Source organism: Salvia miltiorrhiza, chromosome 8, assembly GCF_028751815.1.
Source record: "Salvia miltiorrhiza cultivar Shanhuang (shh) chromosome 8, IMPLAD_Smil_shh, whole genome shotgun sequence".
Lineage (NCBI taxonomy): Eukaryota > Viridiplantae > Streptophyta > Magnoliopsida > Lamiales > Lamiaceae > Salvia > Salvia miltiorrhiza.
Window position 1 is genome coordinate 42,101,642 of NC_080394.1, and position 72,089 is coordinate 42,173,730.

A 72,089-nucleotide genomic window follows, 5' to 3' on the forward strand; every position below is an offset into this window, starting at 1 on the left:
TTTTGAAAGCCCCTTTTTTCGCCTTAAGATTGGCATCAACCGTGGCTGAGCTCCAACCTTCATTTCGCAATACAAGTTAATGAATAATCATCATTCTAAACTAAGTATACTATAGTATTACACGAATAATACATTAAAACAACCGAATATATATTATACGTAACTGCATTATATTAATACAACAGTATCCAGAGTATGTGAATAAACTTCAAAAGTAACTGCATAAACAAAAAGTATATGCAAATATAATATTTATACCAATATAAAAAACACACTTTACCATTCACAACACACTAAATATACATTCACAATTTTTAAATGAATAATCTATAAATGAAATCGAATATACTTAAAGTTTAATCAAATAGTATCAACATTCTAATTGAATATACTATCTAATTATGAACATACCTGCTTCATATACTTTCCTCATCTTACTTGAAGAAACTGGTGGTGATGATGGCTCGCTATCATCTGCAATTTAAACACAAGAATTGTAAGGAGGTGAAAAAAAAATGATTCAGAAGGTATCGTTTTTATGAATCTTACCTGAACGTACTACCTTCTTCCCCTTCCCAGTCATTGTCCCTAAAAACACGAATTTGTAAAGGTCAAATATACTTTATTAGATGAAACTCTATACCCCACAAATCAAAGAAATATAATATGAAATTCCTTGGGGGGACCATCTGCACATATAAGAATCCTGAAAAGTCAATTTTCATTCTATGTCTATTATATGAAACGATTATACAATTAAATCATTGGGGGGACCATGTCGAATATAAAATATTTCTCAGCTATAAGAAAACCGAATACCGTTCTTCTTTTTTTATGATCTTTCTACGCAATATATACGCTATTCAGATCCATTTCATAATCTTTTCGAAGTTAGTTTAGGTGTTTATAACACCAAAAAAACAAAACCCTACAAAGTTACCCTGAAATTTTCGCCGGCCAAATTCAAAGAGACGTTGTTTTAATTGTATATGAATCGCCTATCTTTCTTCAGGAAAGGATTCTGGTGTAGGGTTTCCGATTGGAGTGAAGTTTTTTTTTGCAAAAGAATGGCAGAAGTAAGTGAATCGGCGTATCACTTTCGCCGGCCAAACCATATAAAATAAACTATAAAACTTACGTTGTATTGTCGCCGGAAAAGTGGCCAAATTCGACGCTGCAATTAGAGTTGAATCGCCGCCTGGTGTAGGGTTTTCTGAAGCGCCGAGTGGTTTTGCGGAAGAGGTGGGTTGAGGGGGAGTAATTTCAATTTTTACTTGCGTTAATTTAGGAATGACAGTTCACCAAATAGAGAAATTGACTACTCTACCCCTACATGATTTTTTTAATGCTTTTTCGGTTATTCAGAAGAAAAAAAGGGGAGATTAATAATTAATTACCTTCAATTTTGACCATTAATCTGTTCAGATTCAATGGTTAAGATTAATTCCTTAATCTCTATACTAAGGGAATTCCTTGTGGATCCCTACCCTATATATATATATATATATATATATATATAAATATATAAGGTAGGGCTACCGTGAAAACACTTCTTAAAATAAAAATAAAAATATTTTTCAATGTACGAATTTTATGTAGAACACGTATGAATTCATCCAACATGGTTACGAATTGTGAAAAATAAATTTTTGTTACCTTTGGGATTCGAACTTAGGACCACGAATTCATCCAATAGGGTTACGAATCAACTGTAGATCTTGATGATCTAAGGGCTGAAAATTATTTATATTTTATATTTTAAGAAGTGTTTTTATTTTAGTCCTCCCCTATATATATATATATATATATATATATATATATAGAGAGAGAGAGAGAGAGAGAGAGAAGAGTTCAACAGAGAAGCTAAATATTGTGGAGAATAGAGAATTGCGAAAAATAAATTTTTGTTACCTTTGGGATTCGAACTCAGGACCACGAATTCATCCAACAGGGTTACGAATCAACCGTAGATCTTGATGATCTAATGGCTGAAAATTATTTATATTTTATACACTTAAGAGTGTTTTTATTCTAGCCCTCCCATATATATATATATATATATATATATATATATATATATCACTAATATAGCCATAAGTACCATTCTTGTAACACACTAAATGAAGAATCTAAACCCTAAATGGATAATCTAAACCTTAAATGAGAAATCTAAACCCTAAATGGACAATCTAAACCCTACGCGGAAGTGTTCAAAATGGTCATATATATAATTGTACCCATCTAAATAATATCAGCACATAGGTATATGGCACTAATATGGCCATAAGTACCATTCGTGCAACACTGAGTATATGACACTAATGGCAGTGTTATGTGTGCCTTACCCGCGCGCAAATTCAAATCTGACTTGAATCTTGTCCGCCCTAATTAAGGGCAAAACAGTCCTAAAACGTGAAAATTGTCAGATTTTGTGTTTTTTTTTTCAATTAGTGACCAAATATTGTGTCTCATTTTTCAAAATAGTTATGCGAGTATATTGTTTCCTTACTTAATTGTAAATGGAAAACTTACCAAAATTAGACTGAATACATTTTATGAGGACAAACGGAAATAATAAATTGGATACATTTTATGAGGACGGAGGGTATTATTTCTGTGCAAACTAATACTATTATTAATTCATTATTATTGAAGTAATTAACCTAAAATTACAAAAAACAAAGGGTAAATATCACTTTAAATCTTAAATTATTTTTGCACTATTAATTATATATAGAATTATCGAAAAAAAATATTTAAATCTTAAACTATCAATTTTGTATAAATTGTACCCAACATCAAATTTTCATCATTTAAATTTTCAATGAGTAAGGCATATAATGACGTCATTTCGAATAATGTAGGAATGAATAATACACTTGATACAAAATTAATAATTAATTCATTATTATTGAAGTAATTAACCTAAAATTACAAAAAACAAAGGGTAAATATCACTTTAGATCTTAAATTATTTTTGCACTATTAATTATATATAGAATTATCGAAAAAAAATATTTAAATCTTAAACTATCAATTTTGTATAAATTGTACCCAACATCAATTTTTCATCATTTAAATTTTCAATGAGTAAGGCATATAATGACGTCATTTCGAATAATGTAGGAATGAATGATACACTTGATACAAAATTAATAATTCAAGGTTTAAAAGAATATTTACGATAGTTCAAAATATAATTGATAGTGCATAAATAATTTGAGGTTTAAAGTAATATTTATTCAAAAATGAAGAATATACTTTTTGAGGTTTGTCATTCTAACTTCTTTCAGTTAACAGAAAAAATTATTCTATATCACATAAAATACAAAATGAAGGGATAATATTAACACTCCTTGAAGTGAAAATAAGGAAGAAAAAATGGTGAACTTCTTTTTTGTGTAAAATGTGGAAAAAGAAATGAGACATTGAAAAACATAAATTTTTGTTATCCCTATGTTACTACCACTGATGTTTTTATGCAATATTTATGAACTTGGCCCCAATATGTCAAGATTAATAAGCTCATTGGGCATTATGTATTCATTAGTGGTTGATGTTGTTTAGAGGATGTTTCGCTGAGCTAATAAGCTTTTTAAATTAGTTTATAAGTTGTTTTTATTCAAAGTGTTTGACAAAATAAGTTCTTAAACAACTTATAAGTATAAAAATAAGTTAAGAGCTTATAAACTCCCCAAAACATAAATTCTTCTATCCCAACTTATTTTTCCAAAATCTTGTATGTAACAATCATTTTATAAATATTATTAAATTATAATTTATTATTTTCACAATATACCCTCTCAAGTGCATTTTTCTTTAATTTTCTCTTTCTAACAAACAATTTTTTCCTCTAACTAAAAATTATCAGTCTAATTTATAAGTTCAATTATTCAAATATTTTAACAACTTATATAAACTTTTAAGAAATTATAGCTCTTCAAACATTTTATAAGCTCTATATAAGATCTTTAAAATAACCTTAGCCAAAACACCATCTTAATGTTAGACCAAAATATAGAGCAATAAGACAATCGAACAGTATACAGGAGGCAACCTTGTTCCATTTTACATTAATATCCTCGGAAAGCTACGGTCCCATCGAATTCAAGAAAAAAAATGTTTACACAACAAAAGTTTTCAGTGACATCTCTCTTACAAAACAAATAACATAAGTATCTGGGAGTTAATGCCGCTGTTGTTTAGATTGCAGCAAAGTATTCCTTGCTGAGCTTAGGGTCTGGTTTCATGGATTTCTCCCCGGGCTTCCATCCAGCCGGGCAGACCTCGTCCGGGTTCTCCTGCACATACTGCAAAGCCTGCACAACCACCAATCACCACATTAGAGAGAGAGGGGAGGGGGAGAGAGAGAGAGAGAGAGGGAAGTCTCATGATAATAGGTTACAGTACCTGGAGTGTTCTCAGCGTCTCATCAACACTGCGGCCAATAGCAAGATTGTTGATGGTGGAGTGTTGAATAACTCCCTCCTTGTCAATGATAAATAGTCCTCTCAAAGCAATGCCCTGATACAGATAGCATTACGGACGATGCAAAGATTTAGAATAACTCAACAGCTTCTTTGGTCATATGTTAGGTTAGTGAAATTTCAGGAAATAAATGACGATGGACAGTTCATCCTATAAGGGCTCGTTTGATAAGGTGTATAATATACCTATGACAATGACATCCTAATATCTTGGTACAAAACACACAGCCCTTTCTAAATGAAAAACCCAAAAAATATTACACAAATTTGGGTGATTCTGCATACCACTTGGGGAGGTGGTATATGTAATACAAATCATAATTATAACCATTAATAACTTCATAATTTATATAATCTTAATACATGATACCAAACAGTGTATCGTATTTTTAGAGATATTTTAGTGCGCTCTATCAAACATGATATTAATATGACAGATAGTAAAAGATATCTCAATCAAACATATCATACCTTATCTCATATTATGTACCAAACGAGCCCTAAGTGTCTTCCTATCACAATAAACAGCTCCAAGAGAGATCGATGACTATGGCTAAATTTAACATCGGGACAAATATCTAAATAAGCTCCATTTACATATTCCAATAAGAAAACTATAAATTGAACAAAATTGATTAATTGAGGTGTCTTCTTTTCAAAGCAATTGTTGAATCAGCTAATATTCATTGTTCGGATCATGCATGGCCAAAAAAAAAAAAAAACAAATAGCAAATCATGATAACAAAGATGTTAAGCCACTGTAAATTAACTGAAAATTATGGAATCGCGACTACTCAGAAGTGCAAACTTTATATCACGTACCTGATCTGGGATCAGCACACCATATGATTTTGAAATTGATTTGGTCACATCTGAAACTAAAGGATACGCCAGATCACCCAAACCTCCCGACTTTCTGTCAGTTTGAACCCATGCAAGGTGGGAAAACTACAGGAATTAAGCAACCAGTCAATACATAGACGAGTCTATTAGGATTCTACAAGACATATCTAGAGAATGCAACACTATCAGACAACTGGAGAAGAAATATGCATGCAGAATATTTATAAGAACCCACTCTGAAAACCAGATGCCAGATTAAATAAAAAATAAGAAAGCATCAGAAGGTGATATGAAATCAAAGGGATAACAGGAAGGCTAATAGAAACCAGGTTGAATATAAAAATGAGCATCAGTTGTTGTATGTGCAGACATAATGAGCCTTCATGTAGTGAACATGAAAATCTAACCAGATTTTGGAAGTGGACAGATTTTAGAAGTGGAAAGTAGTACATACCACGCTGTCTACGGAAACACCCAATATTTCTGTGTTCAACTTCTCAAATTCTCCATGGCGGTCACTGAAGGCAGTGATCTCTGCAACAGGAATGATAGGTTAGTGAAGCTGCCAGCAATTGCCAGTTTAATGATAACCAAAATGGGAATAAGGCCCAGGTTTGGACTTACCAGTGGGACAAACAAAAGTGAAATCCAACGGGTAGAAAAAGAGAATAACATATTTCTTCTTAAAATAGTCAGAGAGTTTAACCTGCAGAAAAGAGAAACTCTTATGCATTTTGCTAATTACAAGTAGATATTTAAATCCATTCGTCAATTTGTTCATAATGCTAGAATAACAACTCCATTTAGACAAACTAATTTCGCATTTGGGTTGAGACTTGGGAATGCGGATTCTACAATACAATGAATTTCCGATACCTATAGCACAAATTTTGAGTAATTTTCTGAAAATAGATGTGGATAAATCCACCCAATAATGTTTGAGACATTTTAATTATTTTTGTCAAATTCAAATAACATAACATGAGTTAATACAATGGTGAAACATATAGACCTTCAAGGTTCAGTAAGAATAAAATTTGATGATAAAAGCATCATTGCAAACAAAAGCAAAAAGCATAAAATACAGAAAGGCTTCAAAAGGTACCCAATTCAAGATAAAGAAGAAGCAGTGTTACCCTGACAAATTCCTGATCAAAAACAGCTTCTGCCTCAAAATCTGGAGCTACATTTCCAACCAACGGAACTTCACTCTGCAAAAAGGAGATAAATACACAAAAGAAAAGAGCAGTCAGGACTTTCAAATTATTAAAGTCACGTCTCGCTGTGTGAATTTAGAGTCCATTGGTTCCATTTCATTCGTAACCTTCAATTTATCCCAAATAATTATAATTGTTACTTCAATTTATCAGATAAAGACCCAATCAATATGTAGTCAACCCTAGAGTTAAACATGAAAATGAAACCAAAAACACATTTGGATGTGAAGTAAGAAAAAATAAAGAAAAATCCATTCTATGAGCTTAAACGACATAAAAAATCAGATATAAAATTATTGCTAGCATTAACCCTATAAATCCAATGTAAATTATCTGGTGCTCGGAAGCGCATTTGCGTATGTAACAACCGATAATTACAAGGAGGGCAACAGAAAATGAACGCGAACGGCGAACTTACGGCGCGCACAACCAAAATTCGTCGTCTCGAGGCGGAAGAGAGAGAGCGAGGGGTACGAGAGACGACGGGCTTGCCGGAGAAGGAGGAATGAAGGGAAATGGGCCGCCGAGAAACGGGCTTTAGGGAAGAAATGCAGGCTTTGGGATTGAGATTGGATGGGACGACAGCAGCCATTGAAGCACCAGCCACGCACGCCATTGTTGCTGATTTGGGCGCTTTCACTCTCACTCTCACTCTCACTACAGCGATGAATAAATAGGAGAGTAGTTTGGGATCTTAAGGTGGAGACTGGTTGAAAGGGAGAAGGAGAAGATAAGTGACGAAACTGCGTCGTTTCTGGGAGTGTTGTGGGCTGGGCCGCAACGCTGTTGGGTTTTCCATTGGGTGTATGATTTTCCACGTCAGTAATAAAAATAATTATAATCGTATTATTTTACTCCTATAGCCTTCATTTTAAATTTGTAATAATTTATAAGTTATAAAAATTAATTTAAAAAAACATTACATATAACTTTTTCACAGATAAATCATATAACTCCATCCTGATCTAATATTAAAGATACAGATAAATAACCCTAATAACTCCATTATTAATAACGTCAATTCACTAATAAAAACATATAGCTCAATCCTGATCTAATAATAAAAATACTGATAAATAACTCTAATAACTCCATCACTAATAACGTGAATTCACAAATAAATCATATAGCCATCCATCATGATCTAATATTAAAAATAGGGTTAAGGTACAAATCCACCCCTAAACTAGACACCCCTAGAGCGTATACCCCCTCATTCTCGACCTTGACCCAAATACACTCCCAGAGTTCATAAAAAGGGTGCATTTAAACCCAGGAAGTTAACGGTCGTTTCTTGCCGTTAACTTGTTAGGTTAAAATGCACAATTTTTATGGACTTTGGGGGTGTATTCGAGACAAGGTCAAGAATGGGGAGTATACGCGCAAGTTAACTTAAATTATTTTTTTTTAATTTCTAAGTGGGACCTCCTGCTCGCCAAATGAAAAGAAGTGTTAGCGACAATGATATAGAGGCAGCGAAGTTTTCAAAAGAAGGGGGCGAGACATAGACCTCACCAATTTTTGAAAGCTACCGGTGACGACGTCACCGGATTTTAGAGAAAGGGATGGTGGCGCCAGGAGTTGACAGACGAGCACCATTCTTGCCTAGTCTTTCAGTGGCGGTAGCGATAAACTTTTATAGGGAATTAGGGCTCGATTTGGGTATTCAAAATTTCACGAGAGAGAAAGAGAAGAAGAAGAAGAAGAAGAAGAAGAAGAAGGTTGTGTGTGATTGAGAGAGGAAGCTAAGGAGCTCGCCGGCAGCCCACTCACCACTTGATCTGCGTGAGTGGGCTGTTGGTGAGCTACTTAGCCTTCCCTCTCAATCACACATAACCTTCTTCTTCTTCTTCTCTCTCTCTCTCGTGAAATTTCGAATACCCAAATCGAGCCCTAATTCCCCTATAAAAGTTTGCCGTTGTCACCGCTGAAGGGCTAGGCAAGGGTGGTGCTCGTCTGTCGACTCCTGGCGCTACCATCCCTCTCTCTAAAATCCAATGACGTCGTTGCCGGTAGCTTCCAAAAATTGGTGAGGCCGTTGTTGTATGCCTCACCCCTTTCTCCTGAAAACGCAGCTACCTCTATGTTATTGCCGATGACACTTCTTTTCATCCGGCGATTTGGAGGGCCCACTTAGAAATTAAAAGAAAAAAAAAAAGAATTTCAGTTAGCTTGCGCGTATATCCTCCCATTCTCGACCTCGGCTCAAATACACCCTCAGAGTCCATAAAAATGGTGCATTTAAACCCATCAAGTTAACGGCAAGAAACGGCCGTTAACTTGCTGGGTTTAAATGCACCCTTTTTATGGACTTCGGGGGTGTATTTGGGCCAAGGTTGAGAATGGGGAGGTATATGAAGGAATATTAAATTGAATTAACGTTCCGCTTTGCCAGATGATCATTTCTTGGTTATTATTAATTTATCATACAACGATTAATCTTAAACATGCTCCTATGAATTTAACAGCTGCACATAGGTGTTAGGATTTACTTACTTGTGAAGCGGATGCAGAGGTCGTTGATGATCGTATCGAAAGACTCCAGTTCTGATCTTCTCGACTGTATCCCGCTCAGCTTTCACCGTTGGATGGACAACGAGCTATGAAAGTCCCAAGCTAGAAATCACCCACGTTTCCTGCGCCTCCTTTCTGCTCTCAAAACCCTAATAATTATCAGTGTGTATTTTCTGAGAGCTGACAGCTGTATTATATAATACAGAACAGAGGAGGGGGCGCCAGTTACTAGGCCTAGGCGATTTCTAGCCGTACTTGGGCTAGGAGACATTGGGCCACTCCAGGGACCAGATACAAGGAATAAAGATGGGCCTCAAATAAATTAATTTATCTATGGTCAGCCCAGACCATAATTAATTTATAAATATCAGTTCATTCCACTAGAGAACCGATATTGACTTACCCCTTTATTGTCGGTGATGAGTCGGGGCTTGTATTTAGACTTATTAAATCCTCGTATTTAAAACATCCGACATCCATTAATTAATTATAGCTCTGACAGCCTTAATTAATTAATCTCTTTGTAATCCTTAAGCAGTACCACTCAAAACTTATTATTGCGCCTGAATTTAATCAACTTGCAGGGTTTAGCGCAATAAACATTATTGAGCTCCTTAAGGGGATGTCATTATCCTATACGGATACGAGTACTAATACAGATGATCAAATATCATATATTAACCGCTATCACCCAAGATACAGAGTACTCAAGTTACTATATAACTCTCGCTCATAGTAAGTCAAAGTGATAAGTGAATCAACATATATATCTGAAATCTTATTAGTATTAAGATCTTATAAGTTACCGAGATCTTGATTCTTCACTTAAGTCAGATAGAAGAATACATCTCACTGTGGTCCTATCAATACGTTATGACGTACCAGTATAGATAAGTAGTCAAGACAAACTACTTCCATCTATACCGCAGCCTAAACCAATAACTTGTCCTAGAGTTATTTCGGCTGTGATTATATTATATCTCTTAAGGTTATTCCAATTATACGGTCTTCTGTGATCTACAACACACCATATAATCTACTTATATAGAGATAAAGAACATACATATGCAATCATGAACCCAATCAGATAGGAGATATAATAGTGAATACATGAATCATTGTACACAAGCATAAAACGTTCTTGCTTTCAGTATACAAATCCAACAATCTCCCACTTATACTAAAGCAAAACTTTTAGTATACAATGTGTCTAAATACTAGCTATTACAACAAACACTTCACTTCTTCTCCCACTTATACTGAAAGTTTTTTCTCTAAGTGGGTGGCATCAACCGCAATCCCATCCCTCGAGCATGCTTCTCGTAGGCCTTTTGCGGTAAGCTCTTCGTGAAAGGGTCAGCTAAGTTCTCCAAAGTATCAATCTTCTCATCTAGCACATCTCCTCTGCTTACGATTTCTCGTATGATGTGGTACTTTCTCTCTATGTCTTTATCACAATAGATTATGATACTCTTAGGCAAATTAGGGACCACTGCTAGATCCAAGAGGTAGTTCCGAAACCATACAGCCTCCTTAGCAGCTTCAGAAGCAGCTACATATTCGGCTTCCATGGTGGAGTCTGCAATGCATTTCTGCTTTGCACTCCGCCATGATACGGCTCCACCTCCCAAGGTAAACACATAGCCAGAGGTAGATCTCTTCTCATCCCGGTCAGCCTGGAAATCCGAATCGGTGTAACCCAAAGGAAATAGACTGTCTGATTGGTAAACTAGCCTATAATCTCGAGTCCTCTTCAGGTACTTGAGAATATGCTTTACCGCAGTCCAGTGTCCTGGTCCAGGGTTCGACTGATATCTTGCAACCATGCCAACGACATAGCAAATATCAGGTCTCGTGCAAAGCATTGCATACATGAGGCTACCTACGGCGGAAGCATAAGGTATCTTCCTCATTTTCTCAACCTCACTAGGTGTCTTAGGACACATGTCCTTAGACAGAGGAATGCCATGTCTGAAAGGTAGCAAGCCTTTCTTGGCATTTTGCATGCTAAAACGAGCAATCACAGTATCAATGTAGGACGCTTGAGATAAGCTCAACATCCTTTTCTGGCGATCACGGACAACCTTGATCCCCAGGATGTACGCTGCATCTCATAAGTCCTTCATTTGAAACTGTTCGGATAACCACTTTTTTATGTCCGATAATAGCTTAACATTGTTGCCAATGAGGAGGATATCATCTACATAAAGTGCAAGGAAAACCACGTCGCCATTGGCATCTAAACGGTACACGCAACTTTTGTTTTCACAACGAGTAAATCCATAAGATTTAATCACCTCGTCAAAACGCTTGTTCCATGACCTTGAAGCTTGCTTAAGTCCATAAATGGACTTCTTCAGCTTCCAAACAAGATGCTCTTCGCCCTTTTTCACAAACCCTTCGGGTTGCTGCATATAGATGTCTCTTCCTTCTTCAAGGAAACCGTTTAGAAAAGCGGTTTTGACATCCATTTGCCAAACTTCAATGTTCATGTGGGCTGCTATGGCAAGGAGTATTCGGATAGACTTAAGCATAGCAACCGATGAAAATGTTTCATCGTAATCTATACCCTGTTCCTGGGTATAACCTTTCGCCACCAGTCTAGCTTTAAAATCTGCGACTTCGCCATCCGAATCTCTTTTTCTCTTGTATACCCACCTACTACCTAAGCTTCGAAGCCATCAGGTAGTTCAGTTTTCTCGTATACATCCATAGCAGTCATGGATTCTATTTCAGAAACCATGGCGTTGTACCAAGAATCTGCATTTGTATCTTTCATCGCTTGTCTAAAGTTATCAGGGTCGATGTCCTTTTGTTCATCAACAGGAAGAAGATCCGAAGACTCTCCCAAGAACATAAATCGATCGGGTTGAACTACAACCCTCCCACTACGACGAAGCGGCGGTGGTACAACTGTGACAATGGTTTGTGCAGTATCCTGCGGTGCATTCACTTGCACACTTGGCTGGGGTGATGGAATCGCCTGTCCATTGCCTTCGATTTCTTGAAGGACAATCTCGGACCTTGACTTGTGTTCATTTATATAATCCTGTTCCAAGAATCGTGAGTTGGTGCTAACAACCACTTTCTGATCCTTAGGATTATAAAAATAAGCACATTTCGTTTCTTAGGGTATCCTATAAACAGCATTAATTCGCATCTAGGCTCCAATTTCTTCGCTTCCTTGTCTAGCACGTATGCAGGACAACCCCATACCTTTATATGGTTCAAGCTGGGCTGACGCCTTGACCATAACTCGATAGGAGTTTTAGGAATCGATTTGGACGGTACCCTATTTAGCAAATAAACCGCTGTTTCCAAGGCATATCCCCAAAACGAAATAGGCAATGATGCATAACTCATCATTGATCGTACCATTTCCACAAGTACCCGGTGCAGTCAATTGGGATGTAATCCCACATTCTGACAAATATTGTAAGAACTCGTTTCCGAGGTATTCGCAACCGCGATCAGACCGCAATGACTTGATAGATTTACCCCTTTTCTTCTCCACTTCTGCCTTGAATTATTTGAATTTCTCAAAGCATTCAGACTTGCGTTGAAGTAGGTAAATATACCCAAATCTTGAGTAATCATCAATGAAAGTGACGAAATACTCATACCCTCCACGAGCCTTTGTGGACATCGGTCCACAAAGGCTCTATTCCCCTTGGCCTTAAAAGGCCTTGCCGTCATCTTTCCTTCTATACAGGATTTGCAGGTTCTAAATGGAACAGCTTGAAAGTCTTTCAAGACTTCATTTGAAATGAGCCTTTGGATCCTATTTAGATTGATGTGGCCTAACCTTAGGTGCCACGCATGCGTATATTGTTCATGAGAATAATATTTCCTCTTATTCGGATTAGGACATATTTGTGATGTAGATGCAACATGGACAGAATTTATAATTGGACATGTAATAGTATAGAGAGAGTTGTTCAAAATTCCAGAACAAATAGTCATGTTATTTTTCATGATAGAGACGCCTCTATCAAAAGTAACAGAATATCCATCCAAAAACAATTTTGAAACAGAAATTATGTTCCGCCGAAACTCCGGCACATATAAAATATCTCTCAAAACTAAAATGTCATCACCAAAACATAAAGATAAATCTCCAATAGCAACAGCTGCGACCTTCGACGCATTGCCCATGGAGATGGTGATCTCATCACTTTCCAGCTGCCTTGTCGGCTTGAAGCCCTGCAAGGTGTAACAAACATGATCAGTTGCCCCCGTATCCACTACCCATGAATGAGTAGAAAACGAAGCTAAACATGTCTCAGTTACTAGAACTTGTGACGTACCTTGTCCCTTTGCCTTGAGCATCGGACAATCTTTCTTCCAATGCCCAGTCTTGCCGCACTTGAAGCACTTTCCATTTCCCGTCGGCTTCTTCACGCCGCCGGTAGGGCCGTTCACTTTGGCTTTGCCACTCCCACTAGCTTCGTTGTCATTCTTGCCCTTTGGACCTTTCCACTTCTTTTTCCCGCCTTTCGACGAAGAAGTAGATCCCTTGGCAGCGACAAGAATCTGTGCCCATGACTCCCTCCGGCGTAACTAGAGCATTCAACAACTCATTAAGAGTATAGTTGACCTTGCTCATAACGACATTGATACGGAAGTTCTCATAAGATTTGGGGAGAGTGTTGAGGATGATATCGACTTTGGCTTCGCCTTCGATACCCCCTCCCAGCAGATCAAGCCTGTCAAACAAATTTATCATATGCATGACATGATCGTGCACAGAACTGCCATCGCTCATACTACATGCCAAGATTTCTCTCATTATGTTAAAGCGGGCAGACCTTTCGGACTCCCCATAAACCTCAGAGAGATTTAACATGATCGTAGCCGCATCGTCCATGCCCTGATGCTGGAGTTGCAAAGTTTGCGACATAGTCATCATAATATAGCACTTGGCCATATTATTCGACTTGTGCCACCTCCTATGCGCCTCACGTTCCGCATCAGTCGACTGGTCAGTTAAGGCCGAGGGACGTGGAGTGGTAAGCACAAAACTGTGCTCATCAGCGTCAAGAATATACATTATGTGGCGTTTCCATTCGGTATAGTTAGGACCGGTGAGAGGATTGCTAGCTAGAATATTAATGATCGGAGACATAGACATATCTGAAAGTAAACAATTTAAACATGTAAGAACATGAAGCACAAAAATTCGTAACAATAATATTGTAACCTTTTGATAAAACAATATTAATGAAACCTCCAACGGCTCAAAGAATTCCATGTGCAAGCCACGTGGGGTGGACAGTTACACACGAACTCCTCAACCAGACTATTCATCTAGTCATTTAATTTCCATGTTAACTTAACCTTTTGACAAAAGAAATTAATAGTTGGCACCTTAACTAGACCATATCATCATCAAGAAGGGACTCCTTGGGGAGTTGTACATTGTACTTGATATGATATCTAAGCAATTACCACATTTTAACCTTGAAAATTAAATTCTCGAAATTGACATACTCACTCGGACCATGCCGCTTTCAATTTAATTTTCTTGGTTATCTTATTTAATTCCATTCTCCAAAGTACTTGTGAAAATTACACAAGTAAGCCACGTGGGGTGGACAATTACTGCATAACTCCCACTACTTTAATGGTTTAAATATTTTTTATAGAAACCTCTTCTGACAAACTTATGAGAAACAAATACGAAGTAAGCCACGTGGGGTGGACCGTTACTCATATTGCTAAACACTTTGTCTAGAGACCGCATGTGGAGGTCTAGAAATAATTTCAATTGCTTAAAATTATTAAAACTGCTTAGTCTTTTTAATTCAAAAGGTTTGTTCATGCTCAAGCACATAATCCTAATCATGCTTTACTAGAACGCAACATGTAAAACATGCTTGCAGAATTCTAAAACATGCTTAAGAAAACGATAAACCTACTATCATGCTTGTCTAAGCGCAGTTAATAAAGCATATTAACAAGCAGAGACGAACAAAAGCAGGTAAAGAGCATAAGGGATTAACACCACGACATGCAAAGAACAGTAATAAAGAATTAAAAATTCTTCGTGACCCATTCGTGGAATCCCAATATCTATTCTATTTTTAAAGAAAAATAAAATAAAATAAACCCAAAAAACTAAACTTGGCCCGAACACATTAGGCCCGTCTTTGGAAATAGGGTTTGGGCCCCCTAGGGTTTGAGACACGCAGCTAGGGTTTAGAAACCCTAGCTGCCGCCACCACCTCCCAAAACAGCCCCCCACGCTCGGCGGCAGCCGGCCGCCGCAGCAGCCCGGCGTGCCAGCCACCAGCGCGAACGGCCGCCCGGTCGACAGCCCACCAGCATCGTCCGGCAGCAGCAGCAGTCCAGCGCCTCCAGCAGCTCCAGCGCACGGCGACAGCAGCGGTAGCAGCTCCAGCAGGCGGCAACAGCAGCGGCAGCGCGCCGCCCGCCGGGCGCGCAGCGCGCAGGCGCGGCCCCGGGCGCGCACCGCCCCTGCTGGCTGCTTCCCCGTCGCTCGCCCAGCCACAGCCCGCCTCGCCTCGCCACCAGCGCACGTCTAGAACCGAGAGCAGCAGCGGCCGCGCGGCGCCAGCCTGGGCGCGCTGCGCACGGCGTGCTCGCACCCGCGTGCGTGCAACCCCTCGGCGCCCGCAACCCCATGTGCCCAGCCCCATACGCCGCCCACACGTCTCCTCCTTACACCGTTCATCATCGTTGATTCGTTGTCGTTCTTGTCTCGATCTCAGTTTTACAGATTACAAAGGAAAAACAAATACAATTTGAAATCCTAATCTAACCACGGATTTTCTCGTGGTGAAAAACGATTACAACGTATTCCACGAATCAACAGACCACGAAGAACAACAACAGAAAAAACAACGCACATTATTAATCGTATATAAATTAATAATAGAGCCAAGAAATTAATCCTGGGCTCTGATACCAATTGAAGGAATATTAAATTGAATTAACGGTCTGCTTTGCCCGATGATCGTTTCTTGGTTATTATTAATTTATCATACAACGATTAATCTTAAACATGCTCCTATGAATTTAACAGCTGCACATAGGTGTTAGGAATTACTTACTTGTGAAGCGAATGCAGAGGTCGTTGATGATCGTATCGAAAGACTCCAGTTCTGATCTTCTCGACTGTATCCCGCTCAGCTTTCACCGTTGGATGGACAACGAGCTATGAAAGTCCCAAGCTAGAAATCACCCACGTTTCCTACGCCTCCTTTCTGCTCTCAAAACCCTAATAATTATCAGTGTGTATTTCCTGAGAGTTGACAGCTGTATTATATAATACAGAACAGAGGAGGGGGCGCCAGTTACTAGGCCTGGGCGATTTCTAGCCCTACTTGCGCTAGGAGACATTGGGCCAGTTCCGGGATCAGATACAAGGAATAAAGATGGGCCTCAAATAAATTAATTTATCTATGGTCAGCCCAGACCATAATTAATTTATAAATATCAGTTCATTCCACTAGAGAACCGATATTGACTTACTCCTTTATTGCCGGTGATGAGTCGGGGCTTGTATTTAGACTTATTAAATCCTCGTATTTAAAACATCTGACACCCATTAATTAATTATAGCTCTGACAGCCTTAATTAATTAATCTCTTTGTAATCCTTAAGCAGTACCACTCAAAACTTATTATTGCGCCTGAATTTAATCAACCTGCAGGGTTTAGCGCAATAAAACATTATTGAGCTCCTTAAGGGGATGTCATTATCCTATACGGATACGAGTACTAATACAGATGATCAAATATCATATATTAACCGATATCACCCAAGATACAGAGTACTCAAGTTACTATATAACTCTCGCTCATAGTAAGTCAAAGTGATAAGCGAATCAACATATATATCTGAAATCTTATTAGTATTAAGATCTTATAAGTTACCGAGATCTTGATATTTCACTTAAGTCAGATAGAAGAATACATCTCACTGTGGTCCTATCAATACGTTATGACGTACCAGTATAGATAAGTAGTCAAGACAAACTACTTCCATCTATACCGCAGCCTAAACCAATAACTTGTCCTAGAGTTATTTCGGCTGTGATTATATTATATCTCTTAAGGTTATTCCAATTATACGGTCTTCTGTGATCTACAACACACCATATAATCTACTTATATAGAGATAAAGAACATACATATGCAATCATGAACCTAATCAGATAGGAGATATAATAGTGAATACATGAATCATTGCATATAAGCATAAAACGTTCTTGCTTTCAGTATACAAATCCAACAGTATACGCTCTAGGGGTGTCTAGTTTAGGGGTGGATTTGTACTTTATCCCTTAAAAATATTGATAAATAACATTAATAATTCCATCATTGATAACGTGAATTCACAGATAAATCATATAGCCCCCATCCTAATCTAATATTAAAAATACTGATAAATAACCAAAATAACTCCATCAATATAATCCCCAACAAAATTTTAAGAACGTGATTTTGCAGAAGACGCACTTTGCAAAAGACGCATGAAGAAGACTATCAAAATAATTAAAGAATAACAAAGTTCAACGTCATTTTGGATTCGTTTATCTTGTGGATTAAAGATATTTTGCTTTTTAAGATGCAAAATCTAAATGAGAGTTATGAAAAGGAAAAAAATAATATGTTGGAGGTATGTATAAATTTTTCTTTCCCAATAAATTTAGTACTCCTTCTGTTCCGCGAAGCTTGAACAGTATTCATTTTCAGGTTGTCCCGCAAAACTTGAGCACTTTTCTTATATGGCAATTTTTTTTTTCGTTCATTCACTTTTTCACCTATCATCCTTAACACACAAAATACTAATTCCTTGAAATTCGTACTGAAAAGAAATTGCTCGAGATTCGCGGGACGGAGGGAGTATATATTTTTAGGAATTTTGTTGCAATTTTCATGTTATTTTATGTGAATTTCTCCATGAAATTATAAACTATCAAGTTCTACATCTCCCTATTCTTAATTAATCCTGGGCGTGACCCTTATAATCAAAATCGATGAATCAATCGACACAACAGACTAATGGAGAGAGGCCCTACAAAACTTACCAGAAGACTCTTTTTGTGTGTACCTATTAACTTGGAACACAACAAAAAATTGGAACACTTCAAAATCAAATTTAATTAATCTTGATGCAATTATTGTTTAACATGAGCTTATTTGTCACGGTTTTTGAAGCACTAATTTTCTGACTTAGTACCATGATAAGCACCTGTTATTTTCATATAAGTAATCAAGAGAAGATCAAGTGTCATCATATTCGTTTATGAAAATATAGATCTTAGAAAGAACTAGAGAATATATTATGAGGACTCTGCCCTTTTTAGAAATCTATTAGAAAGTGTTTATCTTGTTGGACTCTGCTGGCCTTTTCAGTGTTTGAATATTCTGAGGGAGATAAGCCTTTTGACTCATGAAAATGTGTATATGAAGACGTTCTGTTGCTGCTTATGATCAAACCAAGAAACATACTTATATTAGTGAAGACGTTATGCTGCTGCTTATGAAGATGTTATTAATGATGGAGTTATTAGGGTTTAATATTAGATCAGGATAAGGGCTATATGATTTATTTGTGAAAAAATTATACGTGATGTACTTTCAAATTAATTTTTATAACTTATAATTTATTACAATTTTAAAATAGAAGCTATAAGGGTGATGAAGATAAAAATATGCATTTTAAAAATATCGAAGGAAAATAACGGAGAAAGAGAAAAATTCCCTACGAACAACGTTGTTCAGCCCCGAACAGTGCTGCCTCCAACAAAACAAGCCTAATTTCGCGGAGCCAACCTTATCCTAAAGAGTTCAACGCCTTTGGTCAACCCGGGTTCGAAGCCAAGATCACAATAAGAATATGAGATAAACACAAAGAGTTATAGTTCGATTATAAGTGAAATAAGAGTCCTTCTCCTAATAGAATTCCTAGTGCTTTGTCTATAAATACGTGTAAAACCCTAATGTAAAATCATCTACGATCATTGTCTGCTTACTTTCAAAGCCTTACGCTAAAATCAATACAAGGTTCAACGTTTCAACACATTTCTCATGTTCTTGTTATTTTCTGTTACAAGGTGATAATTTTTGGCATAACAACTGGCGTTGTCTGTGGGAAGTCGATACCTGAGCTAGACGTTTGACGATTTTCCACCGTTACTGCTATTTTTTCCGACGATCAACCTCAATCAAAGCCATGGAGAAGGAGAATAACAACATCAACGTCAACTGCAACCTCAATGCAGATTTCAACGAAGGAGATGCTAACCATAATCGAATACTGGATTTAGCGACTGGAGTAATCAATAACGAGACTACCGAACGAGTTCCTGTCAATACCACCGTCAACAGTGCTGCCATTACTGCACTGACAGAAAATAGTCATGCCCCAAATTATGCTGATGCCATGTCACAAACCCTTGGTTTGTTACTTATGAAGCAACTCATGAACATGGTAGGGACATCGAATACTTTGTTCACTACACCAAAGTCACAGATCAATGCCTTTGGGAAGGATCTTCAGGTGCAACAAACCCACGAAGGTGTTAAAAAAGCCAAATCCACTCTGACTGGGGGTACTAAGGACGGAAGATATCCAACCATGCAAGACAATCCTACTAACAGAGATGAAATCGATCAGCAAGATCGGGTACTAATAGATGACGAAGGAGAATCGACACATGAAGCATCAGAGGACTCACATCATACTAAAAGGGATGAAATAGAGTTAGCAACCCGTCTGGAGGAGATGCAGCAGCAGGTACAAGATCTGCAAGCAGCGTTAAAAAGCAAAGAAAGCCTTAAAGAGCCTGTGTATGAGGAGAAAAACCTAGAAAGCCCTAAGGGGCCATCCAAGGGGCGCTTGATGCACACCAGGAACGAGAAGCAAAGGAGGAACGACCAACCAAGAGGCCTGCAAACAATGCTTTTGCAAGGCAGCACGAAGCAAGGAGTCCATTTTCTGATAAAATTTTGGCGGATGTGTTACCGGCTCACTAAAAGCCTGTGACATTGGATTACAATGAAAATGAGAATCCTAAGGTTCATATGTCCCGATTTGAGGGGCTCATGATGCTGCATCAGTATAGCGAAGGCATTCGATGTAGGCTTTTCTCAACAACCCAGCTAGGCCTAGCCCAACAATGGTTCCGTAAGTTAAAGCCTGGTTGTATTCACAATTTCGATGTATTGTATGATCTGTTCATGCACCAATTCGCCAGTTCTAAGAGAGCAAAGAAGACAGTAATGTCACTAATGGATATATAGCAAGAGCCGCAAGAGACTTTGAAGGAGTACGCTACTCAGTTCAATATGGCTTCATTGGAGGTACTTGAAGCCGAATCAATGATCAAGGGATACGCCTTCATCCGAGGACTCAAACCAGGACCCCTGTTCGACGCATTGCAGATTACACCACCAACGGATTTTGATGACCTACTACTCAATTTCCTGGATATATACAATTGGAGGAAGCCAAAACGGCTAGGAAAACAGGCTGACAAGAGCAAAACTAAAAAAAACGGGAATAGAGGAGGAACGAAGGGAAGATTGGATCTTCAGTTGATTCGGTTGTGTGCGCCTGCACGGATTTGGTTGTGTGCACCCGCAAGCACACGATTCGGTTTGTTGTGCACCCGTAAGCACTTGCAGAGTGAAGTTGTTGGTCTGATCAACCGACCGTGGATGGATGAAGTATTTTCCGAACCACGTAAAAATCTTTGTGTTATTTACAGCTTTCAGTTTTACTTTCCTACTTGTGTTCTTACCTTTGATAAACTGAATACTGATTAATTGCAAAGAAAAACTTAAGACTAACAACGTGCTCAACAAAGGCTATTGCGAAACAAAATTATTTCCGCTGCGTATGTTATCTGTCTGACTGATCTATCCTCTGATAGTCAGGAAGATTTATAACATCTTTGTTTTTTTCTTTATCAAACTCGACTGAAGCATTACGTGCATCAGTTAAGTTCTTGTGACTTAACTGATAACTCCTTACTGAAGAGTCTTTCAGTATCAGTCGTCAACCCTGTTTTGGTCAAATCTCTTTTCAATAAACAGGTGTTTGTGTTTGTGATTAAAGTTTCGTTTTGATCTCTATATTGAGATCCTTCTGGTTTTAAAAATAGCCTATAGGTGTATTCCCCCCCATACACCTATGCGAGACCCTCCGACCTAACAATTATGTTTTTAGATTTTATGTTATGTACTGTATAATTAACACGGATTATTTTATTTTAAGAAATAATTTATATTTGTTTATATTTAAATTATATTTAATAATTTTATTTTTTTTATTCATTTAAAACATCATTCAATTCATGCGCTCACCGTGCATCGCACGGGTGGGCGTACTAGTTAAATTAAATACAACAATAAAGTCATTGTGATTTTTGTAAAGCAAACTAGGAATAAAAGCATACATTGTAATTTCAAACTAATAAATGACAACGGCTAAAAGTTATTGACCAAGGATTACATAAATCTTTAATTACTATGTCGATGTTGCAATCACATGCCATACGTGCAACTGATTGGATTTGTAACTTGTAAGCGATCATAAATACGGGTGAACAAAATATTTAAATTGAATAATTGAATTGATTCAAACCGAAATAATTCAAACCGAAATATTGAAATATGATTCAAATTTTTGATTTTTCAATTTGATACCATTTTATTTTTAAAATATAATTTGATTTTTCGGTTCAATTTGTTTCAATTTTTTGAAAATCGTATTATATTTATATAATAATATATTAATATATATATATATATATATACATATAAATATTAAATACAATTAAATTTTGATTTTTTCTTATTTTTCATTTTTTTATTTTTTCAAATTTTGATTTTTTGGTTTGTTCGGGTTATTTCAATTTTCGGATTGGTGCAATTTTAATTCTAAAAATATAGTTATTTCGGTTCGGTTTATTCAATTAATTCAGTTCAATCTTAATAAATAAAAAAATCAAATATAAATTTGATTTCGATTTGATTTCAGCAAAACATTGAACGGAAATTCGAATGCACATCATTAATCATAAAGGCCATAAATTGCGCACTTTGCCTTTGTTTTGTTGCTTTGTTTTGTTTGAGTCGAAAAAGGCCGAGATGAAATTAATCCCTAAAGCTTTCTTTTTTTTTTTTTTTTTTTTTTTTTTTTTTTAAAGCAAATCAGCTCTTTGCTAAATAATGGATGACATTGGATTGCTACCGTTCACCGTCATAACTAGTTTCCAAAAGCTTTTAAAAAACAAGAATCAAAGATAAACTTGCAAATTCATCTACTCCCCAACTCAACTTGATACTCATCACATATACAACCCCTCGGGAACACCCTCTTTCTTCTTGAACATGACCTTGTCCTTCGCCTTCTTAAAATCTGCATGTGTCACCTTCATGCGACGCTCTCTCAAAGCAAGCAAACCAGCTTCTGTGCATATGGCCTTGATATCAGCTCCAGAAAACTCATCTTTTGTCATAACAAACTGTCACACCCCAATTCTTGAAGGAATAAATATAATCGAGGTGTGAATAATTCATAGAAATAAACAAGGAACAACCTTGTAAAAACCCGAAATAGGATAGAAAGTCGGGCTATGCCCCTTTGGATCACAAGTTTTGTTTCATGCTTCTAACAACCGACATTCATTGGCATAAATTAAGTAGTGAAGAGTCTAAGCTCGGTCAGGTATATCATTTGAAATTTAACATGAAGATCTTAAGTTGGAAAAACAAAAGACTGATATGAGTAATTGCTACAGCGGAAGTCTAACATAGGAATTTATCGCTAGCCTCAGCTCCGTCCCGTCAGCACCAGCCAGCCAACCTGAAAACATTTGAAAGTATTTTTGGGCTAAGTACTAATGTACTTAGTGGGCATGCATTTTCTGAGACATCTCATATTTTAATAAAGACAGTTTATCCAATTATACTTGACATGACTTAGAAGGTTTTAAAATGAAATAACTTCTAAGCATGTTAAAATATTTTCTTTCATTTGTGCGCACATGTCACACTCCCTTTCTGTTACTCGCTGTGATCCCGGACCTTTTAGCCACCGACGGATCTCTGTCTCCCGCTTACTTGAACTGAGGGCGTAACCCAGACAAGTTTACTTTGACCTCGGGACGCTACCCAGGCAGGCCTGATATTTCTCATGCTCCGGAACACATCCAGCCGAGCACCCTTATAACGCCTCTGGTTAGAGCCCGATGGAGATCAACCCACCGAGTCAACTAACAAGTGTACACAATTCTCAAACAACGTATTAGGTCATAAGAGAACCTCAATTGATTAACTGTACGAGCCTTAAACAGAGCAGAGTGCACATAAACATTTTATTGGATAAACAGTTTTCATTACATTAAATAAACAGTTTTCATTTCATTGAAACATTTAGAGCTTAATAACTCAATCATACTTTGTACATTTGGAAAGTAATGCCCACCTGGTTAGGCAAAGCCTGAAGATCATAATCACATATAAACCTGTCTTGGGAAAGCAGCGCTAATCCCCCTGGTCACAAAGCCTACAAGAAATTCTATTCTTAATAGGTCTCGTGAAGCTAATCTTAAGTCATGGTGTAGTGCTTAATATTCTATGATTCACTTAGCCGGGTTTTCAAAATTTAGTAAATAAATAATTGAAAACTAAATTTTTGAGTTAAGGACACCAACAATATCCTTACTCGATTTTCTTAAATAATTGGAATTATAATTAAAACCAATTAAATACCTTTATTGCAAAATAAATGCAATTTTATGTCATGCTTAGCATATATTAAGTAATTTACTTAAAATATGCACATAATAATAATATAATATTATTATGCAAATTAAAAATGATTAATCAAGCTTAATAAGTCTAATTAATTAAAATAGTGCAGTCCATTATAAATAAAGAAGCTGCACAGCCCAATTGAATAAATTAATAAAGGCCCAGTTGAAAATTTAAAACAAAATCATTGGCCCAAGTAATTGAAATAAATCGGCCCACACTCAAGCCCAAAAATCGGCCCAGCTTTCTTGATTAAATAAGAGGCCCAAATGCTCTTCTAAATAAATGAGCCCACTGAAATAAAAATGGCCCAAACTCAATGCAAGCCCTAGCCCAACACTAGTCTTCCTTCCTTCTTATCTCAAAACAAACGCACGCATACACACAACCACAAACGCAGCTCACTTCCCATCTTACTCTCTCTCTCTCTTCAATTGCGGCTCTCTCTCTCAGCCATATCCCACGGCCGCGGCTCCTTCCGGCGAGACAGCCGGCGACCGGCCTCCATCTCCCTCAACCTATATCTCCTTCAACCTCCACCCTAGTCTCGATCTCCGGCGACTCAGGGAAGCGACGACGAGCGCCGTCGACTCCCTCTCTCTTCCTCCGTCCGTGGCCGAGCAACAGCAGCCATGGCCGCCGAGCTCTGCCTCCCTCCGCTGAACTCCGGCTGCCACGACCAGTAGCTGGTCGCCGCCTCTTCTCACTCTGTGTCGGACGGACGACAGCAACCAGCCATCGCCGACCGCCTCTAGTCCCCACCTTCAATCTCCACCTCCCTACCCTCTGACTTCCGGCGACTGCACAGCTTGAAGACCGCCGCCGCCGATTCCCAGCCCTCAAGCTCTCTCTCTCTCCCACTTACTCGGCCAAACTGACAGCAGCCGCTCATCTCTCTCCAGCCGTGGCCGGGCAGCAGCGGCACCGCCACCGTGCCCTCAACAAAACCCAGCCCCCTGTTCACAGATTCTCTCTCTAACTCACATCCATGGTCAAAACTCACACACCCACAAATCGAGACGATCACCGGGAGCCATCTCCTCGGCCTCTCTTCTCCTCCAGTGACTGCACGGCTCCTCTTCCGGCGACAAACGCCGCCGGCCACCCCTCTCCCGACTCGAAATTTCACACACACAACAACCACTCTCTCTTCTTTATTAACCTCAACAAAAACAGTTCATGAAAATCACTCGAATGTATGTAAATTTTATTCAAGTGCATATACAAATATATATGTTGAAATAATGTAATGAACGTATGCTGTGTGTTTCTTTGCTTGATTGAGTTGGGATTGTCTTAGAGATGAATCGAAGTGAGTGTTTCACTGTGAATAAACGAAAGGAAACATTACAATTTATAGAGTAGAATTTGAAAGTGAAACCTTGAGTTTGAGTGAGCTGCTCAAAATCTGAAATGGCTATTACTTGGTTGCTCTGCTATTCTTGTTGAACTTAAAATTTGTGAATTGTAAGTGTTTCGTGTGAAGATGGAAGGATGGAAGATGAAAGCTAAAAAAAATGGGAGTAGGTGTAGTGGATGTATTGCAGTAGTGGAGTTGGTGGTGTGCTGCAGTAGAGGAGTTAGTGGTGGGAGTAGGTGTAGGAATAAAAAATAAAATAAGATAAAATAAAATAAAAAGTCTTCCAGGTTGTACTATGAAGACTGTAATAATCGTTCAGTGTTTGCTTAAATAAAAGCTCGTAAAAATGCTTTGAATGCTAAATTAAATAAATATGCGACGCACATAAATTTAATAACTAAATTTATAAATTTTTTTTAAACACTTTTATTGGAATTAAAATAAACTCTTTTTCTCAATCCGGCGTGAATCATCTTAAATCTAAGTTTAAAATAAATTCTAAATTTAGCTCGGGGAAACGGGGTATTACATCCCTCCCTCCTTAAAAAAAAAATTCCGTCCTCGGAATTGCATATTTGATAATCTAGCTGGGGATACTAGTCTTTTATTTCATTCATCTCTTTCGTGGCCTTTTCCATCCTGTGATGGTTCCACTACATGACGAGAACAATATTATTGCCTCGTAAAACTTGAACCTTGCGATCAAGTATCTGGACTGATTTCTCTTCATAACTTAGGTCCTGGCTAGGACTCCTTTATCTTGCTTAATCAAATGCTTTGGATTAAACACATACTTTCTTAACTGAGAGACATGAAACACATTGTGCACATCTCCAATACTGGGTGGCAATGCCAACCTATAGGCTACAGGGCCTATCTTATCTAGGATCTAAAAAAAAAATCCTATATAACGGGGTCGTAACTTGCCCCTCTTTCTGAAACGTATAACTCCCTTTGAGGGAGAAACTTTGAGGAAAACTTGATCCCCAACATTGAATTCTAACTCCGATCGGCATTTATCGGCGTAAGACTTTTGTCTATCTCGAGCTTCTTTGATTCTTTGCTTGATGTGGTCGACCTTCTCAACCATCTGTTGGACCAGTTCAGGATCTAACAGCTTTCTTTCACCCATTTCATCTTAGTGAAGTGGTGAACTACATTTTCGGCCATACAAGGCCTCATCTGGATTATTCCAAATGTTGCTTGATAACTATTGTTATAAGCAAATTCTACGAGAGGTAATAAATCCTCCCAACTTCCACCTTTGTTTGCGACAATCGTTCGCAACATATCTTCTAGGATCTGAATCGTTCTTTCTGACTGTCCGTCAGTCTACGGGTGGTACGTTGTGCTGAAGTTCAGTTGAGTGCCCATTGCTTCTTGTAACCTTTTCCAGAAACATGATGTGAATCTGGTGTCACGATCTGACGTGATAGATACAGGTACACCGCGAAGGCGTACTATCTCTCTGACATATAACTTTGCAAGTTTCTCCAATCCAAAAGTCATTTGAATTAGCAGAAAGTGCGCTGACTTTGATAATCGGTCCACTATGACGCTACGTCTCTTTTCATTCCTTTCCACCAGAAAATTTTCTTCAAATCTTAGTACATCTTTGTGCTGCCTGGATTTGCAGTGTAAGGAGCATAATGAGCCTCGCTCATAATCTCGTTCTTTAATTCTTCTTTGTGTGGCACACACAATCTTTCACCAACCATAAGTGCGTTATCCTTTGCTTCAGTGAATCCTTTCGTTTCATTTGTTCATGCAGCGAGACGCATTTCCTCCAAGAACCAATCTTCTCTTTGTGCTTGCACAATTCTTTCTCTCAAATCAGGTTTAGCTGTTAGCGCAGCTACGCAACCCGATACTGAATCTGGGGGGACAAAAAAATCTCTAAACTGAGTGAGGCGAACTCACGAATCAGTTCCTTCTGCTGGGTGATGAAATATCCTAGCTTAGCCTTCGTCATTCGACTCCGAGCGTCAGCTACTACGTTCACTTTTTCTGGATGGTAACAACGGTGTTATCATAATCCTTACTAATTCGAGCCATCTTCGTTGTCTCAAGTTCAAATCCTTTTGCTCGAAGGAGTACTTTAAACTCTTATGATCTGTAAAGATCTCACACTTAACTCCATAGAGGTAGTGTCTCTAAATCTTCAGCGCGTGCACAACGGCTGCTAGTTCTAAATCATGAGTTGGGTAATTCAGCTCATGGGGCTTCAATTGACGAGACGTGTATGCTATCACTTTCTGATTTTGCATCAACACGCAACCCAATCCTAGTTTCGAGGCATCAGTATACACCACGAATCCTTCATTATCTTCTGGTATTGCTAACACTGGTGCAGTAGTCAGCCTAGTCTTGAGCTCCTTAAAACTTTGTTCTCACGCTTCAGACCAAACGTATTTAGTCCCTTTTCTCAAAAGTTGAGTCATTGGCCTAGCCAATTTCGAGAATCCTTTGATAAATCTTCTGTAGTAACCTGCTACACCGATAAAACTTCTAATCTCATTGACATTTGATGGTGCCTTCTATTCCTTGACTGTTTCGACCTTGGCGGGGTCTACTTTGATTCCTTCAGTCGACACTATGTGTCCGAGAAACATAACTTCCTTTAACCAAAATTCACACTTGTTGAATTTGGTAAACCATTTCTCATTGCGCAGGGTTTTGAGTACGATGCGTAAGTGCTCTTCATGTTGTTCTTCGGTCTTAGAGTATATGAGAATGTCGTCGACAAACACTAAGACAAAACTATCGAGATACTGATGGAAAACTATGTTCATCAGGTCCATGAAAACTGCTTGGGCATTCGTTAAATCGAAGGGCATCACTGTGAACTCGTAAAGTCCATAACGCGTTCGAAACGCTGTCTTTGGGATGTCTTCTCTTTTCATCCTGAGTTGGTGGTAACCAGATCTTAGGTCAATCTTGGAAAACACACCGACTCCTCTCAGCTGATTTAACAGGTCGTCTATCCTCGGAAGATGATATCTATTCTTATGAACTTGCTTCAACTTCTTATAATCAATACACATCCCTAGTGTATCATCTTTTCTTTGACATCTTGAATTAATGCTCCCCATAGTGACATACTATGTTGCATGAAACTAGGTCTGGTGAAAATTTGGTAATTCATTGGGAAAAAAAAAATATATCTTTGTACCTTCAAATCTGGTTTACTTCCTTAATTGTTTCCTTCGTCCTAAGTCACCTTCTCAGATATTGACTAGGGAATTCTAACATCAAACTTTTCTCATCGTTTTCGTAACTTTCACTTCGAGAATTAATGGCACTCCTTCTGCCATGTGAACTCATTTTCCCATTTTCAAATGGTTATTTAATGGGGGTTTCTAAGTTTCCAGTGTGGTGGCGTTCCAACTTTATTCTTGTTGTAGCTTCTGGCACTTTAGCCAAAACATTCACTCTCTTAGCTTGAGCCAACTAGCCTTGGCGTTGGGTTATACCTTAAGTTTAGTTCTAGTGTTTTCCTTCCATCTAGTGTTTTCCTTCCATTTAAGGGTTTCATCTATTTCTTTCATTCTATTTCATTTTTCATTACCTCCATCTTGAGGTGGTGTACATATCTTGTTTGTGCGTGAACTTTTTCCTTCTCCAATTGTTGTAGTGACTCGGTGGTGAGAGTCTCGTTCATTGTTTGTTCCTTCATAATATCTCCCTGGTTTACTAGGGGAAATGAAAATCACATGACGCGTTTCATTTACGAACTCCTTTACGCATTTCTCATTATTGTCCACCATGAGGACCACATATTGATAGCTGGTTGAAAACTTCACCATACTCACTATCTGCTCCAGTTCTTCGCTTGGGATTCCAAAAATCGCTTTCATTACCAAAAGAAGGTCAAAAGACAACTTGATACTTAGTGCATCGTTCAAAGGTTGAAAACTAATGACAACTGAGTAATTCTAATCGCTACTATACTTATCGTGATAAAAGGATATCCTATTGTGACAACTATATAGTGCGAGTCTATATATTGGGATGATGCTCTACTTCGAGATCAAAAATCTTAATTGACAATCACCGAGATCTTAGTCATGTGGGCTGGCCAGACCCAACAAAACGAATCACTCAGTCAAATGGGAGTTTCGCCCCCAATCATGTCAACTTCTTATTCATGTAAAGCTCTGGTCAAACTTCTAACTTTAAAACACTTACTAACAAGTACTTCATCATCAGTTACTGATACCATGAAAGTCCATTCTATGCCGTTCTAGCAAAGCTATTACGACTAACATCATAATCATAAGCAACATAAGTTCTTATGTGAAAAACTTAATCTCACCGCTATTGAAATAGCTCAAGTGAATCCTTAGTCTTAAGGCAGTGCCTCTATGTTGTAACATCTCTATGTTAAACATTTCTATCTTACCAGTCTTTACTTAAATCGATCAAGCGGTGCTATCACGATTAACATTCTCAAAATATTCTTGGGTGGTACTCAAACGGTTTGTAAGAGGATCCACCATTCTAATCGTATAGGCAGCTAGCCTAAAACGACAACATAAAGCTTTCTCATTCATTCATACATACATACATACTTCTGTTTCTTTTGAAACCTTAACATATATGGACATTTAAAGTCCCTTTCATGAAAACTTTGCTGGTGCCGGAAAGATTCAAAGAATCTAACTCGACCATTCATCTGGTATTCGTGAAAGGCTCAATAGTCCTGAACACGACTTTAACTCATCTTATCGTTAAGGGCTCGGGTAGTCCCAAACACGATACTTACTTATCTTATCGTTAAGGGCTCAGGTTGTCCCAAACACGATACTGAGCTTGGTTATATGAGTCGGAGACCCAAGATAACAATATGAAAGCGATTAGCAATTCATAACTTATAACATATGGAAAACGATAAGCAATTCACATAGCATCATTCATTGAAGCGCACATTTTTTTCTTGGAAACATTCATAACATCTAAAATACATATATGTATATTTTTGAAACTATTATCGTACCTTTGTTGCGGCAGTGTGACGGCGAGCTGAGGGCTACTGACATTCTTAGAAGTCTAGAGATACTATTCTAGACTCGACATCAAAAGCTTATGGTTATCAGAAACATGAAAGAAAACTCATGCTCTGATACCATTCTGTCACACCCCAATTCTTGAAGGAATAAATATAATCGAGGTGTGAATAATTCATAGAAATAAACAAGGAACAACCTTGTAAAAACCCGAAATAGGATAGAAAGTCGGGCTATGCCCCTTTGGATCACAAGTTTTGTTTCATGCTTCTAACAACCGACATTCATTGGCATAAATTAAGTAGTGAAGAGTCTAAGCTCGGTCAGGTATATCATTTGAAATTTAACATGAAGATCTTAAGTTGGAAAAACAAAAGACTGATATGAGTAATTGCTACAGCGGAAGTCTAACATAGGAATTTATCGCTAGCCTCAGCTCCGTCCCGTCAGCACCAGCCAGCCAACCTGAAAACATTTGAAAGTATTTTTGGGCTAAGTACTAATGTACTTAGTGGGCATGCATTTTCTGAGACATCTCATATTTTAATAAAGACAGTTTATCCAATTATACTTGACATGACTTAGAAGGTTTTAAAATGAAATAACTTCTAAGCATGTTAAAATATTTTCTTTCATTTGTGCGCACATGTCACACTCTCTTTCTGTTACTCGCTGTGATCCCGGACCTTTTAGCCACCGACGGATCTCTGTCTCCCGCTTACTTGAACTGAGGGCGTAACCCAGACAAGTTTACTTTGACCTCGGGACGCTACCCAGGCAGGCCTGATATTTCTCATGCTCCGGAACACATCCAGCCGAGCACCCTTATAACGCCTCTGGTTAGAGCCCGATGGAGATCAACCCACCGAGTCAACTAACAAGTGTACACAATTCTCAAACAACGTATTAGGTCATAAGAGAACCTCAATTGATTAACTGTACGAGCCTTAAACAGAGCAGAGTGCACATAAACATTTTATTGGATAAACAGTTTTCATTACATTAAATAAACAGTTTTCATTTCATTGAAACATTTAGAGCTTAATAACTCAATCATACTTTGTACATTTGGAAAGTAATGCCCACCTGGTTAGGCAAAGCCTGAAGATCATAATCACATATAAACCTGTCTTGGGAAAGCAGCGCTAATCCCCCTGGTCACAAAGCCTACAAGAAATTCTATTCTTAATAGGTCTCGTGAAGCTAATCTTAAGTCATGGTGTAGTGCTTAATATTCTATGATTCACTTAGCCGGGTTTTCAAAATTTAGTAAATAAATAATTGAAAACTAAATTTTTGAGTTAAGGACACCAACAATATCCTTACTCGATTTTCTTAAATAATTGGAATTATAATTAAAACCAATTAAATACCTTTATTGCAAAATAAATGCAATTTTATGTCATGCTTAGCATATATTAAGTAATTTACTTAAAATATGCACATAATAATAATATAATATTATTATGCAAATTAAAAATGATTAATCAAGCTTAATAAGTCTAATTAATTAAAATAGTGCAGTCCATTATAAATAAAGAAGCTGCACAGCCCAATTGAATAAATTAATAAAGGCCCAGTTGAAAATTTAAAACAAAATCATTGGCCCAAGTAATTGAAATAAATCGGCCCACACTCAAGCCCAAAAATCGGCCCAGCTTTCTTGATTAAATAAGAGGCCCAAATGCTCTTCTAAATAAATGAGCCCACTGAAATAAAAATGGCCCAAACTCAATGCAAGCCCTAGCCCAACACTAGTCTTCCTTCCTTCTTATCTCAAAACAAACGCACGCATACACACAACCACAAACGCAGCTCACTTCCCATCTTACTCTCTCTCTCTCTTCAATTGCGGCTCTCTCTCTCAGCCATATCCCACGGCCGCGGCTCCTTCCGGCGAGACAGCCGGCGACCGGCCTCCATCTCCCTCAACCTATATCTCCTTCAACCTCCACCCTAGTCTCGATCTCCGGCGACTCAGGGAAGCGACGACGAGCGCCGTCGACTCCCTCTCTCTTCCTCCGTCCGTGGCCGAGCAACAGCAGCCATGGCCGCCGAGCTCTGCCTCCCTCCGCTGAACTCCGGCTGCCACGACCAGTAGCTGGTCGCCGCCTCTTCTCACTCTGTGTCGGACGGACGACAGCAACCAGCCATCGCCGACCGCCTCTAGTCCCCACCTTCAATCTCCACCTCCCTACCCTCTGACTTCCGGCGACTGCACAGCTTGAAGACCGCCGCCGCCGATTCCCAGCCCTCAAGCTCTCTCTCTCTCCCACTTACTCGGCCAAACTGACAGCAGCCGCTCATCTCTCTCCAGCCGTGGCCGGGCAGCAGCGGCACCGCCACCGTGCCCTCAACAAAACCCAGCCCCCTGTTCACAGATTCTCTCTCTAACTCACATCCATGGTCAAAACTCACACACCCACAAATCGAGACGATCACCGGGAGCCATCTCCTCGGCCTCTCTTCTCCTCCAGTGACTGCACGGCTCCTCTTCCGGCGACAAACGCCGCCGGCCACCCCTCTCCCGACTCGAAATTTCACACACACAACAACCACTCTCTCTTCTTTATTAACCTCAACAAAAACAGTTCATGAAAATCACTCGAATGTATGTAAATTTTATTCAAGTGCATATACAAATATATATGTTGAAATAATGTAATGAACGTATGCTGTGTGTTTCTTTGCTTGATTGAGTTGGGATTGTCTTAGAGATGAATCGAAGTGAGTGTTTCACTGTGAATAAACGAAAGGAAACATTACAATTTATAGAGTAGAATTTGAAAGTGAAACCTTGAGTTTGAGTGAGCTGCTCAAAATCTGAAATGGCTATTACTTGGTTGCTCTGCTATTCTTGTTGAACTTAAAATTTGTGAATTGTAAGTGTTTCGTGTGAAGATGGAAGGATGGAAGATGAAAGCTAAAAAAAATGGGAGTAGGTGTAGTGGATGTATTGCAGTAGTGGAGTTGGTGGTGTGCTGCAGTAGAGGAGTTAGTGGTGGGAGTAGGTGTAGGAATAAAAAATAAAATAAAATAAAATAAGATAAAATAAAATAAAAAGTCTTCCAGGTTGTACTATGAAGACTGTAATAATCGTTCAGTGTTTGCTTAAATAAAAGCTCGTAAAAATGCTTTGAATGCTAAATTAAATAAATATGCGACGCACATAAATTTAATAACTAAATTTATAAATTTTTTTTAAACACTTTTATTGGAATTAAAATAAACTCTTTTTCTCAATCCGGCTTGAATCATCTTAAATCTAAGTTTAAAATAAATTCTAAATTTAGCTCGGGGAAACGGGGTATTACACAAACTCTTCTAGGTTCACATCATCAGCTAATGTCATCCTTGATGTGTGAATCTGGAAAATCCGCCTTCTTGTCTTGATATCTGGTAGAGGGAATTCAATCTTTCTATCTATTCTACCTGGCCTAAGTAACGCAGGATCAAGACTTTCAATTTTATTCGTCGCAAGAATCACTTTCACATCACCTCTTGAATCAAAACCATCTAACTGATTCAGCAATTCCAACATTGTCCTCTGAATTTCACGTTCACCACCTGAGTGGGCATCATACCTTTTTGTACCAACAGCATCAATTTCATCAATGAAGACAATTGACGGTGAGAGGTCATCAGCAACTCTAAAGAGTTCTCTCACCAACTTAGGGCCATCTCCCAGGTACTTTTGAATTAATTCACTTCCAACAACACGCAAGAAAGTTGCAGAAGTAGAATTTGCCACAGCCTTTGCAAGTAATGTTTTTCCAGTTCCAGGCTCTCCATAGAGTATAACACCCTTGGGAGGTTTAATACCAATATCTTCATATAATTCAGGGTGCGTTAATGGAAGCTCAACTGCCTCTTTGATCTCCTGGATCTGGGCATCAAGTCCACCAATATCAGCATATGACTCCAAAGGAGCCTTCTCAACCTTCATCACTGATACCATGGGGTCGACATCATCTTGAAGCAGTCCAACAACTGAAAGAACCTTATTGTGCATCAGAATCGCGCATCCCGGCTCCAGCTGATCCTTATCGACGAACGACAATATCCCAACATAATACTCCGGCCCGACCGACGAGGAGACGATGGCGTGGTTCTCATCAATCAGCTCCTCCAAATTCCCGACGCTCATTGGCGTGCCCCGCAGGTCGTCAACCTTGGACCGATCCTCCTCCGTCTTCTCCTCCTGTGGCTTTAGCCGCTCCTGATTGGCCACGAATTCCTCCTCCATCAGCAGATAGTCCTTGATTCTCTCCAGCTTCAGGAGCCGCAGCTTGCACTTCGTCAGCGGCGTCACCGCCGGAATCCGTGCAGCCGCCTCCGGGCCCTTCTGCTTGCGCTGCTTGCGTCCGACGCGAGCCGGCGGCGCCGCCGGTTCGAATTTCTTTTCCTTCTTGTCGCCTTCGTTCTTGCGGTCGCCGGGGAGCTGCCGATTGAGGCCGCCGGGAGTGCCCTGACCCATTATTAGAAGGCGAAATTAGGGTTTGTGGATTAGAGATTGGGCAAATATGCCAATCCCTAAAGCTTTCTATTAACAAAGAAGTGACATGTATCCCGATTAGTCTCAGTTTAATATATTAAAGGGTAAATATCATTTTAAATTTCAAAATTTACGCGTTATCAATAATATTTTGAACTATCGAAAATTATTTTTTAAACCTTAAACTATCAATTTTGTATTAATTGTACCATTCATCATTTTTTTGGCTCCAAAAATTTGATGTGGCTCACCGAATCCCACAATTTATTTAGAATTGTTCTTTCTTGACCTACATTATACTCCCTCTGTCCCAGCTTTTAGTATCCAACTTTTCTTTTTTGGCCGTCCCACATTTTGGTATCCATTTATATTTTTAGTAAAACTAGGTGGGGCCCTTACTCCACTTTAATTATTTTAACTCTCACATAAAATGTGGAACCCTTATTCCACTTACAACACATCAATCACTTTATTAAAACCCGTGCCGTTCTCAACTGGATACCAAAAGCCGGGACGGGGGGAGTATAAAACTACGTGATTACATGCGTTACTAATTGAAAATTCAAATGGTGAAAAATGGATGAAGGGTACAATTGATACAAAATTGATAGTTCAAGGTTTAAAAAAACATTTTCGATAGTTCAAGATATAATTGATAGTGCGAAAATAGTTTAGGGTTTAAAGTGATATTTACCCTATATTAAAGGGAAAAGTAGCAAATAGCCCCTTATCATATAAGCCCCTAACATATTTATTTCACCATCTTTTGATTTTGGGCTGTTAGCCCCTCAACATCTCATAAGGAGTGCAAAATTCTCCCTATTCTTGACGAACACTTAATTCTGTCCAATATTTTTTTTTCTATTTTTCAAGTGGGTCCCATTCTATTTATCAATGTATTAGAAAGAATGAACTTTTTTTTATTTGGTATTTTTAATGAACTTTCATATTGTTTGATATAATCTCGAAAATATTGTCTCAAGCTTTGTAGAAGCAGACAAGTTTCGTGCTTTAGTTTTTTATTGTTTCATTTAGTTCTATTTTTTTTTTCACCGGGTTTCACTTAATTTTGCTATGTTGAAGAAGAAAATTTTCATTTTTTTTTTCTTTAATTTATTTCTAGGTGCATTTGATTAAGAGTGGATTTTGAAAATAGCCACTTTGGAATAGTAAATTTTAAAAATACCCACTAAGATAAAAAAGTAAAACAATACCCACACATACCATTTTACCCTTGCATATAAAAATTTAAAAAATACCCACGAATTCACAACTGTCATTAATTTTGGTTGTGAATTCAAGCTTTGAAACTCGAATTCACAACTGAATAGCTACTATTGGTTGTGAATTCAAGTTTTAAAGTTTGAATTCACAACTAAAAATAGTAGTAGTTGTGAATTCACAACTATAAATAATATTAGTTGTGAATTCACAACTAGAAATAGTGTTGGTTGTGAATTCAAATTTTATTGGTTGTGAATTCACAACCAACGTTGGTAATTCAATTGTGAATTCATAATTCAGTTGTGAATTCATCAAGTTAGTTATGAATTCAAGAACATCAAGTTGTGAATTCATAGATTTAGTTGTGAATTCAATAATATTTGTACAAAATTGCGTGATTTCATCAATTTCTTCATTACTTGTATTGTTTTTATTAATATTACACAATTTTCAATCTGCAGATGAAGTAATCATGGTGGATATTAGCAATAAAAATCAAGTAATACAATGAAAAAAAAGCACCGAAATTCAAACCAAACCACACAATATTTTTCCAATTGCAACAAAATGTTGATCTCTTCGATGGTGAAAGTGACCTTCTTGAGGTTGATGGATTTGATAGTGCCTTTTTCGGAAACCTGAACATGTGCCTTTTTCCCACGCTCATCAATCAAGGTCAACAAACATTTGAGATTTTAGACTTGTCGACGACGCCATAAGGGTCGCACTCCTCCATCGGCCACCACTCCAAGGAATCCGGCCATGCATCGCCACAATCCCGAGAAATCATGTTCTAAAATTGGAATCGGAGAAGTGAAATCATTCTCATCGAGGCGGAATTGGGAATCCAATTGATATGAGGAGAGACCTGGATCTATTCTAGATCGGAAAGTTAAAGTACTAAGGAATAAGTCGATACCCTTAATAAAGGTACTTTGGAAGCATCATGATCAAGAAGAGGCGACGTGGGAACTCGAGTCTAGCATGAAGGAGAAGTACCCAAAATTATTTCCTGTGGTACAAATTTCGGGACGAAATTTCTTTTAAGGGGGATAGTATGTCATACCCCGACTTTTAATCCCTGATTAAGGGCTTAATTATTAATAATTAGGGTTCGGCATCCATTAATAATAAAACTGGTTTGATTTATCTGATGTGATTTAATCGTTATATATGTGTTTTAATGTGCTTAGTTAAAGAAATTTTTATAAATGCAGTGCATAAGTTTTAATTGGTGAGTTAAGTGTATTTATATGAGCAAGTTATTATGATTTTTATTTGAGGATTATAGCACTTGGAATTTTAATTAAGTTTCCAAAGCAAGTGTAGTTTATTTTTACCGAGAAATCAAAGAATGTCGGTTTATGGAAATTTTTCCAAACAAAATATTTTCAAATTATTTTTCCTATGATGAGGAATATTATAATTGAGTGAGTGCACTAATATTAGTGCCATATTTATTTTAAATTTTGGTCACAAGAGTTTTGTGTTATAGCATTTCATTAATTAGTGATTAGTCTTTCATGATTTTAATACATGGTTTATTCCTACACCACATACTACCTTACACACACATGATTATTTTAATTAATTGAGCATGTGTTTAATTCCTAACCTTGCATGAGAAGGGAACAAGTGGCCAAGTGGGCTTTTAATATTCATTAACTACTTAGGAAACTTAGTGACCAAGTTTAGCATTAAACAAAAGCATTTCCTCTCTCTTCGTCCCCTCTCATTTTCGTCCATCTCTCTCTCCCTCTCTACTCTCACTATTTTCTTTTCAATCCATCATGGAAGAACACTCCAAAGCTTCTAAACACATAGATCCACCATCACCATTCCTAGAGCTAGCCTTCAATCACCAAGAATCAAGAGAATGATCAAGCTAGAGTTTCCAAACCCAAGTGGATCAAAGAGTTCGCCATTTTCTTAAATATTGAGGGTAAGTGGATCAACCTTAAGATTCCTTAAATCTACCTCCATTTCTTGATGTTTTGATGGAAGAAATTTAAACCCCTCCATCATTTCTCTAATTTTCGAAAATTGGGGGTATTTTTACCCTTCAAATATTTTCACTTTCTTTTCTTAAATCGAGGCAATAATTATGTAATTGAGAACCTATTGAGTTGATATCCATGAGTTTTTAAAAGGATTAGAAAGGATTTTGAATTTTCAAAGAGTTTAGTTTGCTAAATTTGGGAAGTTTTGGATTTGAGGTTGATTGATGAATTGATGGATGATATATGCTATTGAGAGTGTTTATATGAGATTTGATGGATTGGATTGATGGTTGAAATTGATCAGTAATTTTTTATATGAGTTAGTTTGATGTAATTTGGGTAAAATTGATTCTATGGTTTAATTTACTAATTGATTGCTTATTTATGCTATTAAGTGTGCCAATTTGATTAATCTAAGGTTGGATTAATGATTTATGTATGTTTGTAGATTTTCAAAAAAATTAGTTTGTTAAAAATTGGGACTTTGTGATCTATGTGTTAATTGATTAAATTGGCTAAGTTTAATTGTTATTAAGCATGATAGAAATGATAATTAGGGATCAATTTGGTTAATTGTCAAGAATGCCTAAAATTGGTTAAGTTTAGTTTGCTAATAATTGGGAACTTTTGATTAATGAGATAAATACTTGAATTGATGATGTTTATATGTTAGTTAGACTACTAGCAAGGAGAAAGCATGATTAATTTGACTAATGATGTTGATTTGTGAAAATTTCTCGAGTTTAGTTTGCGTGCATACATGAGATCTTGTATATAAGATGAGTTATGAGTCGAGCATGTTTATATATGGCTATTTGATGATAAATTGAGCTTGTATATGCGATATGAGACGAAACGGACCAACTCCTAATGACTTATGTGTTGGCCGAATGTAAGGAGAAAAAGGGGAAGTCGATGTTTGAATTTTCTTGAGTTATATGATCATGTATTTATGTTATTGTGATTTATATGAGCTTAATTTGAATTTTTGAGAATTTTTCATCGAAGAAGTCCGGAATTTAGGTATATTTGCTTTATGCTCAAGTTTGGAGTTAATTTGAGAACCTTTTTAAAGGCTACTGACCTACTGTTTTCGACGCGATTTTGATGTCCAAAAGCCATGAAAATTTTATGGTAAGTATATTTGAGAGTTTTGAGCACACCGGTAAAATTTCAAGTCATTCCAACTTCGTTTGATATTTCTTTAAAATGAAAAACCTAAACTGCACATTACTACCGAGAATTTCAGAGAACAGGGGAAAGAGTCTTTAATTTCAGTAGCTTCCTGTGTGATATAGATTTTCAAATTTTTATGGTATTAACCTTATTGTGTTATCTAGATATCCACCAAATTTGAGCCCAGTTTGACAACGTTTACTATTTTTCAAAAATCAAAGTTTTCAATTGCCCAAAACTGCCGAATATGGTAGATCGTGGTAAAAACGTCATATCTCTCAAACCACTTGGAGTTTTCGACTCTACTTTTTTTATATGAAACTATACTTGAAGATCTTTCTTTCAGTATGAGTCTCGAGTCCAGGAGATGTCGGAGTCAGAACAGATTAAAATTTGAAGTTGAATCAATGTAAAAACAGAGCATGTTTTAATGATGTTTGATTGTGATTCTTATGTGCCTTATGTGATTGTGTTGTCTATGTGTTTGAATGAGATTAGACGAGCCTTATATGAGAGATAAATCGAGACTTAGTACCAATGATTTTCTTGAAACCTATCCTTGAATTTAAGGATTTGAGATGAGTGGAGAGTTTATATAGAGTTGAGTAAGGAGATAGAATATGAGATAGAGCATGAGTTAAGGCTTTAGGAGTATGGATTTTAAAAGGATTAAAATGTTTTAAATCAATTCCATTTTAATGGAGTTTAAAATGCTTATTTAAGTCATTTATAAATGAATAATGGAATTTCGTATTTATTTACATGGAAATGAAATGTATAGAATGTTATAAGATGGTGCATGATTATTATCTCTTATGTGAACATGTAAATTTCTAAATGATATTAAGTTTAAGGATGTTGAATTCTTTTATTTTGTTTGTCATGTGGTTACGTGATATTATGTGGTTAGTCGATGTTATGTTGGTTTTTGATTGTTTTAATCGAAATGAATTATGGATGCTAGAACCCTAAAACACTAAAAGATACCCTAAGCACGTAGAATTAGACTTTATCTTGTGACAATTTTCTTCACGAACTTATCGACTCTACATCAATGAAGGTCCGGGCGACAGGAAGTGAAGCCGAAGAAGAAGCGACTCCACGCTAGCTTAAGAACGTTTGAGGTGGGCATTACTTTTACTATACGTATATAGAGATCCCCTGCGTGTCGTAGGCCTCTTATACGAATATATGCATGAGATGATTTTAACTGTTAATTTCAGTTTTATGAAAAGTTCAAATGATAAATGACTCTTATGAAATGTTTATGAAATGAAATGAAATGTTTATGAAATGATTGACTGCCAAAAATGTTTATGTTTTACGTATGTATCCTATCTGTGTTGGTTCGCCAACTTTAAAGGAAATCCAATTGGGATCCTATGCTAGACAAAGGTCGCTAGCTAGGGTTAACGTGCACACTTATGGAGACCGCGAGTCGCTTGCGACCGGTCTTGGCGTCCGTGGTAAGGAGGCCTCCTTCCCGGCGCGTGACAGAAAGGAACAGATATGGATCATATGAAGGAAAATGGGTCGGCCGGCCAATCTTATGAAAATGAATGAAATGTTTTAGTAAGCGCAAGACTTTCAAGAAAACCCCTGTGTGTTACTGTTGGCAGTTCAATTTATATATGTTATGCATGACTGTATTTTCGGCATATGTCCACTGAGTATTTTTATACTCAGCCCTGCATGTATTTCTAAATGTGCAGATTGAGTAGCTGATGGAATGGAATGGTGTTGAGCGGGTGTTCCTTTGATCATTTCAAGAAATGTAACCTTGAGTATACATCTTCATATGTATATCTCACACGTTTTCCGCTGCAAAACACTTTGATTAGGATAACTCTATGTTATGAAGTTGTGACACGTGATATTGGGTAACCCACCTTAATCAGTTCTCCTTTATGTGTATGTGTTATAAGTATCCAAATGATCATATATGATCCTAACATTTTATCTATAAGTGACATTTCCATATACTTTAATGTTAAGTAATTATCCATCTCCATTCCCACTCATTAATTCTCATCCCAAGTCATAATCCCGGCTAAACCGTCATTAAGGGTAGCGGGCTGACTCATCCTAAAACACCTAACGGATGGACTCGAATTTATACGAGGTCGTCCTAGGGTGGTAAGGTGACTCAAGTCGTCTCTCAAGGAAGGCTAAACATGGCTTTGATCATGCTACGCACAGAAAACAGGAAATAAACCTAAACACTCTAATCAGAAGTTTGGGTCTGACACTTCCTCTCCGATTAACTAATGCGTAATTAAAATAAAGCATATAAAGTTAATTAGGCAAAAGATAGGAAGCCAATAAGAACGCAAGAAGGAAAACAAAGCTAAGGTTCTAAACTAGCAATCTAGAAAGCAATCATCAATTCAACACCATAAACAACGATTATCTAGGCGAAATAACATATTAACATTTAATCAAATGAATGTTAAGCAAACACACACAATCCAAGAGAATTCCGCAAGCAACTCAACGACGAACTAACTAGAACATGGTATTTGAACATTAACGAAATCAACAAGAGTTTCCAACTCCAACACTAAACCAAACGATCATAAACTTGTAAACATCAAAGATTAATAACTACCTAGGCAAGAAACTAAATCAAGCATAAGATTCGAATGCAAAGAAAATCTTAATCTCCATAAAAAGAAATCTCTAAACTTTCACCAACAAGAAGGGAAAAACGTAAGCAATAGCAACGAACTACGAATCACGTAGATTATCTAAACTCAACAATAATAATCTCCAATCATCACATTCATCAAAGCATAAAACACAAAACTTAATTAACCAAAAGATTCATATAACCAAGAAAATATAGCATCAACAACAATGATCTTCAATCATCATATTCATCAAAGACAAGAAACAAAAACTCAAATAACCAAGGGATTCATAAACAAAGAGAATCAAAGGGAGTTCTTACAAAACATAGCAATCCAAGGAAAACCAATCCGATGAAGTGTTAATTGACATCCAAAGCAATCCAATGAATCCACAATCGAAAGTAATTGATTTGAAACTCTAAAAACCCAAGGAAAAATGTGGAAATCGCCCTTGGAGACTGCTGGAGACGAGAGTGATAAAGTAAAACCCTAGAAAGGGGTTTTTAATCGAAAAATCGTACTTTCGGATCTGAACAGAGGCGGCGGCGCCGTGGGACGGCGGCCGCCGTGCACGGCGCGCACCGTGCCACGGCGCCGCCGTGTATGCCTTTCGCAGACTGCAATGCGCAGCGTTTTTGTTTTGGTCCGTTCTCCCTCGTTTCAAGTGCACGGCGCGCGCCGTCCCACGGCGCCGCCGTGTATGCCTTTCGCAGACTAGCAATGCGCAGCGTTTTTGTTTTGGTCCGTTCTCCCTCGTTTCAAGTCGGATTTTAGATCCGTTTTTGCCTACGAACTCGTATCGAGACGAAATTTGATTCTTCTTCAGACCATTCAACTAAATTCTGACTTTAATTTTGTTCACATATCAATCAATGTGAGCACAAAATCCTGAGACAACAAAATTAGCACAAAAGCTCAAATCATTCAACTCTTAAGTGAAAGAGACCAAAATAAAAGTCAATAAAACACGTAAACACCCAGAGATTCATCACAAAATAGGGCTAAACAACCCCCCCACACTTGATCCTTTGCTTGTCCTCAAGCAAAGTCACGACACCAAAAGATAGTTCACAAGAAAACTTCCTCACCATTCACATCTCCAACCAATCTAAGTGTCTTAGCCTTTCACATTCCTCACGAGATGTTCATTGTTAAGATTTTAAGAAGCAACAACCACATGATACAATTCAATCCGATCAGACCCAATTCTCCGCTAGAGGTGAATTCCCTAATGTGATTGCCTTTATAATCAAATCCCATTTTCCTTGAAGATGATAAACAATCAAACCAAATCAAATTTTATACATCTTTCTTTTAAAGGTGATGTTATTCCATTCTCAATAGATGGGCCAACTTTCGTGAGATCAACACTTTTGGAGGTAATCCAAAATGTTCTCACGTGGTTTTCCATGCTCATAACACTACTGTCAGAGGAGCAGAGACCCAAAGCTATAGAAAACTTCACAACAAACCAACATTCAAACTCAAGGGATAAGATCGTAGGCTATCACAATGAAAACACTCCCTCTAGCATCTACCGGACAAATCACGTCAAGAATAGCTCATAAGGGTGTTGCATCCAAAACATTAAACAACTTACATCAAGAGAGGAATATGCATAGCCTGAGAGACAAAGATAGCAACCAAGCCAACACAAAGCATGAAATTTACTTGTGAACAAATCATCAAAGTGTGCATTATTACTTGAAGCCAAACAACAATCAAGATAAAGGAGACCATTTGCCCCACACAAGAAAGCCCAAGAACACAACAAAAAGGCACCCAAAGGATCAACAAACACCCCCCACACTTAAAATCTAGCACTGTCCTCAGTGCTCACAAAAATAGGGGTGAAAGAGAAAAACATCCCTGAATATCGATCCAGTGGTGAGTCTGTAGTGTCCCACGATGTCTGCCTCTCTCTCATCCAAAGAACAAGCAGTCTCCAACGCAACAACCTGCACTAAACAACAGATGCAACAAAACACAACACAGACAAAACGACAGAAAAAAGAAACCAGAAAAAGCAAGAAAACTTGGGTTGCCTCCCATGCAGCGCTAGTTTTTAAGTCGCCAGCCCGACTAAGAAGGTCCCTTAACCAAAATCCGATTGAAGCTCCAGCTGCCTTAACGCCCTTGTAAACTCATCTTCTTGAATTGCAGCTGCGGGTCCTCCAAATGAGTGCTCCATGCTCATATCCTGGGATGGCCCTCTATCCACACATCCAACGAAATTTAGTGACCCAACCTCATCCAGCTTCTCTTCCAGTAGCAAGGCACACAGAAGGCCTTGCTCTTTATCATCTTCCTCTTGTAGCTTATCCAGGTATTCTCTCTCAATCTCACTTTCATCTTGCAAGTTAGCAAGAAATTCTTCCACGATCTCGTCCTCTTCCTGTAGCTTATTAAGGAAGTCCTGCACAATACAATCCTCATCCAAAGCATCAAATGTTTCAACATAAGAGCAGATTTGAATTAAGGGAGTGGGGGTAGTAGGTTTTTGATCAAAAACAGAGAATGTTACCGCTCTACCTGCCCCTACCATACTTACAGTTCCCGTACCCACATCAATGCGAGTATGGGTGGTAGCCATAAAGGGTCGGCCAAGTAGCACGAGATGCCCATTCTCGCCTCTAATCCCTTTTCCCTCATCAAGGACAACAAAATCAACCAAGACACTAATCCCCCTAACAACCACCTCAACATCCTCAACAAGGCCCCGTGGGCTACTAACAGAGCCGTCAGCTAGCTCTATCTTCATATTCGTGCATTTCAGCCTTTTATTACCCAATTTCTCAAAAATATCAAACGGCATCAAATTGACTGCCGCGCCCAAATCAAGCATTCCAAATACCTTTTCACCCCACCTAAGCTAATATCAAAAATAAAGCTACCTGGATCTCCTTGCTTGGGTGGTGGTTGGTCTAGTGCAACAGTGACGGGTGGCAGTGGCTCACTGGGGCGTTGGGTAGCCTTGATTGCCTGCACAGTTTTGCTTCTCCATCTCCCCATGGTTATTGGGGCCTTGTCCTTGACTACCTCAACGGCATGAGCTTGATGCGGCTGTTTGTCCTGGTTCGGGAACTTTCCGGTCGGCTGTTCTTGCTGCAGCTGATTCAGGGCTCCTGTTAGTTGCCCAACTGTAGTCTCGAGGCGCTTGATGGTAGCACTCTGAGACTCCATGTTCTGTTTGGTCATCTCCATGAAGGACTGCATGGTGTCCTCGAGAGACGGCTTCTGCGATTGAACTTGCTTCTGAAACTGTTGGGGGGCATTCTGGTATTGCTGCTGCTGCTGAAAATTCCCTTGTTGCATAGGGAACTGTTGATACTGCTGATACTGCGGGGGCTGCTGCTGCTGATAAGCTTGAGTGTAGTTCTGCTGCTGAGCTCTCCAACCCGAATTGGAGCTTTGTTGCCCTTGATTAAAGATAGGCCTCTGTTCAAATTGAGGCCTCCCCGGATAGCTCTGAGCAGCATAGACCTCTGCTTCTCCTTCAGATGTGAATTCTCCCGTGCGATGGCACGCGTTGGTTCCATGACCAAAATCTCCACATATTCTACATCCTTCTGCTGGTGGCGCGTGAACTGGTGGGGCTTCTGCCTGGTTCATCTTGAGGTGTTGAACTTGCCTCATCAAATCTGCTACTTGCTTCTGAAGCTCATTGTTGGGAGCTACTGCATTGGCTTCAACCCTCCTTTCTCTAACTGATTTTTGTTGAGAACTCGCTGCAAGTATGTTGAAAATCTCCTTGAGCTCATCAGCTGTCTTCCGGGCAATGTTGCCCCCTGCTGTACTGTCCACCATAAACTGTGCCGTCTGTATCAATCCGTCATAGAAGAACTGCATCAACATGACGGGTGCTAACTAGTGCTGTGGGCACTGGCGGAGGAGCTCTTGGAATCTCTCCCAAGCCTCGTGGAGAGGCTCGTCAGCTCCTTGTATGAAGTTCATTATTTGGCTCCTAATCTCTTGAGTCTTGTGATTAGGGTAGTACTTGAGCATGAACTTCTCACATGCCTCTCTCCATGTAGTGATGGAGTTCGGCGGCAGGGACAACAACCACGTTCTAGCCCGGTCCTTGAGTGCATAAGTTAAGCACTTGAGTCTCAACTGATCCTCGGTGAGTTCCAATAGTGGGAAGGTCTGCACTTGAGTGCAGAAGTCACGGATGAACTGTAAAGCATCCTCACTCGGTATCCCATAAACGAGCGGCAGCAGGTTTGAATCGTTGGGCTTCAGATTGTAATTTCGGACCGCCGTGGGAAGCACTATAGCTGACGTGCTAGTGGTCCCAATAACTGGCCTGGAAAAATCTCCCATGTACTGAACATTCTGCTCCGCCATTGCTTCTTCGTCAGGATTGGGCCAAGCTTCTTCTTCTTTTTCAGAATGCACTGAAAGTGTCTCCTCAAAAGCTTCCAGAATGGGATTGGAAGCAATTCTCTCTTTACAATTTTTCTCTCGAAACGGTGATTCCGCAAAACTTCTCGAACTGGACTCGAACTCCTTCTCCAGGCTTGAAAGAACCTCCCGAGGTCGATGAATGTTGTCGTAGTAAGGTGCAAGCTTTCTCTTCAAGCTTCTACGTCCTTGCATACACAACACGAACAAACAAATCAAACGCACCGGAGGGAAAAAATAACCGAGTCAAAAGAAATAAACAAAAATAAACACGGAAAACAATGCAACACAATCAAATGCCTAAAGCCTTCCCCGGCAACGGCGCCAAAATTTGACTCATCCTAAAACACCTAACGGATGGACTCGAATTTATACGAGGTCGTCCTAGGGTGGTAAGGTGACTCAAGTCGTCTCTCAAGGAAGGCTAAACAGGGCTTTGATCATGCTACGCACAGAAAACAGGAAATAAACCTAAACACTCTAATCAGAAGTTTGGGTCTGACACTTCCTCTCCGATTAACTAATGCGTAATTAAAATAAAGCATATAAAGTTAATTAGGCAAAAGATAGGAAGCCAATAAGAACGCAAGAAGGAAAACAAAGCTAAGGTTCTAAACTAGCAATCTAGAAAGCAATCATCAATTCAACACCATAAACAACGATTATCTAGGCGAAATAACATATTAACATTTAATCAAATGAATGTTAAGCAAACACACACAATCCAAGAGAATTCCGCAAGCAACTCAACGACGAACTAACTAGAACATGGTATTTGAACATTAACGAAATCAACAAGAGTTTCCAACTCCAACACTAAACCAAACGATCATAAACTTGTAAACATCAAAGATTAATAACTACCTAGGCAAGAAACTAAATCAAGCATAAGATTCGAATGCAAAGAAAATCTTAATCTCCATAAAAAGAAATCTCTAAACTTTCACCAACAAGAAGGGAAAAACGTAAGCAATAGCAACGAACTACGAATCACGTAGATTATCTAAACTCAACAATAATAATCTCCAATCATCACATTCATCAAAGCATAAAACACAAAACTTAATTAACCAAAAGATTCATATAACCAAGAAAATATAGCATCAACAACAATGATCTTCAATCATCATATTCATCAAAGACAAGAAACAAAAACTCAAATAACCAAGGGATTCATAAACAAAGAGAATCAAAGGGAGTTCTTACAAAACATAGCAATCCAAGGAAAACCAATCCGATGAAGTGTTAATTGACATCCAAAGCAATCCAATGAATCCACAATCGAAAGTAATTGATTTGAAACTCTAAAAACCCAAGGAAAAATGTGGAAATCGCCCTTGGAGACTGCTGGAGACGAGAGTGATAAAGTAAAACCCTAGAAAGGGGTTTTTAATCGAAAAATCGTACTTTCGGATCTGAACAGAGGCGGCGGCGCCGTGGGACGGCGGCCGCCGTGCACGGCGCGCGCCGTGCCACGGCGCCGCCGTGTATGCCTTTCGCAGACTGCAATGCGCAGCGTTTTTGTTTTGGTCCGTTCTCCCTCGTTTCAAGTGCACGGCGCGCGCCGTCCCACGGCGCCGCCGTGTATGCCTTTCGCAGACTGCAATGCGCAGCGTTTTTGTTTTGGTCCGTTCTCCCTCGTTTCAAGTCGGATTTTAGATCCGTTTTCGCCTACGAACTCGTATCGAGACGAAATTTGATTCTTCTTCAGACCATTCAACTAAATTCTGACTTTAATTTTGTTCACATATCAATCAATGTGAGCACAAAATCCTGAGACAACAAAATTAGCACAAAAGCTCAAATCATTCAACTCTTAAGTGAAAGAGACCAAAATAAAAGTCAATAAAACACGTAAACACCCAGAGATTCATCACAAAATAGGGCTAAACACGGGCTGTGATAGATGCGCCGCTGCCGGGGTCGGTGGTGCTGCTGCTGGCCTCGTCGTGGGCGATAGAGTTGGCGGTGGCCGTGGGAGCATGCGACAGCGCCGCTTGGAAGATAGACAGCCAGAGAAAGAGAGAGCGTGTAGAGAGAGAGAGAGAGAGAGAGAGAGAGAGAGAGAGAGAGAGAGAGAATGAGAGGAGGCTAGGGTTTGCCCATTTATATAGAGGGGTAATTTAGTCATTTAACAAAAAAATGGGTATTTTTTCAAGTTTTTATTTGAGTGGGTAAAATTTATTTTTGCTATATAAAAGTGGATATTCTTATATATTAACACTTTGATTAATATGGATGCTAATAATTTGAGCAGTTAATATTTTCAAACTTCAAATACGTTATTTTGTAGATTCAATCCTTGGTTATAAAATATTTTGCTTATATATATGACCGCCAATAAGAATATAATCTGTCAATTAAAACTTTAAGAATTAAGAATCTTATGCGTATTTTTCTCTTCTTATCCCTCAATTGATAGTTTATATCCGTAGAGTGGAATTCACTTGAAAAATAAAAAAATAAATAAAAAGTCTACATTACGATCTCTTGTATAATTGCCAAAAAAGAAAAAAAAAGAAAAAAAAAAGAGAAGTGGCTGAGGCGTTAAAGAGTGGTGAACATGGCAAGAGAAGTAATAGTTGAAGGAGCATAATGCAAAATAAATGAAATAGTCGATTTCATTTTTGGCATTTTTCTCTCCACTTCCCTCCACATCTATCCGAACCAAAATTCCCTCCCTTCCCTCCTCGTTTTCTACTCCCCCTACCCAACACGCACACACTTCACTTTCCTCCATCAAAACCCTCATTTCCCCTCTCTACCTCAGCTACTATACCCCCCCTCTCCAATTTTGATTTTTACGATCCGATTCGATTTCACGCTACTCATGGCCGCGCGTGCTACTCCCAGCCGTGACGCGGCTGCTACGCCTCCTGCGGCGCCGTCGAATGTCCAGATCCTGCACCACCAGCAGACTCCTCCGCCCACGATCAGGCGCCATCTCCCCTTTGCGTCCATGAAGCCGCCGTTCGTTTCTCCCGACGACTACCACCGCTTCTCCACCCCGTCGCGCGCCGCCGCCGATCACCTCTCCGAAGCTGTAGTTATCAAGTCCTCTGTACGCTTACGAATTTCTCGCTGTGTTTTTGCGCGTGTTTATAATTTTCTGAATTTGGCTCAGCACCGTGTTATTAATTTCCGAGTGAATGTTGGATATGTTTTTATTGAAAGCGCACTTGCTTAATTTAAATGGTTCAAATCCCTTGGTGCTGGGATTCATAGATTTGGTATTTTTTTGGATCTGTGTGTTTCTATTATCGGAAAATGAGGAAAAGGTTGACTCTCCATAACATGACATGTGAGTTGCTTCCTGCAGAACATGTCAAGTTGATGCCTCAAATGTACTCCGTATTGTTGAATCCTTCTCCCAGTTTATCTGTTACTCTTCACTCGTTCTAAGCCATCCTTCATTTTGTCTTGCCATTATTTTTGTTATGAATTCCTAAAAGTTTTGATCACCATTCATAAAAATGGTAGTACTAAATAAACCCACATTGCTTTTGCTTTGCGTGTTCTGCATCAAAAGCCATATAGCAACATAAACCGCTAACAACATGTGCAGTGTGTATGTGTTGCATTTGCTGATTTTAGTTTCCAAAATGATATCTCAGCCATTCAAGCGGAAGAATGGGTATCAAAATAATGAAGTTGAGTCTAGTGAGTGGACAGCAAGTCCAGTGTATAGTGATATTGCTAACAGCCCATTCCGTACACCAGTGTCTGCTAAAGGGGGAAGGGCTAATTCCCGGTCAAAGGTCACCAAGAACAATAGATCCTTACCTTCCACCCCCATATCCAATGCTGGTATGACATTTTCTCTTATATTGCATTATCTGGTTTCTGACTTATGAACAAAAAATGTTTATCAAATCAAATGATTGAAGTGGTACTATTTCCCTTCTCACTGAATCACTTAAGGTTCTTGATAATTTATTTGGTATATAGCCCTAATAATAATAATGTCATTGCATAAATTTTGCAGATGCTCCTTCTCCTCTCACGCCTGCTAGCTGCCGCTATGATAGCTCCTTGAGTAATAACATACTCTGTATTTGCACGACTATTTTAGATTGTTTCCATACAAGTGTAATGCTGATTGGTATCCGCAATGTTTCTCAGGTCTATTGACTAAGAAATTTATTGCTTTGATAAAGCATGCTGAGGATGGTGAACTTGATCTAAACAAGGCAGCTGACACTTTGCAGGTGATTAAACTTGAGCTAGCATCCTTTCGTTAAGTCTCAGAAACTTAATTGAATTTTAACTATGCAGGTCCAGAAGAGACGTATATACGACATAACCAATGTCCTTGAAGGGATTGGTCTTATTGAAAAGAAGCTGAAAAACAGAATACATTGGAAGTAAGCCTGTTTAGAATTTGAGAAATATTAGACAATAGGTTTCCTAATCAATACGGGGAATGACAATAATGTGAAGAACTTAATGAGCCTGGTTGCTTGACAGGGGGCTTGATTCTTCAAGACCTGGTGACATGGACAAGGATGGTACTCTTTTGCATGTATGTAGAAAAGGCAAACTTGTTTTGACTGATATTCTTAAATATAATTCGTTCATTATTTTTTGTATTAATGTTATCCACTGATTTCCATAAGGTCATTTTAAGTGTTGCTGCCCATGGGACTCTATGTATTGGATATTTTCCAATGGTATATTATTTGGGTCAGATTGAAAAGCAACAGCCTGGTTTCTTTTGTTTCATCTGCAGGCAGAAATTGAGAACCTTTCCATGGAAGAAAGAAGTTTGGATGAGCGAATAAGGTTTTCTTTTTGCCAGCCGCTATACTGTTAAGGAACTTGATGACGCCCTCATTATTTCTTATATCACAGTTCTTCAAAAACATTACAGGCAAATGCAGGAAAGGTTGAGAGACTTGAGTGAAGATGAACATAATCAAAGGTAATAATTGCCTAAAGTTTTAAATTACTTTTCCTGAATAGAGGTGAAAGTTATCAAACTGATGTCCTAATTTCATGGCTTTTGTAGATGGCTTTTTGTTACTGAAGATGACATCAAAAATTTACCTTGCTTCCAGGTTCTTATCTCGTCCCTCAATGTTGTTTAAATATACAATACTTTTCTTGTGATGTTTCAACTCTTTAGTGTTAACTCTGACAGAATGAAACCTTGATAGCAATCAAAGCACCCCATGGGACCACCCTCGAAGTCCCAGATCCTGATGAGGTATTTATATATGACTACTGAGCTTGCTTAATCTGCACTACAGCTGCTTTAATAATTTAGAAAATCTAAATCTTGTATATAGGCTGTTGATTATCCACAAAGAAGATATAGAATTATTCTTAGAAGTACAATGGGTGCTATTGATGTTTACCTTGTCAGGTATCAGTCTGAACTTCTGACACCTGGTAGACCCTTTTCAATCTGCACAAACTATTGTTTTCTCTATCCCTATTTTGAAGTATTTCTATTTTTAATTAGCCAATTTGAGGAAAAGTTTGAAGAGGCGAATGGAGTTGAAGATTCAGCAAATTTCCCTGTTGCCTCTAGTTCAGGGGCACATGAGAACTTAGCAATCGAGAAATCATCCATGGCACATGGTCCACCAGAGGTTGAAACTCTGACACAAGATAGCCATGGACTTGATACTGTGTACGATTCACCTCAAGAATATGCTGGAGGAATGACGAAGATTATCCCCTCAAATATTGATGTTAGTGAGGTCCTTTTGAATGTTCACATTTATGTGGCTTATAGTAGATTTGACTACAGTGAATAATTCTGGATATTTCAACACTATCTGCCTACTTCATTTAGAAATTTAATTCGACTTTGTATGCAGTCAGAAACTAAGATAGTGGGAACCAAGTTCCTATGAAGGTTTTGATCATCTACCGTGATATGTTTTTCTACCTTGATATGTTTTCCACTAAACCTGAATGGTGGTATCATTATATATGTCAAAATGAAAGTGCTGCCTATCTAACAAACTTGGCATGTATGTCATATAGTATATTTCTGATTTATTGATTAATTACGTGCATTTAGTTTTGCAGTTCGGATGCATCTATGAACTGTGTTTCAATAATTTTGTGTTCATTCTAAAGTTTTTTTCTACTGTTGCAGAACGATGCAGACTATTGGCTTTTATCGGATGCAGCAGGCATCAGCATGACAGACCTGTGGAAGACAGATTGTAGCCTTCTGCCAATTCTCTTTATGCTTTTAATTTTCTTTTTAAATCTAGCCTATGCAGAAGCTGAATTCTTTTATTTCTACTGCAGCTGGCGTCGAGTGGAATGATGTAAATATGCTTCACGAGGAGTTGGAAATGGCTGCTATTAGCACACCAAGAGCACTGATTCCTTCATCTGTTGATTCTGATGTACATCCTGTCGATAATGTGCAACCTAGGTGACTCCCTAGAATTTGTGAGGGGGGCCGAAAAGACTCCTTCCCAATTCAGATGGTAGAAACACACGTCATTGCCTGCTGCATTCTGATGCTCATCTCTAGTTATACGTCAAGACATTGGATGTGTTGGGCAATGGACTGATGAATTGTAGAAGAGGCTGTGTGCAAAGAGAAAATCGATATGGGAGAGCACTGGGAGCCAAGTGGCTCCAATACACCGTTGGCGAATCTCCAGACCTCGGTCATACTTCACAGGTGAATAATCAATCAATTTTGCCATTTTCATGAAATTTAGTGGAGTGTCTGACATGAGGCAAGAGTGTAACATGAGCTAATTTAAGAATATAGTACATGAACTGGGACCGGAGTTAATTTACTTGCATGTCTCGATCTCTTGATTCAATTTGACGATGCCTGGAAGAAAGAAAATGTATGATATGTATACCTTGTTGCTCCAAAACCATGGTGGGTGTGATTGAGATGTTTCTCAACTGATGTAAGTTAATCAGCAATGAAGATGAATCAGGTATCTCTTTCAAGACTGTGCACACAAAAAAGAACATATATTAATTGTCGTAACATTGTTACCCATTGCTACCTATAATTTTGTTGCTAAACTTAACCGTTAATTTTTTACCCCAAATTATTTGACTTGTAGCACATTGTATTTTGGAGGCAAGAATGAAAAATGTTTGCATGTATGCTACAAAAATGTGTTCATAAATCCGTCTTCAATTTTCCTTTTGGGGTCGTAAATCCGATTTGGCAACTGAAATGCTCGTCATTTTAGTGTTTCAATATTTTTTAAATACCAGAGTATTGGAAGAGATAATAATTTAAATGACATGTATTAACGTATGATTTTGCTCCAAAGCCGTCGTTCAGGGTTGTACAGAAATCAAATAATTCTGTTTGATTCAGTGTTTGATTAAAAATTTTAATATTCATATTTAAAAATATTAGATTTGAATTCGAATATATAATTATTTGACTCGATTTGATTAATGTTTAAATACAAATATGAAATTGCTCCCGCTGTCTCGCTAAGGATGACTCTATTTTTTGGGGTTTGATTAAAGTAGATAAATTCACTTTATTAAGAAATAAGTAGATGGGTCCACTTGATTAGAAGATTAAATTAAATGGACCTTCCTTCATTATGATCCTAATTTATTTTCATTTTGGGAATGAGAATTATAATAGCATAACAGTAATTGATCATTTTAATTAAGGAAGACGCAAATCTTTATCTTTATCTTTATATATAAAAAGCAAAGTAAATGTAAATAATTTCAATTGCAATGATATAATTGGAATTTATGGGAAAAAATTGCTTAACCATGTAATTAAAAACAGATTTTCGGGATAAAAAACTGCCGAAATTGTTAATTCAAAAAAGAAAACAAAAACTGCCATCATTTTTGAGAGAAAAACTGCCAACTTTAATGTTAGTGAGTATTGTTGTAAATTTAATGATAAAACATATTTTTCTCATTTTCTTTTAATTATGATTTGGATACTTTATATATATATATATATATATATATATATATATATATATATATATATATAATGTAAAAATAACATTAAAATGAGAAAGTTGTGATGATTTAAAATTTTAACATATTAAAAAAATTATATTTTAAGAAGTGATATTTTCCTTAAAATGAGGAATCATATTTGAACTTTATAAATTTTCTATTTTCTTAATTATGATATTTTAAATTTTCAAATTATATATTTATATTTGTTTTATATTAAACATAAATTATTAATATTATTTTGAGATCTTTATAAAATAATATCATATTATATTATTAAATTGCGATTTTATTGAAGAGGAAAAAAAGGAAAATAAAAACAGAAAACCCTTGAAAGCACAGGGACGCAGACTAAGGGCCGAGCCTCATTAAAACCTTCTTACAGAAAACCCTATGGCTGCTGCTGAAATAAGATTTTATTAAAAAGAAACAACGGAAAACCAAAAACCCTTGAAAGCACAAAGCTGCAGACTAAGGGCCGAGCCTCGTTAAAACCTCAAAACAGTTGAGGAAAAAGAGTACTCATCAAGGATCAAGGTTGACAGAGCTGAGTTAGGAGGTCTCAAGGATTCCGGCCGAACCATTACCCTTAGGCCTCCCGGCTCGAAACCGATCCAGAACGAAGAGAAAAAAACCAAAAAAATCAAGCGAAACGAGTAAAATAGGGAATAGAAACATCCACCTTGACAAAATCATTTAAACCATCAATGGCATGAGGCCAAAAACCCTCTTCCCTAGCTTGAGAAGCCAAAAAATCCGCCGATCTGTTGCCCTCACGAAAAATGTGGGAAATGCGCCATGTGAAAGTATGGAGTTTGGAGAGAGCAAGCTGCCACCGAGGCTTGAATCTCCAAGGAACCGTTTCAGAGTGCGACTGAAGAAGCTGAACTACGTAAGAAGAATCCGACTCAAACCAAACTCTCTCCCATTTGGCACGATGCACAGATTCAATCGCAATAATAATAGCTAAAAGCTCTGCTTCGAACGCAACCCCCTGGCCGCCTGAGAAATGATAACAACCAAGAACGTCATTGAAGGCATTCCTAAAGACGCCCCCCGCATGAATCCTCCCTTCACGAACCGAACCATCAGTATTAACTTTAATCCAAGACGGCGGTGGAAGGTGCCAAGCAACGTAAATATAGGAGAAAGGCTTCCTGGGTTGTCCAGCGATGGAAATATTCTTAAGAATGAGAAGATCAGAAACCGAGTTGGCCATAGAACCAAGGACAAAATTGTTGGCAGCTTCACAAAGAAAAACCCGGACCTGCTTGAGAATCAAGTGGCGCGAAGGTGCTAAATTTTTGTGAATGACGTTGTTGCGGTGAGACCAGAGACTCCAGAGGAGAGAGACCACCCCAGCTTTCCACAAATTGCCAACTTGTTTGCTGTTGTTCTGGTGGATAGAGAAGCGAATCATGCTGCCCACGTCCAACGGCAAAGGTTTCTCAATCAAAAACCAACGAAAGACGTCCGCCCAAATAGAAGCCGAGAAGGGACAGTTCAACAGAACGTGATCCATCGTCTCTTCCGCTGCCGAGCATAAAGTGCAGCGGTTCGGCCCCTGAATACCAAAGAGGCGATTCATATCAAAGGTAGGAAGCTTGCCAACAATAGTGCGCCAGACAAAGAGAGATCGCCTAGCTGGGATAAAAGGGGCCCAAATCCATGAGCCCCAGTCGACCTTAGGGAACTGAGGTCGAATGTGAGCAAAGGCCGAAGCAGCTGAAATGTTCCCGAAACCCGAGTGAATCCAGGATCTGTCGTCCGCTAGTCCAGGAATGGGGGTAGATATGATGTCGAGATAAATGCGCGGGAAAGACTGCATAAAACTAGAAGTGAGGTGCCATTTATTATCAAAGTAGTAGTCTGAAATTTTCTGAGAGAAAAATGGAGTCATGAACTCCGGAATTTGAATTTTGTCGATCAACCGATATCCGAGCCAATTATCTCTCCAAAAATAAATCGTATCTCCAGTGCCAATCGTGCAGAAGGTATTCGAAACAATCTCCCGAATCGTCCTTCTAACACCAGTCCAAATCGACGAACTCGCCCATTTGGAAGCCCAATCCATGGTTTGAGTGAGATATTTCTGACGAAGCAGCCGATAGCCGAAGCTGTTCATGTTCATAATATACCAACCAAGCCGAAACATGAAACTATTATTGATGTCAGAGAAAGATTTGACTCCAATGCCGCCATGTTCCTTCAGAGCACGAGCTCTGTTCCAACTCACAGAAAAAGAAGGTTTCTTCAGAGTACTCCCAGTCCAGATGAACGCTTTACAAGCTCTGTCAAGAGCATGCAGAAGTTTCGCTGGCCATTTATAAACAAGCATGCTATGAACCGCAGCACTGTTGATAACAGAAGAAACTAAGCAGAGCCTGCCCGCCATAGAGAGTTGACCACCTTGCCACCTAGGGAAATGGGCAAGAATCCGATCATAGATAGGTCGAAGCTTAGCAGAAGAAGGTCGACCCGAGAAAATAGGCACTCCCAAGTATGTGAAAGGCATGGAGCCAATGTTGAAGTCCAAAATCCGTTGAAGCCGAGAACGTCGTCCAGGAGACACCCCTTTCCCGAAGTAAAGAGTAGACTTATGCTTGTTGCAATATTGACCAGAGACCGTGGCATATAGCTGAAGAATCGAGTCTATCATAATGCAATTACGCTTTGAGGCTTGACAGAACAGGAGGACATCGTCAGCGTAAAGCAAATGAGAAGGGAAACTCAAAGATCTCGAGAAACGCATGCCGGTGATTAAACCCCGATTAGCAGCATCCAGAAAAATACGGCTAAGAACATCTTCCGCCAAGGCAAAAAGAATGGGAGACAAAGGATCTCCTTGTCTTACCCCGCGGACCGCATTCGAAATAGCCATAGAGAGCACCATTGAACCTAATAGAGATGCGAGCCGAGCTAAGAATAGTTTTGATCCAAGAGCAGAAAATATTGGAGAAGCCAAACTCTTGAAGCACGAATAGAAGAAAATCCCATCTAAGCGTATCAAAGGCCTTATGAATGTCGACAGAAAACCCTATGGGAAAAACCGTAAGAAGGAAAAAGAGTGCTCGTAAAAAGAAACCGAAAAAAAGAGCGGAAGAGAAGGTTTCAGGAACTCCGGCCTAACCATCGTCCCCAAACCAACCCGGCTCAGACAAACCAAAAACAAGAAAACCAAAACAGAAGCAAACAGGAGGCCGGTGAGACGCCGTCGCCAACTGACATCAGAAAAACCCAGGAGCCTAGGGCCGGTGAGACGCCGTCGCCCCAGACTCCACAGAAGAAAAACGAGCAAAGGGCCGGTGATACGCCGTCGCCCCATGCCCAGAAAAAGAAGAAAAGAAACGGGAAGCTTATGGCCGGTTATACGCCGTCGCCATAAAGAAATCCACGAACACCGAACACAAAAGATCCAAAATAGGCCGGTAAGACGCCGTCGCCTATAGCGAATCAAACCAACAACAAGAACAACAGAAAAAAAGCAAGAGAGACTTCTAGATGAAGCCCAACAACAACGCATTCTCCAAAACATGGAGGATCAGCATCTACCCAACACCGCCGCTCTCAAACTGGCGCTCTACCCAACGCGAGTGCCTCGCTGCCGAAGGGAGGCAGCACTTCCTGGTGCCCGATCTCTGCTTCACCAACTTCCCAATTTCGGACGCCCACCACCTGTTCGCCAAAAAGCGGGACCGCATCCCTCTAACAACCAACTTAAAATTTGCATCTAACATGGCTATGGACAGATAAATCTCGCACCACAGCGTCTCGAATACAGTCTACTCCCACCGGCCACCATCCCTCCGGAGTGTGAGGACTAGCCATGATATCCGCCGGGACGTTTCCTTCTCTGAAAATGTGAGAAATCCTATAATCCATATTATCTAAAAGCAAAAGAGCTTGATTCCAAATTGCTTTGAATCTCCATGGAACTCGAGTGGATTTAGTGGAGAGGATATGAACAACATACGAAGAATCGGCTTCGAGCCAAAGCTTGTTCCATCCCCCAATGATGAGCCATAATATGATATAATAATATCATATTATATATTACAATTTATTTTAAGAAACACTAGCTCAGTAATCTTATAAATTTTAAGAGGTTAGACACATAAATTTGTGTTTTAATCTATATATGTTTTAGTTTTGTTTCTGTTATTAATTTAAATCTATAAATATAAAATTTTTAATTTTAGTATTATTATGTTAAATTAATAATTATAAAAGTGTTTCATATATATTATATGATGTATCGTGATAATCTATGTGCATTTTTTATAAAAGCAAATGATCATCTTTCGCAAATGATATTTTTTATAAATAAAAATGAGACTGTGCACAAAAATAAATGATAGCACATTACATTTTAATTATGCAAATGACAATTTTAATAACAAAAAAAATATTTTGTTCGATTAATCGGAGTGGAAAGGAAATAAATGGGGGAGGAATTGGGCAGGCCATGCACAGTGCAAGCACACATTTGACCCTACCGCTTAATTCTTTGTGATTGAAAAATTTGCCAATAGTAAATATAAATCTTCAAAAAAGTATATATACAATGCATGTATATTTAAAAAAAAAAATCACATTTCATTATTACTTAATAAAAATAATATATTTACAAATTTTATATTTATTAATATAATAGTAAATTTACAATATATATAATATTTTTCGTGCATTGCACGGGAGGCGTACAAGTAAAACTATAAAAGAATGACATTTTGGACATGTTATAATTGCACCATTCAAATGTGTATCCTAAATTAAAGCTGTTAGCGCTAGCTTAAGATGGCACACAAGAAGGGATGCAGCGCTAGAGTGCCGCTTAGTATATATAAAAAGAGAAATAAATGTCAATAAAATCAATTTAAAGGATAATTTTTTAATTGTAAAAAATCTTAATAATTAATATTTAATTAGTGGTTAATTTATTTGTTTCAATCGGTTCCACTACTTCTCAATCTATTTTTTGTTCTCATTCAATATATAAAATATATTTCCGTCTAAAAAAATACATAACACATATTTTCTTTTCTATTTATTTTACAACTTTATTATGAATATAATAATATACAAAATGCATCTTAAATTAAAGATCATAAAGATATCTTCAATTTGGTATATAATATATCAAAAATTAATCAAAAATAAAGAAGTTGTTATCATTTAAAGTTCAACCATATTCAAAAAATAAATATTTTCTAACTTTCCTTCAAATGTGTATCGCGTTTAAATATCTTTCAAACTATTTTTAAATTTATATTTCTTCTTTCTTTTTATGAATTTGATTTATTTTCTTATCCTATTTTTTATATTTTAAAAATTACATTCACCGCGCATAGCGCGGGAGGTACACTAGTATATATAAAAAGTAAAGTAAATGTCAATAAATTTAATTTGAAGGGTAATTTTGGAATTAAATGAAAAAATATAATTCATGCCACTACAACTGTCGAAAATTTTCAATTCAAAAAAGAAAAAAAAACTGCCAATTGGAAAAAACTGTCAACTTAGTATTGTTGTGAATTTTATTTCAATTTTTAATTCTTTTCCCTTTTTTCTTATTTTAATGATAAAGCATATTTTTGTTATTTTCGTAAAACTATATTTCGAATAAAATATGTACTATGTTTCTTGAACCAAAGGTCATGAAATTACATTTAATTCGATACGATATAATATGTAAAAAAAAACTTTAAAATGAGAAAGTTGCGATAATCTTCGATTTTAACATATTAAAAATCTATATTTTATGAAGTGATTTTTTCCTTAAAATGAGGAATCATATTTCAACTTTTTTTCTTAATTCTAATATTTTAAATTTTCAAATTTTATTTTACATTAAAAATAAATTATTAAATTATATTATGTAATTATTATAAAATAATTTATTACAATTTATAGAAACACTAACTCAATATTCTTATCCAACTAACTGAAAATTAAGTTCTTTTAAAAATTATAAATTACAATCCATGCACACATACTTCAAAATTCTCATCCAATTAATTGATTATAGTATTTCTTAAAAATGTATACAAAAATATGTGTACACGTACCTTCTCAATACTCTTATCTAAGTAACTGATTATTAAATCATACTCTACATAAAAATTGAAAAGTGTTTTTTTTTTTTTAAATATGGACGATATAGTAAAATATATGCTAATATATATTATTTTAAAAAGACATTGTCAATTATTATGTAATATGGGTGGACGTATTTCTAAAAACGAGTGTGTAATAATTTTATATTTATATTCCGACACAGAACACAATTTAATTGTTTTTGTGTGGTTTCATCTTGGATAATATATGCATCTTAAATGAAAGATCATTGAAAGATATTTACGAGTGTGTAATATTTTTATATTTATTTTATTTATTTCTGACACATAACACAATTTAATTGTTTTTGTGTGGTTTCATCTTGGATAATATATGCATCTTAAATTAAAAATCATTGAAAGCTATTTAATTCGATATATAATGAACTTGAAATGAATAAATAAACAATAATTATTTCAATCAATTAAAATATAATAATCATTCGCAAAAGATATTATATTATATTAGATGTCGTGATAATCCTTGTGCGATTTTTATAAGAGTGAATAATAATCATTCACAAAAGATATTTTTTGTAAAAATAAATAAAACATTACAAATGACACTTTTAATAATAAAATATTTTATCTGATTGATGGGGTGGAAAGAAATTGGTGGGGGTGGGGGTGGGGGGGGGGAGCCCAATGCGGGCATATATTATTTGATCCAACCGTTCTTCGTAATTGAAAAATTTGCAAATACCGTAAAGTTTCAAAACCTTATATATACAATACAATTTGAAAGTTTTTCACATTTTATTATTTCCTAATAAAAGTAATAAATTTTAAAACTTATATTTATTAATATATTATAAAATTTATAATACATATAATACTTCCCGTGCATCGCATGGGTGATACACTAGTATATATAAAAAGCAAAGTAAATGTAATTTAATTCAATTTTAAGGATATAATTGGAATTTATGGAAAAAGTTGTAACCACACTCCTAAAAATCCGCTGACCATGAGTTTGCTAATAAAAACGGGTGATTATAATTAACTAAATAAATATAAACATTAAATAATTGAAATCTTCTATTGAACTAAATTTGTTATATTAAATTATTTATATTTTTAGTAATGTTTTTTAAAGAAAAAGAAACTAGAATCCATATTTCAATTTTTTTTTCATTTTTTTTTCTAATCTAATATTGTATTCAATTATGTATTTTTGTTTATTTTAATTAAACAATAACAAGAGGAAATTTATAGGCAAAATGGATTTTTGAAAGGCGTTTAATGTGTAAACTTTTTTATTTATACCCTTTTTATTATTTACACAAAATATATTTCTTTTACTATTTTTGTGTGATTTCATCATGGATAATATATGAAGTATGCATCTCAAGCATAAGAATATGTTTAATTACATATATAATATATATACAAAATGGATGTGAAATCAAAAGTCATGACAAATTAAAAATTTAAAATAGTAAATTGTTTTTTATTTTTTAGTCATTTTTTCATATAAAATGTAAATGTAATTTTAATATACTTTTTAATGTTTATTATTTCTTAAATATGTACACACATAATTTTCTCAAACTCTCATCTGATTAATTGATTATAATAAATCTTTCTTAAAATTATATATCAAAAGGTGTGCACACACGCATTTTCAGTAATCTCATCTGAATAATTGATTAATAAATCTAACTCTACATTAAAAATAGAAAAGTGAATAATTATTTTTTAAAATATGAATCATATGCTAAAATATTTACTAATATATAACATTTTAAAAAACATATACAAATGTAATATGAGATGATGTATTTTTAGAAAAGACGATGAGTATGTAATAATTTCTATTTTATTTATTTCTTATGCAAAACATAATTTTACTGTTTTTGTTTGGTTTCATCATGGATAATATGGAAACCCATTTAACTTGGTTTATAATGAATATGAAATAAATAAATAAATTAGAATTATATTAACCAAATAAATATTTTTATTTTTTATTTATTTCTAAAGGTCATACATGTTTAAATTTTTCTTTTAATTTTTTTTTCTTATTTTCTCCTTTTATTTTTATTTTTTATTTTTGACATTTTGATTTATTATATTATGCATTTCTATTTACTTTATGTATAAAAAATATTAATAGAATAAAATATTATTACTATCAAAAGACATCGAATTATATATTACAGTAATTGATTTTATGAAGAAAATTATAAAAATAAATATAATACATTACAAATGGTACACTAGAAGAAAATACACATATATAACACAATACACACATAACGATTTTTGTCAAAAACCCTTACATGTGAGTGTTTTTTTTACAATAGATAACGGTTCAATAAATTTTCGTTATATTTGTAATGTTATCTATATATGCATATATAACAGTATGAAACGATGCGTTATGTACGATCATTATCTATTAGTCATATACATAACACTATAATAGTACTATTGAACCGTTTAATACATGCAAACGACACTTTTAATAATAAAAAATGATAATTTTCTTAAATGGAAATGATTCTTCGCAGATGATATATTTTGATAAAAGCAAATAATACTTTTGTATAATAAATAATGATTAATTAGTAATAATAATTTTAATGCATACAAATTCCACTTTTAATAATAATAAATGTTGGGAACTTAATGAAATATCTTAATCCTAGTTTCGATGATACCAAAATCAATAGGTCTCAATTGTAATAGACTAGAACTATTTTGAACTCAAGTGCTAGAGTTCTTTTACTAGTTTAGTTGCTGTTATGAAGACTCAAGACTGAAGAACGAAGGACTGAAGACTGAAGTTGCCGACTGAAGCTGCCGACTGAAGCATCAGTCGAAGAATCAGTTTCGACTGATTACTTAATGCGTGCCACGTGGAATCAGCGGACTGATACTAAAGTCAAGTATCAGTTAAACATTCTTCCTCGGACTGAACCTCCAACGTTCAAAGGAAGCCACGCACTCCAGAAGTACAGCCGCATTAAATGCAGTGATCTCAGGATCATCCTTTTGAAGGAATATTAAATTGAATTAATGCTCCGTTTGCCCGATGATCGTTTCTTGGATTATTATTAATTTATCATACAACGAATAATCCTAACATGCTCCTATGAATTTAATTGCTGCACGTTGGAGTTAGGATTACTTGAGAAGCGTATGCAAAGACTGTCGATGATCGAGTTGATTGACTCCAGTTCTGATCTTCTGAACTGTATCCCGCTCAGCTTTCACCGTTGGATGGACAACGATCTATGAAAGTCCCAAGGCAGAAATCTGTTTTTCACGTGTGGGGCGCCTCTTCTGCTCTCTCAAACCCTAATTAATTAGTGTGTATATTTCCTGAGAGCAGACAACTTGTATTTAAATAAATAAATACGTATGGGGCGCCTCTTCTCTTAGTGATAAGCGATTTCTGCTTTTTCTAGGGCTAGGAGACTTTGGGCCAGTCCAGGGACCAGATACAAGGAATAAAGATGGGCCTCAAATAAATTAATTCTCCATGGTCAGCCCAGACCACAATTAATTTATAAATATTAGTTCATTCCACTAGAGAACCAATATTGACTTACCCTTTTATTGCCGGTGATGAGTCGGGGCTTGTATTTAGACTTATTAAATCCCCATATTTAAAATATCTGACATCCATTAATTAATTAAAGCTCTGACAGCTTAAATTAATTAATCTCTTTGTAATCCTTAAGAAGTACCACTCAAACTTTATTATTGCGCCTGAACTTAATCAACCTGCAGGGTTTAACGCAATAAACTTTATTGAGCTCCTTAAGGGGATGTCATTATCCTATAACGGATACGGGTACTAATACAGATAATCAAATATTATATATTAACCGCTATCACCCAAGATACAGAGTACTCAAGTTACTATATAACTCTCACTCATAGTAAGTCAAAGTGATAAACGAGCAAGCTTTTCTTGGCAGTTTGCATGCTAAAACGAGCAATCATAGTATCAATGTAGGACGCTTGAGATAAGCTCAACATCCTTTTCTGGCGATCACGAACAACCTTGATCCCCAGGATGTACGCTGCATCTCCTAAGTCTGATAACCACTTCTTTATGTCTGATAATAGCTCAACATTGTTGCCAATGAGGAGGATATCATCTACATAAAGTGCAAGGAAAACCACATCGCCATTGGCATCTAAACGGTACACGCAACTTTCGTTTTCACAATGAGTAAATCCATAGAATTTAATGACCTTGTCAAAACGCTTGTTCCATGACCTCGAAGCTTGCTTAAGTCCATAAATGGACTTCTTCAGCTTTCATACAAGATGCTCTTCGCCCTTCTTCACAAACCCTTCGGGTTGCTGCATATAGATGTCCCTTCCTTCTTCAAGGAAACCGTTTAAAAAAGCGGTTTTGCAATCCATTTGCCAAACCTTAAGGTTCATGTGGGCTGCTATGGCAAGGAGTATTTGGATAGACTTAAGCATGGCAACCGGTGAAAAGGTTTCATCATAATCTATACCCTGTTCCTGGGTATATCCTTTCGCCACGAGTCCAGCTTTAAAAGCTGTGACTTCGCCATCCGAATCTCTTTTTCTCTTGTATACCCACCTACTACCTATAGCTAAGAAGCCATCTGGTAGTTCAGTTTTCTCGTATACATCCATAGCAGTCATGAATTCTATTTCAGAAACCATAGCGTTGTACCAAGAATCTGCATCTAGATCTTTCATCGCTTGTCTAAAGTTATCAGGGTCGATATCCTTTTGTTCATCAACAGGAAGAAGATCCGAAGATTCTCCCAAGAACATAAATCGATCAGGTTGGACTATAACCCTCCCACTACGACGAAGCGGTGGTGGTACAGCTGTGACAATGGTTTGTGCAGTATCCTGTGGTGCATTCACTTGCACACTTGGCTGGGGTGATGGAATCGCCTGTCCATTACCTTCGATTTCTTGAAGAACAATCTTGGACTTAGACTTGTGTTTATCTATATAAACCTGTTCCAAGAATCGTGCGTTGGTGCTAACAACCACTTTCTGATCCTTAGGATTATAGAAATAACCACCTTTCGTTCCTTTAGGATATCCTACAAACAACATTACTTCACATCTAGGTTCCAGTTTCTTCGCTTCCTTGTCTAGTACGTATGCAGGACAACCCCATATCTTTATATGGCTTAAGCTGGGCTGGCGCCCAGACCATAACTCGATAGGAGACTTAGGAACCGATTTGGACGGTACTAGATTTAGCAAGTAAGCCGCTGTTTCCAAGGCATATCCCCAAAACGAAATAGGCAACGATGCATAACTCATCATCGATCGCACCATTTCCAAAAGAGTTCTATTTCTTCTCTCCGCTACACCATTCTGTTGGGGAGTACCAGGTGCAGTCAATTGGGATGTAATCCCAGAATCTGACAAGTATTGCAAAAATTCGTTTTCGAGGTATTCGCCACCGCGATCAGACCGCAATGACTTGATAGATTTACCCAATCTCTTCTCCACTTCCGCCTCGAATTATTTGAATTTCTCAAAGCATTCAGACTTGCGTTGAAGTAGGTAAATGTACCCATATCTTGAGTAATCGTCAATGAAAGTGACGAAATACTCATACCCTCCACGAGCTTTTGTGGACATCGGTCCACACAAGTCAGAGTGAATCAATTCTAACACATGTGAGGCCCTATTCCCCTTAGCCTTAAAAGGCCTTGCCGTCATCTTTCCTTCTATACAGGATTCACAGGTTCTAAATGGAACAACTTGAAAGTCTTTCAAGATTCCATTTGACACGAGCCTTTGGATCCTATTTAGATTGATGTGGCCTAATCTTAGGTGCCATGCATGTGTATATTGTTCATGAGAAAAGTGTTTTCTTTTATTTGGATTTGGACAGATTTGTGATGTAGATGCAACATGGACAGAGTTATCAGCTGGACATGTAATAGTATAGAGAGAGTTGTTCAAATTCTGGAGCAAATAGTCATGTTATTTTTCATGATAGAGACACCTCTATCAAAAGTAACAGAATATCCATCCAAAAAATAATTTTGAAACAGAAATTATGTTCCGTCGAAAATCCGGCACATATAAAATATCTCTCAAAACTAAAATGTCATCACCAAAACATAAAGATAAATCTCCAATAGCAACAGCTGCGACCTTCGACGCATTGCCCATGGAGATGGTGATCTCGTCACTTTCCAGACTCCTTGTCGGCTTGAAGCCCTGCAAGGTGTAACAAACATGATCAGTTGCCCCCGTATCACTACCCAAGAATGAGTAGAAAACGAAGCTAAGCATGTCTCAGTTACTAGAACTTGTGACGTACCTTGTCCCTTTGTCTTGAGCACCGGGCAATCTTTCTTCCAGTGCCCAGTCTTGCCACACTTGAAGCACTTTCCCTTTCCAGTTGGCTTCTTCACGCCACCAGTAGGGCCGACTGCTTTTCCACTCCCACTTGCTTCCTTGCCACCTTTGCCCTTTGGACCTTTGCGCTTCTTTTTTCCGTCTTTCGACGAAGAAGCAGATCCCTTGGCAGTGACAAGTACTTCTTTCCTATTGCCCAAGACTCCCTCTGCCAAAACTAGAGCATTCAACAACTCATTAAGAGTATAGTTGACCTTGTTCATAACGACATTGAGACGGAAGTTCTCAAAGGATTTGGGGAGAGTGTTCAGGATGATATCGACTTTGGCTTCGCCTTCGATACCTCCTCCGAGTAACTCGAGCCTGTAAAAAAGATTTATCATGTTCATGACATGCTCGTGTACAGAACTGCCCTCGCTCATCTTACATGCTAAGATTTCTCTCATTATGTTAAAGCGAGCAGATCTCTCGGACTCCCCATAAACCTCAGAGAGGTTCAACATGATGCCAGCCGCGTCAACCATGACCGGATGTTGGAGTTGCAAAGTTTGTGACATAGTCATCATAATATAGCACTTGGCCATATTATTAGACTTGTGCCACCTTTTATGCGCCTCACGTTCCGCATCAGTCGACTCATTAGTTAGGGCCGCGAGACGTGGAGTGGTAAGCACAAAACTGTGCTCCTCAGCGTCAAGAATGTACATAATGTGGCATTTCCATTCAGTATAGTTTGGACCGGTGAGAGGATTGTTTGCAAGAATAGAGATGATTGGAGACATAGACATATCTGAATGTAAACAAAATAAACATGTAAGATCATGAAGCACATAATTCGTAACAATAATATTGTAACCTTTTGATAAAACAATATTAATGAAACCTCCAACCGATTAAAGAATTCCATGTGTAAGCCACGTTCGTGTGGACGTTTACACATGAACTCCTCAACCAGACTATTTACCTAGTCATTTAATTTCCATCCATGTCAACTTAACCTTTTGACAAAGGAAATTAATAGTTGGATCTTAACTAGACCATATCATATTCAAGAAGGGACTCCGTTGGGGAGTTGTACATTGCACTTGAAATGATATCTAAGCAATGACCACAATTTAACCTTGATGATTAAATTCTTGAAATTAGCACACTCACTAGGACCATACCGCTTTCAATTTAATCTCTTGGTTATCTTATTTAAAATCCATCCTCTAAAGTACTTATGAAAATTACACGAGTAAGCCACGTTCGTGTGGACGTTTACCGCATAACTCCCACTACTTAAATGGATTTAAATATTTTTAATATAAATCTCAACTTAACAAACTTGTGAAATCAAATACGAGGTAAGCCACGATCGTGTGGACGTTTACCCATATTCTCAATCACTTTGTCTTGAGACCGCATGTGGAGGTCTTATAATAATTTTTAAGTGTTTAAAAATTATTAAAACTGCTTAGTCTTTTTCATTCAAAAGGTTTGTTCATGCTTGTAGGGGATGAATCCGACAATTACGGAAGTGACGTCAGTAACGTCTGGATCGACGGGCACTAGCAACCTGAAACCACAAGCAATGTGAGAGCCCTCCGAAGAGCACCGGTGGGGGTGTCGATGGAAGGGCCTCCGACGCTCAAGTCAGTGAACAGATATAAGTATTCAACGTAAATAACGTAACTGAAATGAATAGACGATAAAGGAAAAGACGATAGTAAATGTAGTACCGGGAGATCGGGGATCCCGGTAGTTGAATTAAAACTGATGAGCGATGTTGAACAAGGGGAGACAAACGTCCGGACTAGCGGGACTAGTCAAGCAATTGGAACCTTTGAAAGTTGAGAGCGTGGAGGCGGAACGGGAGAGCGGGGAGAACGGGCGAGCACCAGATTGAGAGATCGTTAATATAAGAATGAATGTCAATGACGACGTACCTCGATTGTGTTAGTGAAGTAGTATATATAGGTCATGAAGCTGCGGAGGGGTGACTAGGATTAGGGTTTGTTGGAATATTCCTTGAAACCCTAACGGTTCCGACTTCTTCGGAATCCACCTGCCGTAACCTTCGTTTGACCTAGTCACCCATGTTGACTAGGTTTTCGTAAGCTTATAATCTAGTTTGTATACTTTCGTGTTGAAATGTTTACTATGGCGCTGCTGCCAGAGCAGAGGGATCGCGCCTCTGCCAGAGCAGAGAAATCATGCCGCTGCCAGAGCAGAGGGATCGCGCCTCTGCCAGAGCAGAGAGATCATGCCGCTGCCAGAGCAGAGGGATCGCACCTCTGCCAGAGCAGAGAGATCATGCCGCTGCCAGAGCGGAGAGGTCATGTCGCTACCAGAGCTGAGAGATCGCTCTGGGCAGAGTCAGAGTTGCCAAGGCAGATTCGAGCTGGGCAGTCGAGCGCTGCCGGGCAGGGCTGTGCTGGTCAGTCAGATTTTATCCACTACAGTTTGTCCCCCACTCCATAGTTGGAATTTTTTCAACTAGGGAGTGCAATTTAACTTGTATAGGGTGCGCATAGTGAGCAGGGCGTTGCCCTTTTCTTTGATTCCCGGCAGTTCGCGTGAAACAGGTGAGCCGGAAAAATGTGGATTTAAATGGTCGGGGTGACATAACACTGGGCGTCCTAGACCTGCGGCACTTTCAGAGGCCCAAAATGTATCTAATGGCGTTGGACGTTACGGTGGTGATGAGTCATAAATGAATAGATATAGAATCAATCGGTGAATTGTTGTTGAACCGCGAATTGTACCTAGTGTTTGATTGGAAAGGTGAGAGAGGGTAATTGGATTGTTGAGAGCGCGAGAGTAAATTGCTGTAGTGTTGCAAGCAAAGATAGCGTAGGTTTCAGATTACGCGTACATGGCTATTTATAAACCCATGCTGGGGGTAAAATAGTAAATTCGTTGCTAAAACATGCGCCTCGCGTGGTCGAGGGCATAAGAGTAAATTTGCCCCTAGGCGGGAGATTTCTCCGCTCTTTTGGTGATCTCTCCGGCGAAGGCCATTTCTCTGGCAAGAGCCATTCCTCTGGCGAGTGTGATTTCTCTGGCGAAGGCCATTTCTCTGGCAAGAACCATTTCTCTGGCGAAGGCCATTTATCTGGCGAAGGCCGTTTCTCTGGCGAAGACTCAACCTAGAACACCTCTAGTTTGACTTGCAATAGAACAAGGACATCCTAGTGATGGTAAGTTGACCCAGTGTCATCTCTCAAGGAAAGTCTTTAAGGGCTTCTAATTGTATCCCAGGAAAAACAGTAAAGAAAGAAGTAAAGGGATTGATTATTAAACTAAAACTTAGAATTAAAAACTTAAGTAAAAACCGAACTTAAAATTAAACTAGGCGAATTGAACTATTAAACCCTAGGCAAGATTTTAAAGAACTTAAATTAAACCTACTTAAGAAATTAAATACTTGTAAATTAAAAACCAACTAATCTAGGCGTGAAACTAAAGTGCATAATTTAAATTGCATAATTAAAAAGAAAGCATGAACATAAACTAAAAACGTAAACATAATTAAACAAAATAAATTGAATTGAAATACGAAATACCGTAAACGTCTTGAACGTGTAATTGTGTCACTCAATCACAATCCAAGAAACTAAACTAAAAACTAAATTGAAATCTAACTTAGAACAATAAAAACTCGAAACTATGAAAGCAATTAAATTCCTAAGCTTCGGATGCCAACAGATCTCTAAGATGGCGTCTAAAACTAGGGCAAGGGATTGATTGTTACAATGAAAAGTATGGCCCTATTTATAGACTTCAAATCCCTCTAGATCACCATGGTAGTTGCCATGCAAAGCCGAACTCTAAAGGCAATAGAATCGTGCAAAAGAAGGTAAGTCCAGCTGTGACGCGCTCTACAAGTCATCTCCACCCTAGCGGAAATCGCGGCTCTCGCCAGTAGAATGGGTCGCCAGCGGAATGGGTCGCCAGCGGAATGGCTTCCGCTCTGGCTTTCGCCAGAGGAATGGTGATTTCTCTGGCTATTGCCAGAGGAACGGTGATTTCTCTGGCTTCTCGATTCCGCTGTAATGAACTTCTATCCCCTCTGCTCTGACTCTTGACTCCTCTGGTGATTACTTGGCTACACTGGCTTCTTGATTTCGCTGACTCCAGAGAAATGGTGATTTCTCTGACTCCAGAGAAATGGTGATTTCTCTGTCGTTTGGTTCCTCTGCACTTATGATTCCAGCAGCGAAGTGATTTCTCTGGCGCTTCCGCGCTCGCTTCGATTCCTCTGACGCTTCCGCGCTCGCTTCGATTCCTCTGACGCTTTCTCGCTCGCTTCGATTTCTCTGGCGCTTCCTCGCTCGCTTCGATTCCTCTGGCGCTTCCTCGCTCTGGCTCTGGGGCATTTCTCTGGCTTCCCATTTCGCTACTCTGGCAAGCGGGGCTTTGCTTCTCTTACATGCCAGAGTATGCACAAAAACACGATTCTTAGCCCAAACTCTCCAAAATTTGCACTCTTCATCTCGAAACCTAAATCTCGTGCAAAACATAAAATAGACCATAAAACGCACCAATTTCCAGAAGATTTAACTTAAAATATGCACATGCAAACCCCTAAAATTAGAACAATTAAGCATAAATCAACCCCCCCACACTTAGCCTTTTGCTTGTCCTCAAGCAAAATCCATATGAATCCTAGGAAGATATTGAAACCTAACTAAAAATCAACACTATGAAAGCAATTAAATTCCTAAGCTTCGGATGCCAACAGATCACAAAGATGGCGTCTAAAACTAGGGCAAAGTATCATATTACAATGAAAAGCATGGCCCTATTTATAGACTTCAAATCCCTATGGATCACCATGGAAGTTGCCATGCAAAGTAGAACTCTAAAGGCAATAGAATCGTGTAAGATAAGGCAACTTCCAGCTGTGTCACGTGCTCCGGAAATAATCTCCACCCTGGCGGAAATCGCGGCTCTTGCCAGCGGAACGGCTTCCGCTCTGGCTCTCGGTTTCTCTGACTGGCGATTCCGCTAGCGCTTTCGATTCCTCTGACGCTTTCGATTCCTCTGGCTTGGAGATTGACTTCGCTGCTCTGGGGTGGTTCCGCTGCTCTGGCTCTGGGACATTTCTCTGGTAACTGATTCCTCTGGCAATTGGTTTCTCTGCTTTGGCAAGTTGATTTCTCTGGCGAGTGCATCTGCTTTGCAGCGCGGGCCTTCGCTTCTCTGACGCGACAGAGTATGCACAAAAACGTAATTCTTAGCCCAAACTTCTCCAACATTTGCACTCTTCATCTTAAAATCATAAATCTCCTGCAAAGCATAAAATATACCATAAAACGCACCAATTTCCAGAAGATTATTTTAAAATAAAGCTAATACAAGCCCCTAAAATTATAACAATTAGGCATAAATCAACCCCCCCACACTTAGCCTTTTGTTTGTCCTCAAGCAAAATCCGTATGAATCCTAGGAAGAGATTGATTTCAACAATGCTAATTTCCATCCAAACATTCTCAAAGTCAATTCAAAATTTTACCAACAACACACATCTCTCGATCATGCAAGTAACTCAAAGTTTAAGAGGCAACAAAAG

The 72,089-nt window shown here is 37.9% G+C and overlaps 3 protein-coding genes and 2 long non-coding RNA genes across 8 annotated transcripts; 2 read left to right on the plus strand and 3 right to left on the minus strand.

The window, feature by feature from the left end:
- Positions 1–3,999: 3,999 nt before the first annotated feature.
- Positions 4,000–7,321, minus strand: LOC130997102 (2-Cys peroxiredoxin BAS1, chloroplastic-like). Its single transcript, XM_057922367.1, has 7 exons — positions 6,966–7,321; positions 6,467–6,541; positions 5,955–6,036; positions 5,785–5,864; positions 5,310–5,435; positions 4,411–4,524; positions 4,000–4,319 (listed from the first exon to the last, which is right to left on the minus strand). The coding sequence occupies exons 1-7, from the start codon at positions 7,161–7,163 to the stop codon at positions 4,203–4,205; spliced, it is 792 nt and encodes a 263-aa protein (XP_057778350.1). The 5' UTR covers positions 7,164–7,321; the 3' UTR covers positions 4,000–4,202.
- A 15,438-nt stretch (positions 7,322–22,759) lies between these two features.
- On the minus strand, positions 22,760–31,529 carry LOC130997103 (uncharacterized). The gene is made up of 3 exons (XR_009092962.1): positions 31,306–31,529; positions 23,525–23,605; positions 22,760–22,903 (listed from the first exon to the last, which is right to left on the minus strand). It is a non-coding gene; the product is annotated as an uncharacterized LOC130997103 (long non-coding RNA).
- A 2,000-nt stretch (positions 31,530–33,529) lies between these two features.
- Positions 33,530–34,765, minus strand: LOC130998493 (26S proteasome regulatory subunit 4 homolog A-like). The gene has a single exon (XM_057923910.1). The coding sequence runs from the start codon at positions 34,694–34,696 to the stop codon at positions 33,530–33,532; it is 1,167 nt and encodes a 388-aa protein (XP_057779893.1). The 5' UTR covers positions 34,697–34,765.
- A 2,121-nt stretch (positions 34,766–36,886) lies between these two features.
- LOC130997104 (uncharacterized) lies at positions 36,887–41,094 on the plus strand. Its single transcript, XR_009092964.1, has 3 exons — positions 36,887–37,880; positions 40,175–40,238; positions 40,827–41,094. It is a non-coding gene; the product is annotated as an uncharacterized LOC130997104 (long non-coding RNA).
- A 7,588-nt stretch (positions 41,095–48,682) lies between these two features.
- Positions 48,683–53,084, plus strand: LOC130997105 (transcription factor E2FA-like). Of its 4 annotated transcripts, none has more exons than XM_057922370.1 (14): positions 48,683–49,191; positions 49,763–49,955; positions 50,134–50,184; positions 50,271–50,356; positions 50,424–50,512; positions 50,616–50,670; positions 50,878–50,930; positions 51,019–51,069; positions 51,157–51,205; positions 51,289–51,354; positions 51,437–51,513; positions 51,613–51,853; positions 52,258–52,327; positions 52,416–53,084. In XM_057922370.1, the coding sequence occupies exons 1-14, from the start codon at positions 48,979–48,981 to the stop codon at positions 52,547–52,549; spliced, it is 1,428 nt and encodes a 475-aa protein (XP_057778353.1). In that variant the 5' UTR covers positions 48,683–48,978; the 3' UTR covers positions 52,550–53,084. The 4 variants fall into 4 exon arrangements, with proteins under 4 accessions (XP_057778353.1, XP_057778351.1, XP_057778354.1 ...); XM_057922368.1 differs by having other exon boundaries at positions 48,689–49,209; XM_057922371.1 differs by having other exon boundaries at positions 48,693–49,191; positions 51,613–51,844.
- Positions 53,085–72,089: the final 19,005 nt, after the last annotated feature.

What these genes read in the sequence shown, in the direction of transcription:
- LOC130997105 (XM_057922368.1), top strand. Translation starts at nt 48,979, where the DNA reads ATGGCCGCGCGTGCTACTCCCAGCCGTGACGCGGCTGCTACGCCTCCT. An exon ending in CTGTAGTTATCAAGTCCTCT is followed by an intron (nt 49,210 to 49,762) that starts GTACGCTTACGA and finishes ATGATATCTCAG; the next exon opens with CCATTCAAGCGGAAGAATGG. An exon ending in AGGCAGCTGACACTTTGCAG is followed by an intron (nt 50,357 to 50,423) that starts GTGATTAAACTT and finishes TTAACTATGCAG; the next exon opens with GTCCAGAAGAGACGTATATA.
- LOC130998493 (XM_057923910.1), bottom strand. Translation starts at nt 34,696, where the DNA reads ATGGGTCAGGGCACTCCCGGCGGCCTCAATCGGCAGCTCCCCGGCGAC.
- LOC130997102 (XM_057922367.1), bottom strand. Translation starts at nt 7,163, where the DNA reads ATGGCGTGCGTGGCTGGTGCTTCAATGGCTGCTGTCGTCCCATCCAAT. An exon ending in GAATTTTGGTTGTGCGCGCC is followed by an intron (nt 6,542 to 6,965) that starts GTAAGTTCGCCG and finishes TCCTTTTTGCAG; the next exon opens with AGTGAAGTTCCGTTGGTTGG. An exon ending in GTGTTTCCGTAGACAGCGTG is followed by an intron (nt 5,436 to 5,784) that starts GTATGTACTACT and finishes TAATTCCTGTAG; the next exon opens with TTTTCCCACCTTGCATGGGT.